The 72,089-nt window shown below is 48.4% G+C and overlaps 1 protein-coding gene across 1 annotated transcript; it reads right to left on the bottom strand.

The window, feature by feature from the left end:
- Positions 1 to 16,834: 16,834 nt before the first annotated feature.
- LOC120933548 (golgin subfamily A member 6-like protein 6) lies at positions 16,835 to 34,200 on the bottom strand. Its single transcript, XM_040346846.1, has 3 exons — positions 34,145 to 34,200; positions 18,606 to 18,663; positions 16,835 to 17,818 (listed from the first exon to the last, which is right to left on the bottom strand). Exons 1-3 carry the CDS (start codon positions 34,198 to 34,200, stop codon positions 16,835 to 16,837), a joined length of 1,098 nt encoding a protein of 365 aa, XP_040202780.1.
- Positions 34,201 to 72,089: the final 37,889 nt, after the last annotated feature.

Raw genomic sequence — 72,089 nt, 5'->3', positions numbered from 1 at the left:
AAACTTTGAAAGTGACAGAGGAAGCCAAGCTGGTGTTGTTTGAATAAAGTTTGGCTTTATAAGTGAGGGGGAGGTGCTAGATTAAAGGTTGGGCTCTCTAAGTGAGAAGAGGGTCAGGAAAGGGGTTCTATAAAAAACATGGAACCCTGTAAGTGAGAGTAGGAACCAGGCATGGGGGCAGTTGTGGCCGGCGCTCACCATCCGGCCATCTGAATAATCGGCGGCAGTGGCAACAATAACATAGATTCATGCAATGCATTAATCTATGTTATTATAATCAGTGGCGGTGCTAGAGCCAGAGGGGGCGGCGCTCTGGCGCCCTCTATAGACGCACCGCCACTGATTACAATAACGTAGATTCATGCATTGCATGAATCTATGTTATTGTTGCCGCTGCCGCCGATTATTCAGATGGCCGGATGGTGAGCGCCGGCCACAGCTGGTTGGCTGTGTGGAAGTAAAAGGGAGAAAGCCTTGCATTACTGTGTGGAGCTACAGACAGAAGAACAGGAAGTGAGGATTTCTCAGAAGAAATAAGGACATTTAAAAGCAAAATTGAAGGATGAGGTAAGTAAAGGAGCACTGCACTAAGGTAAAGGAAGCTATTTAGGAAAAACTATTTTTACCTTTACAACCCCTTTAAGAAGCAGCTTCTTGGCAGAAATACCCAACGGGGTGTCTGGAGTCCATCACAGATACCATCAGTCCTGTGTCATGCCAACAGTAAAGCATCCTAAGACCATTCATGTGTGGGTTTGCTTCTCAGTCAAGGGAGTGGGCTCACTCACAATTTTGCCTAAGAACACAGCCATAAATAAAGAATGATACAAAAACATCCTCCAAGAACAACTTGTCCTATGCATTAAGGTGAAAAAACATCTTGCAGTGTCAGGCCCAAAAGCCCCCCATTTTACTTACCAGTCATGAATTGCCGTGGGTGCGACCCCTCACTCTCTCCATGGGTTCTCGGCTCTTCATTGGATAGATTGATAGCAGCACAGTTTGTAGCGGTGAGTAGCGGCGGTAGCACGGGTTCGGATCATGGAAGGATTTACATCGCTGTATTTTTTCTTTTTTATTATTAAAGGACTTTTTCCAAGCTATCTGTGTGTTTTTTTACCCTTTTTAAAGCTACAATGTACCCCGTTACGAATTCACATAGGGGGGGCAGAATCTGGGGGTCCCCTTTGTTAAAGGGGGCTTCCAGATTACAATAGGCCCGCAGACCCCCACAACCACCAGACAAGGGTTGTGGGGATGAGGCCCTTGTCCCCATCAACATGGGGACATCCTCCCCATGTTGAGGGCATGTGGCCTGGTACGGTTCAGGAGGGGGGGGCGCTCTCTCGTCCCCCCCTCTTTTCCTGCGGCCTGCCAGGTTGCGTTCTTGGGATAAAGGGTCTGGTATGGATTTTTGGGGGGACCCCACGCCATTTTTTTTAAATAACGCGGGGGTTCCCCTTAACCACTTCCCGACCTCCTCATGTACATATACGTCAGCAGAATGGCACGGACAGGCACATGTACGTACCTGTACGTCCTCTGCTAGACGTGGGTGGGGGGTCCGATCGGGACCCCCCCCGGTACATGCGGAGGTCGGGTCCGCTCGGGGAGCGATCCGGGAGGACGGCGCGGCTATTTGTTTTTAGCCGCTCCGTCGCGATCGCTCCCCGGAGCTGAAGAACGGGGAGAGCTGTGTGTAAACACGGCTTCCCCGTGCTTCACTGTGGCGGCGCATCGATCGAGTGATCCCTTATATAGGGAAGACTCGATCGATGTTGTCAATCCTACAGCCACACCCCCCTACACTAGTAAACACACACAGTGATCCCTAAATCCTACAGCGCCCCCTGTGTTTAACTCCCAAACTGCAACTGTCATTTTCACAATAAAGAATGCAATTTAAATGCATTTTTTGCTGTGAAAATGACAATTGTCCCAAAAATGTGTCAAAATTGTCCGAAGTGTCCGCCATAATGTCGCAGTCACGAAAAAAATCGCTGATCGCCGCCATTAGTAGTAAAAAAAAATAAAAAAAATAAAAATGCAAAAAAACTATCCCCTATTTTGTAAACGCTATAAATTGTGCGCAAACCAACCGATAAACGATTATTGCGTTTTTTTTTTTACCAAAAATAGGTAGAAGAATACGTATCGGCCTAAACTGAGGAAAAAAAAAATTATATATGTTTTTGGGGGATATTTATTACAGCAAAAAGTAAAAAATATTGCATTTTTTTCAAAATTGTCGCTCTATTTTTGTTTATAGCGCAAAAAATTAAAACCGCAGAGGTGATCAAATACCACCAAAAGAAAGCTCTATTTGTGGGGAAAAAAGGACGCCAATTTTGTTTGGGAGCCACGTCGCACGACCGCGCAATTGTCTGTTAAAGCGACGCAGTCCCGAACTGTAAAAACCCCTTGGGTCTTTAGGCAGCAATATGGTCCGGGGCTCAAGTGGTTAATATCCATACCAGACCTGAAGTGCCTTATATGGAATTTGGGGGGACCCCACACATTTTTAATATTGGTTCCCTGCACAAAATGTAATTTTTTAAGGAAAATAAGCCATTTAAAACTACTTGCGTTATTAATGAATTGTCGGGTCCTGGCAATACGGATAAAAGTCATTGAAAAAAAATTGCAGGGGTTCCCCTTAATATTCATACCAGACCCAAAGGGCCTGGTAATGGACTGGGGGGGGCTGTAATTTTTTTCAATTACTTTTCTCTGTATTGCCGGGACGACAATTCATGAATAGCCGGGAGTAGTTTTAAATGATGTTTTTTCCTTCAGAAATGACACTGTGCAGGGACAATTCTAAGCACAGAAAACATGCACTACTTTGCATGCATACTTTAGACAACCCCCAGGTACGAAATCTAATGGAATATTTCACTTTTATTGTTTCACTTTAAGCATTATTAAAATCATTGCTCCCGGAAAAACTTAAGTTTTTAAAACTTTTTTTTGCATTGATACATGACCCGGGTCCCCAAACACTTTTTATGACAATAACTTGCATATTAACCTTTAAAATGAACACTTTTGATTTCTCCCATAGACTTTTAAAGGGTGTTCCACGGCTTTTTCGATTTTCCCGCGAACACCCCAATTTGGTCTCTGTTCGCCGAATGGGCGAACAGCCAATGTTCGAGTCCAACTCATGTTCGATTCGAACATAAAGCTCATCCCTACTTATGAAATTCTTGTATTTATACTCCAGTATACCATAGTAACATCTGACAAAAATATCTAAAAAGACTGACGCAGCAGACTTTGTGAACAATTTATATTTTTGTCATTCTCAAAACTTTTGGCCAGGGCTGTACCTCAGTGGGGGGGGGGGGGGGGACTCTATGCTATGCTATGCGCTATGAAGAATGAATGTTAGTAAGAAACCAAATGACAATTTCATGTCTACATAATTGTAACTAGGTGCTCTGAAAAGCTGCATTGTTATAGTGCACTGTATACTGTCATTTTAAGGTCCTTGCCTTTTTCTATACTCACTTTACTCTAATCTCCCACCATATACTGTAAACTTAAAAGTGATGAAGGCTCAGGGTAGCACTGCAGCACTAAAACATGCTCCTCTCTATGTACTCAGAAGCTGGTGCATTCAAAGAAAATGGAGCCTAATGACACAACTCTCCTGATCATATGTGGGGTTACGGTACATGGCTACTTTACTAAGTAAAAAATCCTGACACTCAGGCCCCGTACACACGACAGAGTTTCTCGGCAGAATTCACCGAGAAACTCGGTCAAAACCCGGATTCTGCCGAGAAACTCTGTCGTCTGTACAGTTTTGGCTCGATGGAGCCGCCGAGGAGCTCGACGAGAAAATAGAGAACATGTTCTCTATTTTCTCGTTGTTCTATGGGAGAAGGCGTCCCGCCGAGCTCCTCGGCGGCTTCATCCCAGAACTCGACGAGGAACTCGACGTGCCAAGCACGTCGAGTTCCTCGGCCGTGTGTACGGGGCCTCACACAGCATCTAATACAAGTGTACTGAGTGACTTGCCGTCCTCTGGACCTTGTATATCAGATGTGTCCAGTCTATAGCAGAGACACTCACCTGGGAAACTTCATACAGCAATTTAGTGCACAGATTGCAACCCACCCATGATAATCTGGATGAAGGGCTCAGGGCATGGAATTCCCTGTTCTGGGAGCAGAAGAAGCTGTGACAGGAGATCTCCCTCTTGTGATGTTCTATCAGTCACTCCCGACTCCTCTACCCAGGCACACCAGTGTGAGCTGCCAGCAGGGCCGGCCCTATGATGGGACCGGGTGGTATATACTGATGCCCGCCAGCCCGTTCCACCACCCAAATAAAATTGATGTCCTTTTTTCCCACAAATAGAGCTTTCTTTTGGTGATATTTGATCACACCTCTGCGGTTTTTATTTTTTGTGCTATAAATATATATATTTTTTAACTTTTTGCTATAATAAATATCCCCAAAATTTAGAAAAATAAACTATTTTCTTCAGTTTAGGCCAATATGTATTCTTGTACATATTTTTGGTACCAAAAAAAAACACAATTAGCGTACATTGATTAGTTTGCGCAAAAGACATTGTGGCCCCTGGCAATTCACAGGTCCCTTTATACTCCTGGATACATGTATAGAGCCATGGCAGGTCCTTTTATACGCCTATATGCATGTATAGAGCCATGACAGGGCCTCGTTATACTCCTTTATACATGTATAGAGCAATGACAGGTCCTCTTTATACTCCTATATACATTTATAGAGCCATGGCAGGTCCTCTTTATATTCCTTTACATGTAAAGAGTCTGGACAGGTCCTCTGTATACATGTATAGAGCCATGACAGGTCCTCTTTATACTCCTTTATACATGTATAGAGCCATGACAGGTCCCTTTATACTCCTGGATACATGTATAGAGCCATGGCAGGTCCTTTTATACGCCTATATGCATGTATAGAGCCATGACAGGTCCTCGTTATACATCTATAGAGCCATGACAGGCCCTCGTTATACTCCTTTATACATGTATAGAGCCATGACAGGTCCTCTTTATACATCTATAGAGCCATGACAGGTCCTCTTTATACTCCTTTATACATGTATAGAGCCATGACAGGTCCTCTTTATACTCCTATATACATTTATAGAGCCGTGGCAGGTCCTCTTTATATTCCTTTACATGTAAAGAGTCTGGACAGGTCCTCTATATACATGTAAAGGGCCATGACAGGTCCTCTTTATACTTATTTATACATGTATAGAGCCATGACAGGTTCTCTTTATACATCTATAGAGCCATGACAGGCCCTCGTTATGCTCCTTTATGCATGTATAGAGCCATGTCAAGTACTCTTTATAGTCCTATATACATTTATAGAGCCATGACAGGTCCTCTTTATACTCCTATACATGTATAGAGCCATGACAGGTCCTCTTTATACATGTATAGAGCCATGACAGGTCCTCTTTATACTCCTATACATGTATAGAGCAATGATAGGTCCTCTGTATACATGTATAGAGCCATGACAGGTCCTCTTTATACATGTATAGAGCCATGACAGGTCCTCTTTATACTCCTATACATGTATAGAGCCATGACAGGTCCTCTGTATACATGTATAGAGCCATGACGGGTCCCCTTTAGTTATCATGATATAAAATAATGAATGTGGGGGCCTTTCGGTTGGCGTGATTTTTTTTCTGGGGGGGAGGGGGGACAGCATTTCATTCTTGGTCCCAGGCAGCGCAATGTCTTGGGCCGGCACTGGCTGCCAGCCAACTTAGCCAAGGAAGAGATTGCAGTGTCCTCCTGCACTGCATCGCTGCACTCCCTGTCACTTCCAGTCCAGGGACAGCAGTCACCGAGGAGGAAGGGCAAGCCTATGAGGACCCGATCCTCACTGCAAAGCCCAGGCACTGTCCATCCTGTCGGAGACACAGCCCTGCTCCCGCTCTTCACTGGAGTTGCCACATCCTCTCCTCGGCAGACAGAAATCCAGCATTACAATGTGTCTAAGCCGCTAGATTATTGTCTTTGGGGCTTCCCCTGCTGAGTCCTGATAGCCTCTTCCGGCACGGCAGAGACTGGAGAGCGTTAGGCACGGAGGAGGAAACTTAACAAACTCCTCCTCCGCTGTGCATGCTGGGGAGAGTCGCAGCTGTGAGGTCACTGGTTGTTAGATGCCAGGCGGCCCTAGCAACCAGTGACCAGAGTCTCAGGTGGAGCTGGAGACAGAGCGAGTGGCAGCACTACCGCAGGGTTTGCTCGCTCTGTCAATTCCATTCCGGGACACTCTATTGTCCCGCAATGAAGGTGCCCGGGACCCGGGACAGACCTGCTAATTGCGGGACTGTCCCGGGCAATCCGGGACACGTGGGCACCCTATGTCAGTCCCTCTATCTGGGTGCTGGTGTCAGTGTTCTCTATCTGGGTGCTGGTGTCAGTGTTCTCTATCTGGGTGCTGGTGTCAGTCCCTCTATCTGGGTGTTGGTGTCAGTGTTCTCTATCTGGGTGCTGGTGTCAGTGTTCTCTGTCTGGATGCTGGTGTCAGTGTTCTCTATCTGGGTGCTGGTGTCAGTCCCTCTATCTGGGTGTTGGTGTCAGTGTTCTCTATCTGGGTGCTGGTGTCAGTGTTCTCTATCTGGGTGCTGGTGTCAGTCCCTCTATCTGGGTGCTGGTGTCAGTCCCTCTATCTGGGTGCTGGTGTCAGTGTTTTCTATCTGGGTGCTGGCGTCAGTCTTCTCTATCTGGGTGCTGGTGTCAGTCTTCTCTATCTGGGTGCTGGTGTCAGTGTTCTTTATCTGGGTGCTGGTGTCAGTGTTCTCTATCTGGGTGCTGGTGTCAGTGTTCTCTATCTGGGTGCTGGTGTCAGTGTTCTCTATCCGGGTGCTGGTGTCAGTGTTCTCTATCCGGGTGCTGGTGTCAGTGTTCTCTATCTGGGTGCTGGTGTCAGTGTTCTCTATCTGGGTGCTGGTGTCAGTCCCTCTATCTGGGTGCTGGTGTCAGTCCCTCTATCTGGGTGCTGGTGTCAGTCCCTCTATCTGGGTGCTGGTGTCAGTGTTCTCTATCTGGGTGCTGGTGTCAGTGTTCTCTATCCGGGTGCTGGTGTCAGTCCCTCTATCTGGGTGCTGGTGTCAGTGTTCTCTATCTGGGTGCTGGTGTCAGTGTTCTCTATCTGGGTGCTGGTGTCAGTGTTCTCTATCTGGGTGCTGGTGTCAGTGTTCTCTATCTGGGTGCTGGTGTCGGTCCCTCTATCTGGGTGCTGGTGTCAGTCCCTCTATCTGGGTGCTGATGTCAGTGTTCTCTGTCTGGGTGCTGGTGTCAGTGTTCTCTATCCGGGTGCTGGTGTCAGTGTTCTCTATCTGGGTGCTGGTGTCAGTGTTCTCTATCTGGGTGCTGGTGTCAGTCCCTCTATCTGGGTGCTGGTGTCAGTGTTCTCTATCTGGGTGCTGGTGTCAGTGTTCTCTATCTGGGTGCTGGTGTCAGTGTTCTCTATCTGGGTGCTGGTGTCAGTCCCTCTGTCTGGGTGCTGGTGTCAGTGTTCTCTATCTGGGTGCTGGTGTCAGTCCCTCTGTCTGGGTGCTGGTGTCAGTGTTCTCTATCTGGGTGCTGGTGTCAGTGTTCTCTTTCTGGGTGCTGGTGTCAGTGTTCTCTATCTGGGTGCTGGTGTCAGTCCCTCTATCTGGGTGCTGGTGTCAGTGTTCTCTGTCTGGGTGCTGGTGTCAGTGTTCTCTATCTGGGTGCTGGTGTCAGTCCCTCTGTCTGGGTGCTGGTGTCAGTGTTCTCTATCTGGGTGCTGGTGTCAGTGTTCTCTATCTGGGTGCTGGTGTCAGTGTTCTCTATCTGGGTGCTGGTGTCAGTCCCTCTATCTGGGTGCTGGTGTCAGTGTTCTCTGTCTGGGTGCTGGTGTCAGTCCCTCTATCTGGGTGCTGGTGTCAGTGTTCTCTATCTGGGTGCTGGTGTCAGTGTTCTCTGTCTGGGTGCTGGTGTCAGTCCCTCTATCTGGGTGCTGGTGTCAGTGTTCTCTATCTGGGTGCTGGTGTCAGTGTTCTCTATCTGGGTGCTGGTGTCAGTGTTCTCTATCTGGGTGCTGGTGTCAGTGTTCTCTATCTGGGTGCTGGTGTCAGTGTTCTCTATCTTTATCGCTTTAATTATTTTTCCCAGAGTGGGGCCTCATGTCTAGGTTTTGCCTAAGGCCTCACAAAGCCTAGAGCCGCCTCTGCATACGCTGACCCCCGACACCTACACATACGCTGACCCCCGACACAGACACTGACCCCCGACACAGACACTGACCCCTGACACTGACAGTGACCCCCGACACTGACACTGACCCCCGACACTGACACTGACCCCCGACACTGACCCCCGACACTGACACTGACCCCTGACACTGACCCCCGACACTGACCCCCGACACAGACACTGACCCCCGACACTGACCCCCGACACAGACGCTGACCACAGACACTGACCCCCGACACAGACACTGACCCCCGACACAGACGCTGACCCCCGACACTGACCCCCGACACTGACCCCCGACACAGACACTGACCCCCGACACAGACACTGACCCCCGACACTGACCCCCGACACAGACACTGACCCCCGACACAGACACTGACCCCCGACACAGACACTGACCACAGACACTGACCCCCGACACAGACACTGACCCCCGACACTGACCCCCGACACAGACACTGACCCCCGACACAGACACTGACCCCCGACACAGACGCTGACCACAGACACTGACCCCCGACACAGACACTGACCCCCGACACAGACACTGACACTGACCCCCGACACTGACCCCCGACACAGACACTGACCCCCGACACTGACCCCCGACACAGACACTGACCCCCGACACTGACCTCCGACACAGACACTGACCCCCGACACTGACCCCCGACACAGACACTGACCCCCGACACAGACACTGACCCCCGACACAGACACTGACCCCGGACACAGACGCTGACCCCCGACACAGACACTGACCCCCCAACACAGACACTGATGTAACCTCCATCATCCACGCTCCCATCTCTTAGAGCCGAGTCGCCCTGCCCCTTTTCCGCCGAGGGACACAGAGCAGAGAGACAGGCGGAGGGGAAGACCGCAGCTCCGGCGGCTCACACTGTGATTGTCACCCGCCACCATGGTCCGTATTTCCCGTGGCACTGTGATTGGGCATATAGCGGTCATGTGCGGAGGCGGGACTTCTAGACAGGCCAGCCCCACGCCGCACATGACCCCCATACGCCAAATCACGGGGCACCGGACACCAAACATGGCGGGTGAGATTGGGGACACAGGAAATGAAAATTAGGAGAAGGTACGGACACACTTGGAATTGCGGGAGGGTCCCGCGGACGGTTGGGAGGTATGTATATATATACTCGGATTAAACCAAGAGTCCTTTGGTAAAATCAATTGGCCAGATGAAGATCTAGTGATCGTCTCGCCCATTCGCTGACACACTTTTGACCAAGAGATTCCAAGCCTGCCCACCACGGCAAGGTAGACTCTTCTAGGGCAGGACCTACACTAACTACACTAATCTACCCTACTGGATGCTAGTCATCCTTTTTCTAATGTTGGGTGTATGTTTGTAGTACGGCCTCATCCTATAATCTGTGGGCCAGATTCACGTAGATCAGCGGATCTATAGATCCCCTCGATCTACGTGATTTAAGATCCGCTCCCGCCAATTTGAGAGGCAAGTGGCTAATTCACAAAACACTTACCTCCAAACTTGCGGCGGCGGATCCTAAATCCCCCGGCGGAATTCAAATTCCGCGGCTAGGGGGAGTGTACTATTTAAATCAGGCGCGTTCCCGCGCCGATTTAAATGCGCATGCGCCGTCGGGGGAATTTCCCGGCGTGCATTGCTCCCACTGACGTCGCTAGGACGTCAGTGGTTTCGACGCTTACGTAAATGACGTCCATCCGTATTCTAGAACGACTTACGCAAACAACGTTAAAAAATTCAAATTCGACGCGGGAACGCCGGCTATACTTAACATTGGCTGCGCCTGATAAAAGCAGGGGTAAGTATACGACGGGTACCCCGCTACGGAAACGTCGTAAGAAGACTGCGTCGGGTCCGCGTACGTTCGTGAATTTGCGTATCTCGCTGATTTACATATTATTCAAGGTAAATCAGCGGGAACGCCCCTGGCGCCATTTTTAAATTGAAAAAAAGATCCGACAGTGTAACACAGTTACACCTGTCAGATCGTAGCCCTATCTATGCGTATCTGATTCTAAGGGCCAGATTCACGTAGCTCAGCAGATCTATAGATCCGCTCGATCTATGTGAATTAAGATCCGCTCCCGCAAGTTTAGGAGGCAAGTGGCTAATTCACAAACCACTTACCTCCAAACTTGCGACGGCGGATCCTAAATCCCCCAGCGGAATTCAAATTCCGCGGCTAGGGGAGTGTCATATTTAAATCAGGCGCGTTCCCGCGCCGATTTAAATGCGCATGCGTCGTCCGTGGAATTTCCCGGCGTGCATTGCTCCCACTGACGTCACTAGGACGTCAGTGGTTGCGACGTGAGCGGGACTTGCGACGCGCGTGTTCGTGAATCGGCGTACGCAAACGACGTAGGAAAATTCAAATTTGACGCGGGAACGCCGGCTATACTTAACATTGGCTGCGCCTGATAAAAGAAGGGGTAAGTATATGACGGAAAACCGCTACGGAAACAACGTAAGAACACTGCGACGGGTCCGCGTACGTTCGTGAATTTGCGTATCTCGCTGATTTACATATTATTTATCGTAAATCAGCGGGAACGCCCCCGGCGCCATTTTTAAATTTAAAAAAAGATCCGACAGTGTAACACAGTGTAACACTGTCGGATCTAGCCCTATCTATGCGTAACTGATTCTATGAATCAGGCGCATAGATAGGACAAGTTTACGTCAGAGATACGATGGTGTATCTGTAGATACGCCGTCGTATCTCTTTGTGAATCTGGCCCTGTGTGTGCGATCTACTCTCTCCTAATTTGGTTGTGTGTGTGTGTACATCTATCTAAAGCATGGAGCGGTCAGTTTATGTACATGTGGACGTCCTCTGTTCATGTAGCATAGCTCCCAACTGTCCCTGATTTTGAGGGACTAACCAGCGTCAACAGTGACACTTAGGCCTCGTACACACGACCGGACATGTCTGATGAAAACGGTCCGCGGACCGTTTTCATCGGACATGTCTGCTGGGAGATTTTGGTCTGATGTGTGTACACACCATCAGACCAAAATCCCCGCGGACTGCAAACGCGGTGACGTGGCGGCGACGATGATGCGGCGACGTGTGCGACCCAGGAAGTTCAATGCTTCCACGCATGCGTCGAATCACTTTGACGCATGCAGGGGATTTCGGCCCAGCGGACATGTCCGATGAGTCGTACTAACCATCAGACATGTCCGACGGACAGGCTTCCAGCGGACATGTTTCTTAGCATGCTAAGAAACTTTTGTCTGCTGGAAACCTGTCCGCTAGGCCGGAAAACTGTCCGGTCAGCCCTACACACGGTCGGACATGTCCTCAGAAACTGGTCCGCGGACCAGTTTCAGCGGACATGTTCGGTCGTGTGTACGAGGCCTAATACGGTGATTACTGGTGAAAGGGTTAACTCTAGGGGCAATCAGGGGGTTAAAACCTTAATTAGAAAATATATGGGGGTACCCGACGCTATAAAAACCAGGCGGCGAACCTAAAGAAATAACTGGCTACCTAGCGGCACCAGCGACACTAATCAGAAAAACGATCGATTAGTGACACTGGCGATAGGGGGTGAATGGGTTAACTGGTGGGGCGATCGAGGGGTTAAACCTTTATTAGGGGGGGTAGGGGGCTACCCTGGACCCAAAGGGGCCTAACACCAATGTCCCTAACACTTTTTACAGTCACAAATGACACTCAATGCAGTGATCAGTAAATAAATGATCACTGCAATCAGTGACACTGTGACTGGGGGGTGGGGTGTGTGCCTATGTGTACTGGTGTTAGTGTAGTGTTGGTGCCACTCACATTAGATGTCTTCACTCCACAAGCGCCGGTCAAAAAGATCGCCTCGTGGAGCATGACATCACTTCCTCTGCCTGTGTTTACCACTTACTGCCCGGCCTATAGCAGAATGACGGCCGGGCGGTGGTTGCGCTATCCTGACTGGACGCAATATGACGGCCAGCAGGATAACAGCCGATGCACGCCCCCCCCCCCCCCCCCAGGGGCGCACAGTGGCTGTTATCCTGCTGGACGTAATATTATGTCCAGTCAGGATAGCGTAACCACCGCCCGGCCGTCATTCTGCTATAGGCCGGGCAGTAAGTGGTAAACACAGGCAGAGGAAGTGATGTCACGCTCCACGAGGCGATCTTTTTGACCGGCGCTTGTGGAGTGAAGACATCTAACGTGAGTGGCACCAACACTACACTAACACCAGTACACATAGGCACATGTAAGTGGTTAAATAACGAAAAACACGGCTATTCAGCGTTTATCAGCGTTTTTTAACCCTAAGCTTTTATGGGAATATAGTTTTGCTAAAAAACACAGAAAAACTCGCTCTACAGCTTTCTACAGCGAATGTTATTGGCTTTTTTTTATAACGTCCCGTGTGCATGAGGTTTGGGATTTGGAAACGTTGCAAATTGTGATCCCTGTTATTTTCAGTGGCTCTCCCCCCTCTCCTGTCCTATGACTACCCCCCCCTCTCCTGTCCTATGACAACCCCCCCCTCTCCTGTCCTATGACTACCCTTCCCCCCTCTCCTGTCCTATGACGACCCCTCCCCCCTCCTGTCCTTTGACGACCCCTTCCCCCCCCCTCCTGTCCTATGACGACCCCTCCCCCCTCCTCCTGTCCTATGACGACCCCTCCCCCCTCCTCCTGTCCTATGACAACCCTTCCCCCCTCTCCTGTCCTATGATAACCCTCCCCCCCTCCTGTCCTATGACTACCCTCCCCCCTCTCCTGTCCTATGACTACCCTTCCCCCCTCTCCTGTCCTATGACTACCTTCCCCCCTCTCCTGTCCTATGACTACCCTTCCCCCCTCTCCTGTCCTATGACTACCTTCCCCCCCTCCTGTCCTATGACAACCCCTTCCCCCCCCTCCTTTCCTATGACGACACCTTCCCCCCTCTCCTGTCCTATGACAACCCTTCCCCCCTCTCCTGTCCTATGATGACCCTCCCCCCCTCCTGTCCTATGACTACCCTCCCCCCTCTCCTGTCCTATGACTACCCTTCCCCCCTCTCCTGTCCTATGACTACCTTCCCCCCTCTCCTGTCCTATGACTACCCCCCCTCTCCTGTCCTATGACTACCCTCCCCCCCCCCCTCCTGTCCTATGACGACCCCCCCCCCCTCCTGTCCTATGATGACCCCTTCCCCCCTCCTGTCCTATGATGATCCCCCCCTCTCCTGTCCTATGATGACCCCCCCCTCTCCTGTCCTATGATGACCCTTCCCCCCCTCTCCTGTCCTATGACGACCCTTCCCCCTCTCTCCTGTCCTATGACGACCCTTCCCCCCCTCTCCTGTCCTATGATGACCCTCCCCCCCCCTCCTGTCCTATGACAACCCCTTCCCCCCCTCCTGTCCTATGACGACCCCTCCCCCCCCTCCTGTCCTATGACGACCCCTCCCCCCCTCCTGTCCTATGTTGACCCCTCCTGTCCTATGACGACCCCTTCCCCCCCTCCTGTCCTATGATGACCCCTCCCCCCTCCTGTCCTATGATGACCCCCTTCCCCCTCCTCCTGTCCTATGACGACCCCACCCCCCCCCTCCTGTCCTATGACAACCCTTCCCCCCTCTCCTGTCCTATGATGACCCTCCCCCCTCCTGTCCTATGACTACCCTTCCCCCCTCTCCTGTCCTATGACTACCCTTCCCCCCTCTCCTGTCCTATGACTACCTTCCCCCCTCTCCTGTCCTATGACGACCCCTTCCCCCTCTCCTGTCCTATGATGACCCTCCCCCCTCTCCTGTCCTATGACGACCCCCCCCCCTCTCCTGTCCTATGACGACCCTTCCCCCCCCTCTCCTGTCCTATGACGACCCTTCCCCCCCCTCTCCTGTCCTATGACGACCCTTCCGCCCCCTCTCCTGTCCTATGACGAGTCTCCCCCCCCCTCCTGTCCTATGACAACCCCTTCCCCCCCTCCTGTCCTATGACGACCCCTCCCCCCCTCTCCTGTCCTATGACTACCCCCCCCTCTCCTGTCCTATGACTACCCTCCCCCCTCTCCTGTCCTATGACTACCCTTCCCCCCTCTCCTGTCCTATGACGACCCCTTCCCCCCCCTCCTGTCCTATGACGACCCCTTCCCCCCCTCCTCCTGTCCTATGATGACCCCTCCCCCTCTCCTGTCCTATGATGACCCCTCCCCCTCTCCTGTCCTATGACGACCCTCCCCCCCCTCTCCTGTCCTATGACGACCCTCCCCCCCCTCTCCTGTCCTATGACAACCCTTCCCCCCCTCTCCTGTCCTATGACGACCCTTCCCCCCCTCTCCTGTGACGACCCTTCCCCCCCCTCTCCTGTCCTATGACGACCCCTTCCCCCTCTCCTGTCCTATGATGACCCTCCCCCTCTCCTGTCCTATGACGACCCCCCCCTCTCCTGTCCTATGACGACCCTTCCCCCCCCCTCTCCTGTCCTATGACGACCCTTCCCCCCCCTCTCCTGTCCTATGACGACCCTTCCGCCCCCTCTCCTGTCCTATGACGAGTCTCCCCCCCCTCCTGTCCTATGACAACCCCTTCCCCCCCTCCTGTCCTATGACGACCCCTCCCCCCCTCTTCTGTCCTATGACTACCCCCCCTCTCCTGTCCTATGACTACCCTCCCCCCTCTCCTGTCCTATGACTACCCTTCCCCCCTCTCCTGTCCTATGACGACCCCTTCCCCCCCCCCCTCCTGTCCTATGACGACCCCTTCCCCCCTCCTCCTGTCCTATGATGACCCCTCCCCCTCTCCTGTCCTATGACGACCCCCCCCTCTCCTGTCCTATGACGACCCTTCCCCCCCTCTCCTGTCCTATGACGACCCTTCCCCCCCCTCTCCTGTGACGACCCTTCCCCCCCTCTCCTGTCCTATGATGACCCTTCCCCCCCTCCTGTCCTATGACAACCCCTTCCCCCCCCCTCCTGTCCTATGACGACCCCTCCCCCCCCTCCTGTCCTATGACGACCCCTCCCCCCCTCCTGTCCTATGATGACCCCTCCTGTCCTATGACGACCCCTTCCCCCCTCCTGTCCTATGATGACCCCTCCCCCCTCCTGTCCTATGATGACCCCCTTCCCCCCCTCCTGTCCTATGATGACCCCCTTCCCCCCCCTCCTGTCCTATGATGACCCCTCCCCCCTCCTGTCCTATGACGACCCCTTCCCCCTCCCCTCCTGTCCTATGACGACCCCTTCCCCCCCTCCTGTCCTATGACGACCCCTCCCCCCTCCTGTCCTATGACGGCCCCTTCCCCCCCTCCTGTCCTATGACGACCCCTTCCCCCCCTCCTGTCCTATGACGACCCCTTCCCCCCCTTCTGTCCTATGACGACCCCTCCCCCCTCCTGTCCTATGACGACCCCTCCCCCCTATGACGACCCCTCCCCCCCTCCCCCCCTATGACGACCCCTCCCCCCCTCCTGTCCTATGACGACCCCTCCTGTCCTATGACGACCCCTCCCCCCCCTCCTGTCCTATGACGACCCCTCCCCCCTCCTGTCCTATGGCGACCCCTCCTGTCCTATGACGACCCCTCCCCCCCTATGACGACCCCTCCCCCCTCCCCCCCTATGACAACCCCTCCCCCCTATGATGACCCCTCCCCCCTAAGACGACCCCTTCCCCCTCCTGCCCTATGACGTCCCCTCCCCCCTCCTGCCCTATGACGACCCCTCCCCCCTCCTGTCCTATGACGACCCCTCCTGCCCTATGATGACCCCTCCCCCCCCTGTCCTATGACGACCCCTCCCCCCTATGACGACCCCTCCCCCCCTATGATGACCCCTCCCCCCTCGTGCCCTATGACGACCCCTTCCCCCCTCCTGCCCTATGACGACCCCTTCCCCCCCTCCTGCCCTATGACAACCCCTTCCCCCCTCCTGCCCTATGACGACCCCTCCCCCCCTCCTGTCCTATGACGACCCCTCCCCCCCCTCCTGTCCTATGACGACCCCTCCTGTCCTATGACGACCCCTCCCCCCTCCTGTCCTATGACGACCCCTTCCCCCCCTCCTGCCCTATGATGACCCCCCCTCCTGTCCTATGACGACCCCCCCCCCCTCCTGCCCTATGACGACCCCTCCCCCCCTCCTGTCCTATGACGAACCCCCCCTCCTGTCCTATGATGACCCCCCCTCCTGTCCTATGACGACCCCTCCCCCCGGCCTATGACGACCCCTCCCCCCCTGTCCTATGACGACCCCTCCCTCCCCTCCTGTCCTATGACGACCCCTCCCCCCCCTCCTGTCCTATGATGACCCCTCCTGTCCTATGACGACCCCTCCCCCCCTCCCCTCCTGGCCTATGACGACCCCCCTCCTGTCCTATGACGACCCCCCCCCCTGCTGTCCTATGACGACCCCTCCCCTCCTGTCCTATGACGACCCCCCCCCCTCCTGTCCTATGACGACCCCCCCCTGCTGTCCTATGACGACCCCTCCCCTCCTGTCCTATGACGACCCCCCCTCCTGTCCTATGACGACCCCTTCCCCCCCTCCTGTCCTATGAGGACCCCTCCCCCCCTCCTGCTACTCTTCCCCCTCTTACGTGCTCTCTCTCCGCCTCCTGTCCTGTTTAGTGTGGGAGATATCCTCGGTTGTATTTTTCCAACACCTCAGCTTCTTTTCTAACTAATGCATAGACGGCCCGAATGTTTTTAGTCTGTATTTCTTCCTCTATCCTCTCCTCTACTTTCCGATTCCGCTCTCTCTCCCGTTCTTCCCGCATTTCCTTGGTTTCTTCCACCAGCCGGTGTATCTCGCTTTTAGTTCTCAGGTACTGCATTCTCATTTTGTGGATGATTTTTTCCTGTCTTTTTTGTTCCTCTTCTCGCTCCTTTTCTTGCTCTTTCCTCTTTTCTTCCCTCAGCTCCTCTGCCTTTTTCTGTTCATCCCTTGCCCTCTTCCTGTCTCTCCATTGCCGTGCCTTCTCCCTGTCCTCCATACTTCTCAGGCGCCTTCTCGCATTGAGGGATGCAGTGCTTTCCGTCATCTTTCGTTCCTCTTTTAGCTCTATCTTCTCTTTCGGCTTCTTGGCCCTTGCCTGTACTTCCTGTGCTATTTTCTTTTCTCTCTCCTCCCGCTTATTCTCCTTCTCCACTCTCTCCTGCAGTGATCTCGCATTGCGGGTTAGAATGTATTCCCTCATTTTGTTTGCCTTTTCTCGCTCTTTCTTCTGTCTTTTCCTCCAATTCTCGTCCCTTTCCTGTGCTATCTTCGCCATCTTCTTGTCTTTCTCCTCCCGCTGTTTCTCCTTATCCACTCTCTCCTGATGTAATCTCGCATTGCGGGTTAGAATGTTTTTCATCATTTCTTGGCCCTGTTTTACCTTTTTCTTCTCTACTTTCTTGTCCCTCTCTGTTGTTCTCAATCTAACCTCCTGTTTTTTTTTATCCTCCTCTATCCTCTTCTCCTCTGCTCTTCTTTTATTTTCCCATACTATTTTTTTATTGGTTTGGCATCTATCGATTATTTCCAGCCTTGCTTTCATTTCCTTTGCTTCTTTCTTCCTAATTCTTTCATCTGTCGTCAGCACTATCCTCTGACTGTTTATATTAACCTATAAATAAAAAGAAAAAAGTCAGTGGGAGTTCTGATATAAAATTTGAGTTTCATTGGCATGAATTTGGATTTGGTTTTGTACGGTTAGTGATGTGATTTAGAAGTTACTTGTAAAGTTTGATCTGCATTACATAAAGTGTGACCCATAGTCTAGATCTCCATGTTTGGCATCGCCCCTCCCTGCACACAGTCTATGTCGATCCAAAATCTTCTGCTATATGGTATAGGGGATCGTTCATACCCATATAAAGTTATTTTTATTCTATGTCCAGGAGATTTCCCATCACTTCCTGTCCTAGAGACGCAACAGGAAATTCAAGTAAAACTCTCTAAAGTGAATGGAATTCCTACCATTCGGGTGTCCCCATTGGAGGCTTTTCCCTCACCAATTGCTCTGAATTTTGGGTTTTCATTTTTAAGGCTAAGACCATTTTCAGTAAGTACAGAAAATACCCAATGATCTTGCCAAAAATTCTGTGGATGGATAGTATTACTGATGTTCTTCTGTAAACTACTAATCGCCCATCCCCTATATGTAACCAGTATGAACCGGTTTGTAGTCCAGCCTGGGTGGTGGTGATGACCCCTTCTATAGATACAGTGAAGGAGTGAGCATGGCCACCCAGGGACAGGAAATATGTTCTTCACAGGATATGTAGGTGGGAATAAAGGGCAAATGAAAACAAACGTGGCCATGTGTCCATATTCTGCCAATGATGTCATGTGCCCCTCCCTTTACATATATGTATTGTGTCAGAATAGTGAAATGAAAGGTAGATACTTACTCTGCTGCACATCTTTTGCTCTGTGAATTCCTCTTGATACTCAACGTATAATAACAAACTGTAAAGACAAGAAAAGACAAGATTTAGCGATCATTATTTATAACAAGATATCACACACAGTCATTGGCCAGAACTACGACTAACGGCAATCATTACACAACGACTGACCAGGAGCCGATTCACAGGCCAAGGCAATAACGTCTTATGATTTGAACAGATTTTCGAATAGTGGGGGAGGGGCTTTGGGGTTAAGGTTCCAGTGACCATCAATGATTGTGTTTTTTTAACCGCTAGCTTTCCACAGGATTACTATAAACGTCCTGTCTTTGAAGAGGAATACAGTTGTTATGGTAGCACCTAGCTACCATAACCCCCCTGTATCCTCTTCAAGAGCCGGCGGTTCTCTTTCAGATAAAAGCGGTCTCTGCGGCAGATTTGCCGCAAGATCACTTTTATCGGCGACAGGGCCCTCCGCCGCTTACCGTGGCCGTCGGTAACGGTGAAGGCGATCCAGACCTGTCCCTAGCCTGGCATGGAGACAAGTGAGGGGAAGATAGCGCTCGCCCGTCTCCAAGTCATTGCAGGGCGGAAGCGACGTCAAAACGTTACTTTCGCCCATAGCTCTTAAAGGGACATTTATTTTTTATTTTTCAAATGACACTTTTTTATTTATTGCATTTTAGTGTAAATATAAGATTTGAGGTCTTTTGAACCCCAGGTCTCATATTTAAGAGGACCTGTCATGTTTTATTCTATTACAAGGGATGTTTGCATTCCTTGTAATAGGAATAAAAGTGACAACATTTTTATTTTTTTAAATATGAGATCTGGGGTCAAAAAGACCTCAGATCTCATATTTAGACTAAAATGCAATAAAAAAACAAAAAACTTGTCATTTGAAAAAGTGACTATAGGAAAATGTGCCTTTAAGAACCATGGCCCAGATTCACGTAGATGGGCGCAAACTTGTGCGGGCGTAACGTATCTCATTTACGTTACGCCGCCGCAAGTTTTTCAGGCAAGTGCTTTATTCACAAAGCACTTGCCTGTAAAGTTGCGGCGGCGTAGCGTAAATCACCCGGCGGAATTCAAATTCGGCGGGTAGGGGGGCGTGTTTCATTTAAATGAAGCGCGTGCCCGCGCCGAACGGACAGCGCATGCGCCGTCCCTAAAATATCCCAGCGTGCATTGCTCTAAATGACGTCGCAAGGACGTCATTGGTTTTGACGTGGACGTAAATTACGTCCAGCACCATTCACGGACGACTTACGCAAACAACGTAATTTTATAAATGTTCGACGCGGGAAAGACGGCCATACTTAACATTGACTGCGCCTCATAGACCCAGGGGCAACTTTACGCCGGGAAAAGCCTAAGGTAAACGTTGTAACTTTACTGCGTCGGACGCGCGTACGTTCGGGAATTCGCGTATCTAGCTAATTTGCATACTCAAACTTACGCCTGTCGGATCTAATGGATATCTATGCGTAACTGATTCTAAGAATCAGTCGCATAGATACGACGGCGCTAGGCAGATATACGACGGCATATCTGGAGATGCGCCGTCGTATCTCTTTTGAGAATCTGGGCCCATGGGCGGAAGTGATGTTTTGACGTCGCTTCCGCCCTGCAATGCTATGGAGACGGGTGGGGGCCATCTTTCCCTTCACTCGTATCCCAGCCAAACAGGAGACCGGACACGATCGTCTCCGCCACTGCCGATGGCTCTGGTAAGCGGCAGAGGGCACGGGAGAGCAGCGGGAGGGGTGCCCTCTCCCGCCGCCGATAACAGTGATCTTGCGGTGAATCCGCCGCGCAGACCACTATTATCGTTTTAAGGACTGGCGTCTGAAGAGATGGATATCTCGGTTGTGGCAGCAGCTGCTGCCGTTACCGAGATATCCCTCTTCAAAAAGAGGACATATATAGTCGTGCGCAGGTCCTTAAGTGGTTAAATATCACCAAATCTTTATTGGTGATTATAGGAGTTTGCTTTTCATATAACTGCTGCAGGAGATTTGAGTTGAAAGGTCATGTCTTGTTTACTCCTTGGAACATATATGGCAGTTGTGTTTCCATGGAGATAGAAGGCAGACATTCTATTAGCCTTCCATCCCCATGGAAACTCAACTGCCATATATGGTCAAAGGAGTAAACAAGACAAGACATGACTCCTGTGCAGTGTGATGGAAATTTAAATGTAATACAAAAGTCATTACTGTCCGAGGAACCTGCTATATTTTATATATAATTATATATATTATAATTTTTATATATATAATGTTAAAGAATTTTTTTTAAACCAGGGACAATTAAAAAAAATCTCACTGAGGCTCTAAAAATAGTACAAATTCTATTACTGCCTGCTACGCCCCTTCTCCAGGAAAACACACACACATATTCTACAATCTACACAGAGCAATGCAAAACATGACCTACCTCTTCGCTGTCTCAACAACAAGTGACTAACTGCCTCCCGCCTCCCTTATAAACCCTGCCTTATGCTATGCTATGATGTCAGAGTGGAAGAGTGGGCGGAGCCTAATCATGTGACCTGCCTTATATGGTCAAATGAGTAAACTCAGTGTCATGACTCCTGTGCAGTGTGATGGGGCTACATGATGGAAATTTAAATGGAATACAAAAGTCATTATTGTCCAAGGAACCTGCTATAATATATATATATATATATATATATATATATATATATATATATATATATATATATATATATATATATATATATATATATATATATATATATATATATTATAATTTTTTTATATAAAAAATGTTATATATTTTTTTTATATAATATATATATATATATATATATATATATATATATATAAAAATATATATATATATATATATATATATATATATATATATATATATATATATATATATATATATATATATATATATAATTATATACATATATTTTTTTTTTAAATCTCTCTATCTATATATTTAGGTTTGTGTAGACTGGTGACCGTTAAAAAATCTCACTGAGGCTCTTAATGCGCCCTGTTGACATTCCCCCTTTCTATTCTTTCTGAAACCCATTGTCTAAACAGGAAGTGAATGTGAATTTCCCCATTGGGGACACTAGCAGTAATAAGAACCTATCCAATGAGATTTGAAAATAACAGTCACATGCCTGAAAATAAAGATTCTTATTTGTGTGTAAAGATTTGTAATTGAGAAATATACTGCAAGTAACTTTTTAAAAACATCTTTTTTTTTTTTCTACAATTTTTTTTTTTTAAATTGGTGTCAGCGTCTCTTTAACACCAGCCCAACTGTCAGTCCTGTTTTAACTGTAATTTCCAAATGTCATTTGACTCATCTAAAAAGTTAGGCCCCTTTCACACTGTGGCGGGAGCCGCGGTGGCAGTATAGCGCCGCCCGTCAGATTTTCCGCGGGATTCAGTCGCTAGCGGTGCGGTATTAACTCCCGCTAGCGGCCGATAAAGGGTTAATACCGCCCGTAATGCGCCTCTGCAGAGGCGCATTGTGGGCGGCATTACCGCGGTATCCCATTGTTTTGAATGGGAAAGAGCGGTAAAGAAGCGGTATACATACCGCTCCTCTCACCGCTCCAAAGATGCTGCTTGCAGGAGATTTTTTTCTCTCCTGCCAGTGTATCGCCTCAGTGTGTATCGCCTCACATTGAGAATGCTGGGCAGGAGTTTTTCAGGCGGTATTTAGGCACTATTTTTAGCGCTAAACCGCCTGAAAAACTCCTCAGTGTGAAAGGGGTCTTACTGTCACTTTTTTTTGAAAATAAGGATGCTTTTTTTGTATTAAAGGATCACTAAAGGGATTTTTTTTTTAGCTAAATAGCTTCCTTTACCTTACTGCAGTACTGGTTTCATGTCTTCATTGTTCGTTTTTGCTTTGAAGTGGCTGTAATTCTGCTCTGATCTCCACACTTCCTGGTTGTCTTTTTCCTTATAACCATAGTACTGGGAGCTTTTCACTGTAGGTCTAAGCTGTCATTACTGTGTGTCTAAAACTTAACAGAACCAATCAGATTCATTTTAAAAACAAAACACTGCCCTGGATTTGTTTGTTTTTGTTCTGTGGGTCTCTCTAGTTCACAGGAACATGAAAACAGTTTAAAAGTGAAACTAACCTGCAGGCACATTATATGATTGATTTTTTATCTATTTGTAATCATTTTTAAAAGGAATCAGTTAACTTTTATGTCTCTATACCATGTAAACAGTCATTTCAGCAAAAAAAAAAAAAAAATTCCTTTAGTGACCCTTTAATCCTGTGAGTTGAGCCTTATTTACCGATCAGCCATAACATTATGAACACCCACCTAATATTGAGTAGGTACACTTTTTGCCACCAAAACAGCCTTGACCTATCGAGGCGTGGACTCCAATAGACCTATGTAGGTATGCTGAAACCAAGTACTATTGCAATAAAATATCAAAACTTTTTTTATTTTACATTATTAAAAGCATGTCAACGACATCAGGTGTCCCCAGCGGAGTCCCTGCTTGCATCTCGGGGTGTCCCCAGCGGAGTCCCTGCTTGCATCTCGGGGTGTCCCCAGCAGAGTCCCTCCTTGCATCTCGGGGTGTCCCCAGCGGAGTCCCTCCTTGCACCTCGGAGTGTCCCCAGCGGAGTCCCTGCTTGCACCTCGGGGTGTCCCCAGCGGAGTCTCTGCTTGCATCTCGGGGTGTCCCCAGCGGAGTCCCTGCTTGCATCTCGGGGTGTCCCCAGCGGAGTCCCTCCTTGCACCTCGGGGTGTCCCCAGCGGAGTCCCTCCTTGCACCTCGGGGTGTCCCCAGCGGAGTCCCTCCTTGCATCTCGGGGTGTCCCCAGCGGAGTCCCTCCTTGCATCTCGGGGTGTCCCCAGCGGAGTCCCTCCTTGCACCTCGTGGTGTCCCCAGCGGAGTCCCTCCTTGCACCTGGAGGAGTTCTTAGCGGAGTCCCTCCTTGCACCTCGAGGTGTCCCCAGTAGGGTGCCCACGTGTCCCGGATTGCCCGGGACCTTCCCGCAATTAGCAGATCGGTCCCGGGCACCCCCATTGCAGGACAATACAGCGTCCCGGGCCGGATAGAAACTGATGCCAGGCAGCCGTTCTACCGTCATCCGGCCGGGCCAGCCCAGTAGTGTAGCGTGGGGGTGGGCAACCAGTGCTCTTTCCCCTGCGAGTAAGCTCGTTTCAAACCTGTCCTCTGCCTCTGTGCTGCTATGAATGTTATTGCTGCTGTCCCATCCCAAGAGTGACTTCCTCCAGCAGCCCCTATTATCACTGTGCATGATCAATAAAGCAGACTCCAGTCCTCAGCACCTGCACCTCCCCCTGCCCAGGGACTCCAGTGGTCTGGTCCAGCCTGTCCTGTCCCCCATGATGCCTCAGGTGCTTGCCTTGTGTGAGTGGGAGGGGCGGTGCTCGGTGCAGACGAGCGTGTGGAGAGTGCTGGTGGAGTTCTTGGCCTGCAGGGGAGGAGTGCTGCTTCCTCTGAAGTGATCCATCTCACAGTGTCCCTTTCTCATGGCTCAGTTATGTCACCCTCAAGAAGGGACCCTGCGAATCTGCAATACAAACAAATCATGTCCTGAGGAAGGGCTTCTGCGTGTAACTTCTTCCTCTGGAGCGACTGGGAGATAGCAGTCATCTATGGATGATCTTCATGGATGGAGGCCTGGAGTGGTGAGTGAAATCCACCCATCTACCTTGTGTTTGTGTGGGGAAGTAGTCAGTAGTGCAAGTACTGCAGGAAGGAGTGTAGTGGTCAGGGGGGTCAGTGTAGTGGACAGGTCATTTTAGGGGTCAGGTCAGTGTAGTGGGCAGGTAGGTCATTTTACAGGTCAGTGTAGGGGGCAGGTAGGTCAGTGTAGTTGGCAGGTAGGTCAGTGTAGGGGGCAGGTAGGTCAGCTGCCTCTCAAAGTGACTGAACCCGCCACTTTCACCTTCCCTGGGCTCTGGTGTGTCAGACTTGTGGCAGGCTATGGGTGGCAAATGGCACTGCATCTGGTGTCAAGTGACACACTGCATATGGTGGCACGCTGCATCTGGCGGCAAGTGACACACTGCATATGGTGGCACGCTGCATCTGGCGGCAAGTGGCACACTGCATATGGTGGCACGCTGCATCTGGTGGCAAGTGACACACTCCATATGGTGGCATGCTGCATCTGGCGGCAAGTGACACACTGCATATGGTGGCACGCTGCATCTGGCGGCAAGTGACACACTGCATATGGTGGCACGCTGCATCTGGCGGCAAGTGACACACTGCATATGGTGGCACGCTGCATCTGGTGGCAAGTGACACACTGCATATGGTGGCACGCTGCATCTGGCGGCAAGTGACACACTCCATATGGTGGCACGCTGCATCTGGTGGCAAGTGACACACTGCATATGGTGGCACGCTGCATCTGGCGGCAAGTGACACACTCCATATGGTGGCACGCTGCATCTGGCGGAGAGTGACACACTGCATATGGTGGCACGCTGCATCTGGCGGCAAGTGACACACTCCATATGGTGGCACGCTGCATCTGGCGGCAAGTGACACACTCCATATGGTGGCACGCTGCATCTGGTGGCAAGTGACACACTCCATATGGTGGCACGCTGCATCTGGTGGCAAGTGACACACTCCATATGGTGGCACGCTGCATCTGGCGGCAAGTGACACGCTCCATATGGTGGCACGCTGCATCTGGCGGCAAGTGACACGCTCCATATGGTGGCACGCTGCATCTGGCGGCAAGTGACACACTCCATATGGTGGCACGCTGCATCTGGTGGCAAGTGACACACTCCATATGGTGGCACGCTGCATCTGGTGGCAAGTGACACACTCCATATGGTGGCACGCTGCATCTGGCGGCAAGTGACACACTGCATATGGTGGCACGCTGCATCTGGCGGCAAGTGACACACTCCATATGGTGGCACGCTGCATCTGGTGGCAAGTGACACACTCCATATGGTGGCACGCTGCATCTGGTGGCAAGTGACACACTCCATATGGTGGCACGCTGCATCTGGCGGCAAGTGACACACTCCATATGGTGGCACGCTGCATCTGGCGGCAAGTGACACACTCCATATGGTGGCACGCTGCATCTGGTGGCAAGTGACACACTGCATATGGTGGCACGCTGCATCTGGTGGCAAGTGACACACTCCATCTGGTGGCAAGTGACACACTCCATATGGTGGCACGCTGCATCTGGTGGCAAGTGACACGCTCCATATGGTGGCACGCTGCATCTGGTGGCAAGTGACACGCTCCATATGGTGGCACGCTGCATCTGGCGGCAAGTGACACACTCTATATGGTGGCACGCTGCATCTGGCGGCAAGTGACACGCTCCATATGGTGGCACGTTGCATCTGGTGGCAAGTGACACGCTCCATATGGTGGCACGCTGCATCTGGTGGCAAGTGACACGCTCCATATGGTGGCACGCTGCATCTGGTGGCAAGTGACACGCTCCATATGGTGGCACGCTGCATCTGGTGGCAAGTGACACACTCCATATGGTGGCATGCTGCATCTGGTGGCAAGTGACACGCTCCATATGGTGGCACGCTGCATCTGGTGGCAAGTGACACGCTCAGGGTTCCCAATGATTCTGCATTATGGTGAGTTGAACTATTTCATTATCTATTACAATGTAATAATAGAAAGGAATATGATTTGATCATCCTAACCATAGGTGTGCGCAGCCTATTGCATTAGGGTGTGCGTCCCAAAGCTCACACACACACGCACGTGTGTGAGTATATTGACGGTGTCAGTAGGGTAGAGGTTGGTGTTGGTACAGCAGTGGACGGTATCATAATTTTTTCATTTTTATTTAGTTTTTTATTATTTTTACTGAATTTTTTATTCATTTTTTTTATTTTTTTTAGGAGCATCATTAGAGGACTTCAGTGAAATACCAGGGGTCCAAACAGGGGTATTCTGCGGCACACGGGGTGATTAGGGTGGGCCCTGGCACACGCCTATGATCCTGACACCATATCAAGCATGGTGTTGGGATGATATGAGTGCTAAAACCAGCAAAAAACAGCCATTCACCTGTTCGGTCCTTGGCAAAATTGTCCCTGAATGGCAGTTTGGAAATGTGGTCACCCTAGTGGGGTAGTCATGGAACATTCTTGTGGACATCTAAAGAAGCCCTTGTACAGTATATAGGTAACTTTAATGCATTGCCCTTTACTGCATTGCCCTTCTGTAACAGAGGAACACACAAACAGCATTCGTGTGAATATTGGGCCAGCCTAGGAAACCCGTGGTAGCTGCAGTGTGTGGGAGTCAGTACATTCTAATAAACAAGTCAAGTGAACAAAAAAATAGGAGAATGTGTGAACAATGTTTTATCACTTCTCTCTATCCAGTATATTCTATAACACATTTCTAGGATATTTGCCAAATTAAGTGCTTTGAGGATCCATCCAGCTGTGTTACATGCTAATCGAGTACACACATTATCTGACATGTTACAGTAATGCTGTGAGATTTATATTTAGGTCGTCCAGCATGGTTCTTTTCGGCTATTAAAATAAATGATTTATCAATCTGCTACAAAATACATAGGCCCCGATTCACATATAATTATGTTGCTCCTGGGCAGCGTAACGTATGTGATTTACATTACACCGCCGCAGGTTTACAGCGTTAGTGCCTGATTCTCAGAACACTTACCTGTAAACTTGCGGCGGTGTATCGTAAAAGCGCTCGGCGCAAGCCCGCCCAATTCAAATGGGGCGGGCACCATTTAAATTAGGCGCGTTCCCGCGCCGAGCGTACTGCGCATGCTCCGTCGGGTAAATTACCCGACGTGCATTGCGCTAAATGACGTCGCACCGACGTCATTTGCTTAGACGTTAACGTAAATGGCGTCCAGCGCCATTCACGGACGTCTTACGCAAATGGCGTAGATTTTTTTAATTTAGACGCGGGAACGACGGCCATACTTAACATTGGCTGCGCCTCATAGACCCAGGGGCAACTTTACGCGTCGCAAAGGCTACGGAAACGTCGTAAATTCTCTGCGTCGAGCGCGCGTACGTTCGGGAATCGCCGTAATTTGCTAATTTACATAAGCGACGGGGAAAACGACGTTGGCGACACCTAGCGGCGGGAAAAAAATTGCATTTAAGATCTGACAGCGTAAGAGCCTTACGCCTGTCAGATCTAATGGGTATCTATGCGTAACTGATTCTAAGAATCAGTCGCATAGATACCCGGGGCCAGATTAGGACATACGACGGCGCAAATGGTGTTGCGCCGTCGTAACGCCTTTGAGAATCTGGGCCATAATTTCTCTCTTTTAAAGGGTATTTTCTGATTAGCCAGAAATCTGCATGTTAGCATCATATGTTGTACATAGGTCCTCTCCGTAGCTTCCTTCAAAATTAAAGCATAACCCTCAAATTGGTGTCTTATGCATTGCCTGGTGGACTGTACATAAGCGACGGGGAAAACGACGTTGGCGACACCTAGCGGCGGGAAAAAAAATTGCATTTAAGATCTGACAGCGTAAGAGCCTTACGCCTGTCAGATCTAATGGGTATCTATGCGTAACTGATTCTAAGAATCAGTCGCATAGATACCCGGGGCCAGATTAGGACATACGACGGCGCAAATGGTGTTGCACCGTCGTAACGCCTTTGAGAATCTGGGCCATAATTTCTCTCTTTTAAAGGGTATTTTCTGATTAGCCAGAAATCTGCATGTTAGCATCATATGTTGTACATAGGTCCTCTCCGTAGCTTCCTTCAAAATTAAAGCATAACCCCCAAATTGGTGTCTTATGCATTGCCTGGTGGACTGTACTCTGTCCTTTTAGAAATAACGCTGCTCAGTGCTCACTAAGCAAAGCTGAATTAAAATCATAGGCGTGCGCACAGGGTGTGGCAGGTGTGCCTGGGCACACCCTAAAAACCTTGTGTACATTAGCATTATTGCTCTGTGTGCTGGCAGGTTGATGGGAAAGATCTCCCTCTTACCTGCTCTGCCATAAGAGAAGTTCTTACGCACTTCTCTTTCACCCTGCCTGCAGGGAGAATAATCAACCGGGGCCATATACATATAGACACACACACATATATGCATGTGTGTTTGAGCTTTGGGGTGCACACCCTAAAGATATAGGCTGTGCACACCTATGATTGAAATAGTTAAACAGCACAACAGATGATGCTGAAGTGAAATCTAAAAGTCATTTTTCCATGCTCTGGATTTTGAAGATACTAATCAATACATGATTTCAATACAGTGCATGCCAACTTTATACATTTTCAGTTCAGATACATTTTGGTTTAACAACAATTTTATGTCACTCTAATGTTATGGTAGCACAAGGAAAACCCTGAACCCGTGTTTGCAAAGTATAGATTACATACCGTTGGTGGTAACCATCAACACTGTGGGGCTGATTTACTAAAAACAATGCGCTGCGCCGGTTCATGGCTTAATTGGCATGCCGGATGAATACTTAATTAGGCGCATGAACCAGCGTAGCAGAGGGTGCAATGCAATAATAAATATGTAAAGCCGCCAAACTCCCTTTAGAAGTCTATGGGAGAAATCAAAAGTGTTAATTTTAAAGGTTAATATGCTAGTTTTTGTCCTAAAAGTGCCCCAGGGGACATGTATCAATGCATTTTTTATTTTTTAAAACGGCACGGCTGTTTTTTCAGGAGCAGTGATTTTTGCTTGAAGTGCAACAATAAAAGTGAAATATTCCTTTTAATTTCGTACCGTACATGTATAATATGCATGTAAATGAGCGCATGTTTCCAGTGGTTAGAACTGTCTCTGCACAAAATGACATTCTGAAGGAAAAAAGTCATTTAAAATCACTCGCGGCTATAATGAATTGTCGGCTCCCGGCAATTCAGAGCAAATGCATTCATAAAAAAAAATAAAAAAAAGCGTGGGGTTCCCCCCAAATTCCATTACCAGGCCCTTCAGGTCTGGTATGGATATTAACCACTTAAGCCCCGGACCAATATGCTGCTAAATGCCCAAAGGCGTTTTTACAATTCAGCACTGCGTCGCTTTAACAGACAATTGCGCGCTCGTACGACGTGGCTCCCAAACAAAATTGACGTCCTTTTTTCCCCACAAATAGAGCTTTCTTTTGGTGGTATTTGATCACCTCTGCGGTTTTTATTTTTTGCGCTATAAACAAAAATAGAGCGACAATTTTGAAAAAAATTCAATATTTTTTACTTTTTGCTGTAATAAATATCCCCCAAAAACATATATAAACATTTTTTTTCCTCAGTTTAGGCCGATACGTATTCTTCTACCTATTTTTGGTAAAAAAAATCGCAATAAGCGTTTATCGATTGGTTTGCGCAAAATTTATAGCGTTTACAAAATAGGGGATATTTTTATTGCATTTTTATAAAAAAAATTTTTTTACTACTAATGGCGGCGATCAGCGATTTTTTTCGTGACTGCGACATTATGGCGGACACTTCGGACAATTTTGACACATTTTTGGGACCATTGTCATTTTCACAGCAAAAAATGCATTTAAATTGCATTCTTTATTGTGAAAATGACAGTTGCAATTTGGGAGTTAACCACAGGGGGCGCTGAACGTGTTAGGCTTCACCTAGTGTGTGTTTACAACAGTAGGGGGGTGTGGCTGTAGGTCTGACATCATCGATTGTGTCTCCCCTATAAAGGGGATGACACGATCGATGCGCCGCCACAGTGAAGCACGGGGAAGCCGTGTTTACATACGGCTCTTCCCGTTCTTCAGCTCCGGAGAGCGATCGCGACGGAGCGGCTATAAACGAATAGCCGCGCCGTCGTCCCGGATCGCTCCCCGAGGAAATCCGCCCGCTGCACGCAGCCGGAGGGGGGGGGACCCAATCAGAACCCCGACCCGCGGAAAGGCAAGGACGTATATATACGTCCTTCTGCCTGTCCGTGCCATTGTGCGGACGTAAATAGTCGTGCGGCGGGCGTTAAGGGGTTAAGGGGAACCCTGCCGTCAAATAAAAAAAAAAATGAGGATCAGACCCCCGACCCGCGGAAAGGCAAGGACGTATATATACGTCCTTCTGCCTCTCCGTGCCATTGTGCGGACGTAAATAGTCGTGCGGCGGGCGTTAAGGGGTTAAGGGGAACCCTGCCGTCAAATAAAAAAAAAATTACGTGGGGTTCCACCCAAATATCCATACCAGGCCCTCCAGGATTTTAAGGGGAACGCCACCCCAAATTTTTGAAAAAAAAATGGCGCTGAGTTCCCCCAAAAATCCACGCCAGACCCCTTATCCGAGCACGCAACCTGGCCGGCCGCAGAAAAGAGGGGGGGATGAGAGAGCGCCCCCCCTCTCATGAACCGTACCAGGCCACATGCCCTCAACATGGGGAGGATGCTTTGGGGTCCCCCCTAAAGCACCTTGTCCGCATGATGATGGAGACAAGGGTCTCATCCCCGCAACCCTGGCCAGTGTTTGTGGGGGTCTGCGGGCGGAGGGCTTATCGGAATCTGGAAGACCCCTTTAACAAAGGGGACCCCCAGATCCCGCCCCCCCTGTGTGAAATGGTAATGGGGTACATTGTACCTCTACCATTTCACCAAAAAAGTGTCAAAAATGTTAAAAGCCGGTTTTTGACAATTCCTTTATTAATGTCTTCTTTTCGCGCTTCTTCTTCTCCCATCTTCTTCCTTTCTGCGTTCACTCCGGTTTCTTCCTCCATCTTCTTCTTCCTCTGCTTCTTTCTTGGGTCTTCTCGTCCGCATCTTGCATTGGCTTCTTCCTCCATCTTCTTCTCCTTCCTTCGGTCTTCTCGTCCGCATCTTGCACGGCTTTTTCTTCCCCGGACGATTCGCTTCCAATTGAAGTTCCCGCTGTGTGATGCTCCTGTTCTTCTGACAGTTCTTTTATCACTGAGGACGTGGCGTCATCCGGTGACCCTGCCCCCCTCTGACACCACGGGGAAAGCCATAAGAAAGTCCCCATGTGGTACATGTGTGTCAGAGGGGGGCGGGGTCACAGGAGCTTCACACAGCAAGAACTTCAATTGGAAGCGGATCGTCCGGGGAAGAAGAAGCTGTGCAAGATGCGGACGAGAAGACCGAAGGAAGGAGAAGAAGATAGAGGAAGAAGCCGGTGCAAGATGCGGATGAGAAGACCCAAGAAAGAAGCAGAGGAAGAAGAAGATGGAGGAAGAAACTGGAATGAATGCAGAAAAGAAGAGGATGGGAGAAGAAGAAGAAGAAGCGCAGAAAGAAGACATTAATAAAGGAATTGTCAAAAACCGGCTATTGTCTTTTTTAGCATTTTTGACACTTTTTTGGGTGAAATGGTAGAGGTACAAAGTACTCCATTACCATTTCACACGGGGGGCTGGGATCTGGGGGTCCCCTTTGTTAAAGGGGTCTTCCAGATTCCGATAAGCACCCCACCCGCAGACCCCCACAACCATTGGCCAGGGTTGTGGGGATGAGGCCCTTGTCCCCATCAACATGGGGACAAGGTGCTTTGGGGGGACCCCAAAGCATCCTCCCCATGTTGAGGGCATGTGGCCTGGTACGGTTCAGGAGAGGGGGGTGCTCTTGCGTCCCCCCCCTCTTTTCTGCGGCCGATAAGGTTGCGTGCTCGCATAAGGGGTTTGGTGTGGATTTTTGGGGGAACTCCATGCCATTTTTTTAAAAAATTTGGGGTGAAGTTCCCCTTAAAATCCATACCAGACCCGGAGGGCCTGGTATGGATATTTGGGGGGAACCCCACGTCATTTTTTTTAATTTGATGGCGGGGTTCCCCTTAATATCCATACCAGACCTGAAGGACCAGGTAAATGAATTTGGGGGGACCCCCACGTTGTTTTTTTTTAATGAGCAATGACGTTCTCTGTATTCTTTATAGCCATGAGTACTTTTAAATTACTTGTTTTTCCCCTTCAGAAATGACATCTTGTACAGGGACAGTTCTAAGCACAGGAAACATGCACTACTTCACAGGCATACTATACCTCCCCCGTATGAAATTTAAAGGAATACTTCACCTTTATTGTTTCACTTTAACCACTTCCATACCGCGCCTATTCTGGCACTTCTCTTCTTCATGTAAAAATTATATTTTGTTTCTGTAAAATTACTCAGGACCCCCAAACATTATATATATTTTTAGCAGACACCCTAGGGAATAAAGTGGCGGTCATTAAATTGTTTTATTTCTAACGGTATTTGCACAATAATTTTTCAAACACTTTTTTTTTGCCAAAAAAAAACGGTTTAACGAACAAAAAATAACAAAACAGTAAAGTTAGCCCAATTTTTAGGGATAATGTGAAAGAGGATGTTACACCGAGTAAATAGATACCTAACTTGTCACGCTTTAATATTGCACACACTCATGGAATGGCGCCAAACTTCAGGACTTAAAAATTAATTTTTTAGGGAAAGTGATAGTAAAGCAGATGCAGATTTCTAGGATCGGAACAAATGTTTCTAGTGAAAGGCAACTGGTGTTTTCTATTAAACAATGGCTAAATGGGCCATTGACATGCATCACAGTTGATCTGAGGAATGTGTCTTTGCAAATTTTAACTAAATGAAATCCTTTCTTATTTTTACTTGGGGCTAGAGTGCAGAGGGATTAAAAGTCTGCTCATTTTTTGGGGATGTTTGCACCCCTGATAGGGTGAAGACACCTCCCAAATTTTGTCACTTTCTACTTCAAATTCATTCACTTCCTGTCACATAGCCAAACAGGAAGTGAGGGTAAAACCTTACTAATGTCTTTTCTTGGGGACACACATATCAATCTAAATAGTTTCCCATTATGTAAATTGCACTCTAGCATTTTGCTGTGTACACCCCAAATTATTAGGGATCTTGGACTTTGGGGTCCATTTACTAAAGGCGAATCCACTTTGCCCTACAAGTGAACAAGCAAGGAAGAAAAGAACAAAAAAAAAATACTTTTGCTTCTACATGATTGGATGTTGAACTCATCATTGCTTCCCCTCCGATTTTCAGCGACTGCGCTTGTACTGCAGAGTGGCTTTGCCTTTACTAAACCCAAACTAACTAATCATTTGGGGTGTACACAGCAGTGCTGGAGTGCAATTTGCTTAATGGGGACACTAGTTAGATTGACCTGTGTGTCCCCAAGAAAAGGCATTGGTAGGGTTTTAACCTCACTTCCTGTTCGGCTGTGTGACAGGAAGTGAAGCCAATTTTAAGAAACGAGACACAAAGCCCAACCCAAAAATCACAAGCAGGGGTTCTAACACTCACTTGGCTCACTTCAAACACCCACAATTAGAATAGGATTGCCTTGCGCTAGATTTAAGCACAGTCCTGCAAATCAGCACTTCAAGCCTGTGCGCTAACCCCCCCCCCCTCAACAGGCCATGTTTGCAGGTTTTCCTTCATCTTACACATGTGCTTTAAAAGACAGTCTGGACAGCAATTCTTGATAAGATAAATCCACAAAATATGTCCTGTCAGGGGTACTTGAGGACTAAGGCTGAGAACCACTGCAGTAAAAAGGAAAACATTAAATACTTACTGCTCTGTATTTTTCCTTTTCTGGTGACTAAACATGGCAGCACAAAATCCATGCATGAAGGCACCAGGAAAGAAGCTTCGAGACAAAAATCACACCTGTTTTGTTTTGTTGGCCAATCAGCCTATTTCAGCTGCAGCTGTCAAAATATGTAACATGAAAAAGTAACAAAAAACAAACTTCAAAATTTTAAAGTAATTGTATTGGTCAACAAAACAGGACTTTGAAAAAACAGCAAGGAAAGCAAAAACAAACAAAAATCAAACAAAAATAAATAAATAATATAAAAAATAAAAATAAACATAGGTTCATTCGAGACAGTAAACATAGTTTATGCAATGGAAATTAACAGAAGATTAAAAAGACCCAGACATCTATTAAGGATTGAAACATTAATTAGTGACAACATCTTGAGAAAGATTTAGCAAAATAATGCAGCGTAAGAAAAATTACATCCAAGTGAACACCCTAAAAACAACATTCATTGACAACCTCACAAATATTTCAGGCGAAGATAGCCCCCACCCAAAATAAATAAATAAACCAGTCACAAAACCCTTGATCAAAAACATATCTGTTTTGCAAAGACATAAATAAAATAGGCATTTCATAAGGACACACAAATATAATCTTGCCAGCCTGCCCCACACACACTCTTGGCTCTTTTCAGGGCAAGGTAACAAATGCTCTCTGCCAGCTTTATATAACATAGGCTTGTGTGCTAATGAGGCGATTGAAAACACATGCACAGCCCAGGAAACACACAAAACGCAAGTTCACCCAATGTAGAGACTGAACTTTAAAGTGAGTACACCTTTTAAGGATGTCCTTAACTTACTAACCCATAAACACGCTCTATAAGCATGCCCAGACTAGGGATGAGCCGAACATACCCGGGTTCGGTTCGCATCAGAACGTTCGAACAGACCGCGAACATTTAGAACCCCATTGAAGTCTATGGGACTCGAACGTTCGAATTCAAAAACGATCATTTTAAAGACCAATATTCAATTTAATGTTGGTAAACGTCTTTCAGAACCCGGGTCTTGCCCCAGGGAACATGTATCAATCGAAAAAAATATTTTAAAAACGGACGTTTTTGCGGAGCAGCGATTTTAATGATGTTTAAAGTGAAAAAAAAAATGAAAAATTCCTTCAAATATCACACCTGCTGTGTGTCTCTAGTAGTGGCACATGTTTAGAAATGTCCCTGCACAACATTAAATTATTATAAGAACAAAGTAATTTAATACTGGTTGCGCACGTGCTGTGTGGGAACAATATCTCGATTATTTTAGGGGTGGTGGGGGGGTGGCATTATCTTTTTGGGAAAGCAAAATTGTAGAAAAAAGGGCACCCCTCAAACATACTGTAATTGTAGCGCAACAAAGAGCCACGTGCAAAGTATTGCATCAAAAATTGTTATTAGGCGCCCTTGTTACACAGGGGCATAAAAATGTGTCCGTAGGCGCAACATAACACTGCAACCCCTCCCAATATCTGTAATTGGAGCGCAACAAGGAGCCACGTGCAAAGTATTGCATCAAAAATTGTTATTAGGTGCCCCTGTTACACAGGGGCATAAAAATGTGTCCATAGGCGCAACATAACACTGCAACCCCTCCCAATATCTGTAATTGGAGCGCAACAAGGAGCCACGTGCAAAGTATTGCATCAAAAATTGTTATTAGGTGCCCCTGTTACACAGGGGCACAAAAATTAGGCCTTAGGCCACGTGCAAAGTATTGCATCAAAAATTGTTATTAGACGCCCCTGTTACACAGGGGCACAAAAATTAGGCCTTAGGCCACGTGCAAAGTATTGCATCAAAAATTGTTATTAGACGCCCCTGTTACACAGGGGCACACAAATTAGGCCTTAGGCCACGTGCAAAGTATTGCATCAAAAATTGTTATTAGACGCCCCTGTTACACAGGGGCACAAAAATTAGGCCTTAGGCCACGTGCAAAGTATTGCATCAAAAATTGTTATTAGACGCCCCTGTTACACAGGGGCACAAAAATTAGGCCTTAGGCCACGTGCAAAGTATTGCATCAAAAATTGTTATTAGACGCCCCTGTTACACAGGGGCACAAAAATTAGGCCTTAGGCCATGTGCAAAGTATTGCATCAAAAATTGTTATTAGACGCCACTGTTACACAGGGGCACAAAAATTAGGCCTTAGGCCACGTGCAAAGTATTGCATCAAAAATTGTTATTAGACGCCCCTGTTACACAGGGGCACAAAAATTAGGCCTTAGGCCACGTGCAAAGTATTGCATCAAAAATTGTTATTAGGCGCCCCTGTTAAACAGGGGCAGAAAAATTAGGCCTTAGGCACTGGTGGCGGAGCACAGAAAAACAAAATTTCTTACTAGCTAACAGCATGAAAAGTGAGGAGGAGAAGGATATTCCATCAGCAGCACAACAGGACAGTCACTCAGCATCAGCAGTCTCAAAGGGATCTGATATTTCAACACAAAATTCTTATTCAGTAACATCAGCATCAGGTGCTTGGTAGCCGGTGTTGATCCAAGCCTGATTCATTTTGATGAAGGTCAGTCGATCAACAGAGTCGGTGGAGAGGCGTACCCTGTGATCGGTCACAAAGCCTCCAGCAGCACTGAATGTACGTTCTGAAAGAACACTGGATGCAGGGCAAGCCAGTAGCTCAATTGCGTACTGTGCAAGCTCTGGCCAGTGATCCATCCTCAAGACCCAGTAAGCCAGAGGATTTTCCGTGGGGAAGGTGTCCAAGTCGGATCTTGCCGCTAGGTATTCCCGGACCATGTAAACCAGACGCTGGCGATGGTTGCTGGAACCGGTCAGACCTTGGGGCTGCGGACTAAAAAATTGTCTGAACGCATCGGTCAGACGGCCACCTTCTCCACCGCTCCTTCTCTGACTCACCGAAGCCTCAGCAAGACGTTGTCCAGGGCCAGGTTTTGGTAATCCCCCCGGTTCTGGGAACGCATTGCACAGACCCTTCTGCAAGGCCTCCCGCAGTAGTTTCATCTTCTGCTCCCTCTGCGATGGCAACATAAGATCCGTTACCTTACTCTTGTAACGTGGATCAAGGAGAGTTGCCAGCCAGTAATGATCCCTCTCCTTGATAGCACGTACACGAGGATCCTTACGCAGGCTTTGCAGAATCAGGGAGGCCATGCAGCGTAGGTTTGCAGAGGCACTGAGGACGACAGGATCCTCAGCCACCTCATCCCAGCCACGTAAAAGTCCACGTGTTCCTTGGGACTGTAAATGATCCCTTGAAGACTGCTGCTGTTGATGCTGAGTGCTAGGCTCCACCTCCATGCTGCTGATACAATCCTCCTCCTCCTCCTCTTCCTCATCCTCCTCCTCCTCTTCCTCTGTTCCAGGTGGGCAAGCAGGAACAGTGTCTGGATAAAGGGGGCCTTGAGAGGTAAGGAAGTCCTCCTCTTCCTCCCTCTGTTCTGCCTCAAGGGCCCTGTCCATTATTCCACGTAAGGTGTGCTCCAACATGTGAATAAGCGGGACAGTCTCACTGATGCATGCACTGTCACTGCTCACCATCCTCGTGGCCTCCTCAAATGGTGACAGGACAGTGCATGCATCCCTGATCAAGGCCCACTGGCGTGGTGAAAAAAACCCAAGCTCCCCTGAGCCAGTTCTGCTGCCATATTGGCACAGGTACTCATTGATGGCCCTCTGCTGCGTGTGCAGCCGCTGCAGCATGGCCAACGTAGAGTTCCATCTGGTGGGCATGTCACAGATTAGGCGGTTCTTGGGCAGGTTGTATTCCCTCTGGAGGTCTGTCAGCCGAGCAGTGGCATTATATGACCTCCGGAAATGCACACAGACTTTCCTGGCCTGCCTCAGGACATCCTGTAAGCCAGGGTACCTGCCCAAGAACCGCTGCACCACCAAATTGAGAACATGCGCAAAACAGGGCACATGGGTGAGTTTTCCACGTCGCAGGGCAGAGAGGAGGTTGGTGCCATTATCGCTGACCACCATTCCAGGCTTCAGCTGGCGTGGCGTCAACCACCTCTGAGCCTGCCCCTGCAGAGCTGAAAGAACCTCTTCCCCAGTGTGGCTCCTGTCTCCCAAGCACACCAGCTCTAGGACCGCATGGCATCTCTTGGCCTGCATTCCTGCGTAGCCCGTCGTACGCCTACGGAGCACGGCTGGTTCTGAGCCAACATCACCACAGGAAGAGGCCACAGAGGAAGAAGAAGAGGAGGGGGTGGAGGAGAGAGGTGTGTCACAAGCAGTTGTAGTGTTTTGGAGGCGTGGTGGTGGAACAACCTCCAAAACTACTGTGCCTTGACCTGCGTCCTTCCCAGCTGCCAGCAGAGTCACCCAATGGGCCGTAAAAGACAGGTAACGTCCCTGTCCATGCCTGCTGGACCATGAGTCAGCGGTAAGATGCACCTTACCACTGACTGCCCTGTCCAGCGAGGTATGGACATTGCCTTCCACATGCCGGTAGAGAGCCGGAATCGCCTTCCGTGAAAAAAAGTGGCGTTTGGGTACTTGCCACTGAGGTACTGCACATTCCACAAACTCACGGAAGGGGGCAGAATCTACCAACTGAAAAGGTAGCAGTTGAAGTGCTAGCAATTTTGCTAAGCTAGCATTCAACCGCTGGGCATGTGGATGGCTGGGAGCGTACTTCTTTCGGCGCTGCAGCAGCTGGGGCAGGGAAATTTGTCTGGTAATATCAGTAGATTGGCCGGATGTACTACCACTACTACGTTGTGACACACCTATTTCTACACCTTCGGTGCAGGCTGCAGAGAGGACTAGGGGTCTAGTGGGGTTTGAGGTCACAGAAGGGCAAGGGGAGGACCGCTTTGGTCTTTGGTGTGGGTCTTTCTGGTATGCCTGCCAACGAGCTGCATGGCAGGTCGACATATGTCTGGACAAGCATGTGGTGCCCAAGCGGGTGATGTTTTGGCCACGCGAGATACGCTTGAGACATATGTTGCAAACAGCAAAGGTAGCATCTGATGGACAGGTTTCAAAAAAGGCCCACACCAAAGAACTTTTGCTGTACCGTTGAGACACAGCAGCGCCACGTAATGCAGTTGGTGTACTGCCCTTAAGCTGACCCCTGGAGGGCTTCCTGCCTCTTTGAAGATGTGCCTGTGCCTCGTCCTCTTCCTCCTCCTCCTCTCTCCTACCAGGCACCCAGGTAGAGTCAATGACCTCATCATCCCCTCCCTCCTCATCATCACTGGCGACAACCTGGCAGTATGCTCCAGCTGGGGGAACATCACTCCCAGATTGTTGTCCCTCTCGGCCACCCCCTCTCCCTGGGCTCACATCAATGCCTTCCTCTATCAGTGTTCCGTCATCGGAGTCTTCAAAACGCTGTGCATCTTCAGCTAGCATGTACCCAACACTGTGTTGAAACAGTTCGGGGGACTCCTCAGGAGGACACGGTGGGACTAGGGAAGGATTGTGTGATCCCATTGTGCAGAGGGTAGAGGACGCCTTGGCAGCTGCTTTGCCAGACAAACTATAATCAGTCTGTGTGAGAGAGGATGAGGAGGATGAGGACGGCTTGGTCATCCACTCAACTAATTTCTCAGCATGTTGAGGCTCAACACGGCCAGCTCCCGAAAAGAAGGACGAGCGGCCACGGCCACGTGCTGAAGAGGATGCACCACATCCATCACCAGCGTTACCTCTAGATGCAGAGCCTGCTTGCCCTCGTGACTCTCTGCCTCTCTTTGTCCTTCCAGCCATAGTTATGCGTTCAGGTGTTATGTAACAAAATAGTCGCTGTCACACCAACTGCGTTCAGATGGTATTAAACAGCAACCACACAGTAAGAGCGACTTGGCTCAAGTGTAAAGTAACAAAGTAGTCGCTGTCACACCGACTGCGTTCAGATGGTATTAAACAGCAATCACACAGTAAGAGCGACTTGGTTCAAGTGTAAAGTAACAAAATAGTCGCTGTCACACCAACTGCGTTCAGATGGTATTAAACAGCAACCACACAGTAAGAGCGACTTGGCTCAAGTGTAAAGTAACAAAATAGTCGCTGTCACACGACTGCGTTCAGATGGTATTAAACAGCAATCACACAGTAAGAGCGACTTGGTTCAAGTGTAAAGTAACAAAATAGTCGCTGTCACACCAACTGCGTTCAGATGGTATTAAACAGCAACCACACAGTAAGAGCGACTTGGCTCAAGTGTAAAGTAACAAAGTAGTCGCTGTCACACCGACTGCGTTCAGATGGTATTAAACAGCAATCACACAGTAAGAGCGACTTGGTTCAAGTGTAAAGTAACAAAATAGTCGCTGTCACACCAACTGCGTTCAGATGGTATTAAACAGCAACCACACAGTAAGAGCGACTTGGCTCAAGTGTAAAGTAACAAAATAGTCGCTGTCACACCGACTGCGTTCAGATGGTATTAAACAGCAACCACACAGTAAGAGCGACTTGGCTCAAGTGTAAAGTAACAAAATAGTCGCTGTCACACCAACTGCGTTCAGATGGTATTAAACAGCAACCACACAGTAAGAGCGACTTGGCTCAAGTGTAAAGTAACAAAGTAGTCGCTGTCACACCGACTGCGTTCAGATGGTATTAAACAGCAATCACACAGTAAGAGCGACTTGGTTCAAGTGTAAAGTAACAAAATAGTCGCTGTCACACCAACTGCGTTCAGATGGTATTAAACAGCAACCACACAGTAAGAGCGACTTGGCTCAAGTGTAAAGTAACAAAATAGTCGCTGTCACACCGACTGCGTTCAGATGGTATTAAACAGCAACCACACAGTAAGAGTGACTTGGCTCAAGTGTAAAGTAACAAAATAGTCGCTGTCACACCAACTGCGTTCAGATGGTATTAAACAGCAACCACACAGTAAGAGCGACTTGACTCAAGTGTAAAGTAACAAAATAGTCGCTGTCACACCGACTGCGTTCAGATGGTATTAAACAGCAATCACACAGTAAGAGCGACTTGGTTCAAGTGTAAAGTAACAAAATAGTCGCTGTCACACCAACTGCGTTCAGATGGTATTAAACAGCAACCACACAGTAAGAGCGACTTGGCTCAAGTGTAAAGTAACAAAATAGTCGCTGTCACACCGACTGCGTTCAGATGGTATTAAACAGCAACCACACAGTAAGAGCGACTTGGCTCAAGTGTGAAGTAACAAAATAGTCGCTGTCACACCAACTGCGTTCAGATGGTATTAAACAGCAACCACACAGTAAGAGCGACTTGGTTCAAGTGTAAAGTAACAAAATAGTCGCTGTCACACCGACTGCGTTCAGATGGTATTAAACAGCAACCACACAGTAAGAGCGACTTGGCTCAAGTGTAAAGTAACAAAATAGTCGCTGTCACACCAACTGCGTTCAGATGGTATTAAACAGCAACCACACAGTAAGAGCGACTTGGCTCAAGTGTAAAGTAACAAAATAGTCGCTGTCACACCGACTGCGTTCAGATGGTATTAAACAGCAATCACACAGTAAGAGCGACTTGGTTCAAGTGTAAAGTAACAAAATAGTCGCTGTCACACCAACTGCTTTCAGATGGTATTAAACAGCAACCACACAGTAAGAGCGACTTGGCTCAAGTGTAAAGTAACAAAATAGCCGCAGTGACACCAACTGCCTTTAGTTGCTATTAAACAGCACGCATGCAGTAATATCGACTGCGGTCAAATGCGATTTAACAGCACGCACGCAGTGACACCAACTGCCTTTAGTTGCTATTAAACAGCACGCACGCAGTAATAGCGACTGCGGTCAAATGCGATTTAACAGCACGCACGCAGTGACACCAACTGCCTTTAGTTGCTATTAAACAGCACGCACGCAGTAATAGCGACTGCGGTCAAATGCGATTTAACAGCACGCACGCAGTGACACCAACTGCCTTTAGTTGCTATTAAACAGCACGCACGCAGTAATAGTGACTGCGGTCAAATGTGATTTAACAGCACGCACGCAGTGACACCAACTGCCTTTAGTTGCTATTAAACAGCACGCACGCAGTAATAGCGACTGCGGTCAAATGCGATTTAACAGCTCGCACGCAGTGACACCAACTGCCTTTAGTTGCTATTAAACAGCACGCACGCAGTAATAGCGACTGCGGTCAAATGCGATTTAACAGCACGCACGCAGTGACACCAACTGCCTTTAGTTGCTATTAAACAGCACGCACGCAGTAATAGTGACTGCGGTCAAATGCGATTTAACAGCACGCACGCAGTGACACCAACTGCCTTTAGTTGCTATTAAACAGCACGCACGCAGTAATAGCGACTGCGGTCAAATGCGATTTAACAGCACGCACGCAGTGACACCAACTGCCTTTAGTTGCTATTAAACAGCACGCACGCAGTAATAGCGACTGCGGTCAAATGCGATTTAACAGCACGCACGCAGTGACACCAACTGCCTTTAGTTGCTATTAAACAGCACGCACGCAGTAATAGCGACTGCGGTCAAATGCGATTTAACAGCACGCACGCAGTGACACCAACTGCCTTTAGTTGCTATTAAACAGCACGCACGCAGTAATAGCGACTGCGTTTCTGTGCAATTCAATAGCCCAGTTGCATTAACAGCGACTGCGCTTCTGTGCAAATAAATTGCACACGTGCAGTAACAGGTAATGCGTCTGTGTGTGCAATTAACTAGCACACGTTAAATAACACAGAATAATTATATTTAAAGTAAATCCCTAATGCAGGCAATACAATACGTTAGAGCGCTGCATGTAGAACAATCTCCTGCCTGATAGATAAACTAGCTGAGCTGTACAGTTTATAAATATATTGACAACGCCTAAGGATGTGAATATATTCTCTACAAACTGTACTTTTAACTATACTGACTACACTTCCTACTCTATCTATCTTTCTATCTATCTATCTATCTATCTATCTAGTTAAGACACTGTGTCTCTATCTCTCTATCTCTCTCTGTCTGACTGACTGATCTTCTCTAGAACCGCCAACACACTACACTAGGCAGCCGTGCAGGCTGCCTTTTATAGTGGGGGGCGTGTACTAATCCCCCTGAGCCATAATTGGCCAAAGCCACCCTGGCTTTGGCCAATTATGGCTCTTCGTTTTTTGAGCGCTGTGATTGGCCAAGCATGCGGGACATACAGCATGCTTGGCCAATCATCAGCGCTCAACGCCCCAGTGAATTATGGGACGTTTTGCGTCACTCGAATTTGGCGCGAACGACCCGTTTTGTTCGAGTTTCGACGAACGATCGAACGACTGATGTTCGAGTCGAACATACGTTCGAATCGAACGTGGAGCTCATCCCTAGCCCAGACACATTCAAGTGCTGTTCACACACAAAAAGCAACATCAAAAAATCTAAGTCCCTGGGCATGCTCAGATCACCAGAAATGCAGCTAGCAGAAAATAAGGCAAAGCCCTGTCCAAAATGAATCACATCATCCAGCATGCTACAAAATTAGAGATGGGACAAACACCCCCTGGTTCGGGTGGGCAAACAAAGAGCCTAATATGGGCAAAAGTTATACCATAAATACCATTCCAGTCTATGGGAATTGACTTGTTCATTTTGCTAGACCCCACTTGGCTGGCTTATCTTCTAGTAATTGGCCTTAAAATGGGTATGGGGGCCCAGGTCTCACCTAAAGGACATACAGTACCTGCCGCCGTTATTGTACTTTCAGCGTGAGCTCATCACTCTGGTTCTCGGCGACAGGGTACTGTAAATCTTGCGCTGGCTGCCGCAATAGGAAATACACAGGAGAGAGAGAGCAGCCTCCATGATGGAGGGGGGGGGGGACATGCGATGTATGGGCACAGGCAGCACTGGGCAGAAAGGCAGAGCTGGCTGGCTGTAGCGGAGGCGGAGCGGTACATCAGAGGCAGACTGGTGGTGGACGGTAACGATGTGACCGCAGGTACACAGACAGGTCACACTCACTGCCAGTGGCACTGTGATGATCGGGGGTGCGCAGGGGATGTTTTCTTTTCTTCCTCCATTCCTCCACCGCTGCTGTGCCAGCGCCTCTAACACTGTACGGAGGGACTATATAGTGGAGCGGCTGCCTGTTTAATTATTTGCTGAGAGGGAGTAGGATCACCGGTGGCCGGGCACCCTGGGTGGTAGTGCCACTGCCTCTCTCCAGTGCGCCCTAGGCGGCTGCCTAGTGGTAGCACCGGCCCTGACTCCAAGGCAAATTTTAACCACTTCCGTACCGTAGGATGTCCTATGACGTCCTGGACTTAAATAGGGGATATCTGAATGATGGGTGCAGCTAAAAGCATAATTTAGATATCCTTTTTTTTACAGGCGGCGATTGTTTGCACCATAAGAACGATCATAGCGACAGTTCTGCCACTTGATCTTTCTTACAGTCGGCGGGAGGGGACATCCCCCCTCCCACTGCCATCCGGTGCTTCTCCAGGCTCTCCCGTGCCATCGGAGGTCCGGAGAACGAATCATCTGCCGCCGAATGAGGAGATTTAAAAACATAAACATAAACAAAGCTGCAATCGCGGCTGAAAGCATGAGATCAGTGTTTTTTTCCCGATCTCTTGATTTCCAGCCTGGAGGACAGATGTGGGGTCTTATTGACCCCGCCTCTCTCCATAAAGAGGACCTGACACACACTATTCCTATTACAAGGTTCCTTGTAATAGGAATAAAAGTGATAAAAAAAAAAAGAAAAAAAAAGTGCAAAAAAAATTACGTAAAAAAATAAAGAAAAAACACCAAAAAATAATTAAAACGCCCCTGTCCCTAGTAGCTCGCACTCAGAAGCGAACATGCATGTAAGTCTCACCCACATATGTAAACGCCGTTCAAACCACACAGGTGAGGTATTGACGCGTGCGTTAGAGCGAGAGCAATAATTTTAGCACTAGACCTCCTCTGTAACTCTAAACTGGTAACCTGTAAAAAAAAATTCAAGCGTCGCCTATGGAGATTTTTAAGTCCCGAAGTTTGGCGCCATTCCATGAGTGTGTGCAATATTAAAGCGTGACAAGTTAGGTATCTATTTACTCGGTGTAACATCATCTTTCACATTATGCCCAAAAATTACTGTTTTGTTATTTTTTAATTCATGAAACTGTTTTTTAATAATTATTGCACAAATACCTTTGTAGATAAAATGTTGCAATGACTGTAACTTTATTACCTAGGGTGTCTTCTAAAAATATATATATAATGTTTGGGGTTCTGAGTAATTTTCTAGTAAAAAAATATGATGAGTGGGGGCGTGTCCAAGATGGCGATAGGAGCGGACGTGTAACTGCTGGGCTCCCGGTCCGGTCTATCATCCTGCTCTGATCCTGGTGTGGTACCACTGCAAATTGCCTTACTACTGCCAGCTTTACTTCCCGGAGTCCCCGGGGTATGCGGGGAAGTAGATCTGGTGGCCTGGGGAGACGGAACAAACCTGCTGTGCATAACCCGCCAAAACTCGGGCCTACTACCTCCCCTTCAGCCTGCCGCATGGAAGCCCAGAAAGAGCCGCTGCCGGATGGCGCGATCCTTGCCGGTTCCCCGGTTCGACGCCTTGATGCTGGCCATCGCGAACTGTCAGTCCACGATGACCGTGAAGATTGATCACATTCAGATCGAGGCGGCGCTGATTCGCTGGGACATGGATGTGTTCCGCTAACGGGTGACGGAGGTGGAGCGCAGAGTCCCTGGAGTGGAGGACATGCAGAGGGACCACCGAGCCGACCTGGTGTCCCTAAAATCCAGGGTGAAGGTGCTGGAGGCCAGGGCGGAGGACGCCGAGAATAGGAATCGCCGCAACAACCTGCGGGTCCTGGGCCTCCCGGAGGGTGCGGATGGTGCGGACCCCGTCACTTTCATGGAGCGGCTGCTCCCTTCCCTGCTTCCCAATGCGCGCTTCTCCCCACACTTCTCCATGGAGCGGGCGCATCGCATGCCGGCAACCAGAAGCCCGCAGGGAGCCCCCCCGCGCACCTTCATTTTCAAACTCCTTCACTACCGCGATAGGGACACGGTTCTCCGCACGGCCCACCTGCAGGGCGACCTGAAGTTTGAGAACACCAGGCTCCTTATTTTTCCGGACTACTCCGTGGAGACACAGCGCCAACGAAAGTCTTTTGACCATGCCCGTGCTCTGCTCCGGGAGAGGGGGATAAAGTACAGTATGATGTTTCCTGCCAAATTAAAGGTGCAAGATGGCGAACGCATCCAGTTCTTCACCTCCCCCCGTGATGTGGTGGCCTGGGCAGAGATGCTGTCGGCGCTGACTGTGTTGGGATGGCTATTTACATTCCTCTGTGAGTATGTTATCTGGGGGCCCCTGATGTTTCTTGGAGGGGGGTTGGATGTGATGTGGACATGTTGGGGCTGTGATTTGGGACCTGGCAGGCCGGGGAGATGGAGGGTGGGATGTCTTTGGCCTCTGTGCCCCTCCTATCCCCCCTGGACTGAACTCCTGTTTTTCTTCCCCATCTTGTCCCTGGCGGCTGCCATGGGCGCCACTGTGCTGCCGGGGTGTGTGCTGCTGACCTCTCGGCCCCGCCCCCCCTCTCTGCTTGTGCCTGTGCTGGCCACTCAAATTGAGGCCCTGTTCGAGGACTCCTTTCGGTTTTTGCGGGGTGCTCCCTCAAAGTAACCGTTACCGTTCCCCTGCCATGGAGCCGGTTTGGGACTAACCACTAGACTGTTTGGAATGTGCTCCTCAAAGCTTTGTACCCCCGGGGCTCCGGCTGATTCACACACTGTTATTTGTACCGGATACCTCAAGGAACTCTTTTTGTTTTGTTTTTTATTCCTTTTGACTGTTTGATCCAAAAGGGGCGGACTGCCTATTGTTCACTGCCCTCGGAACTGGCCTGAAGGCTGTTTCTTTCTGGGATGAAGACTCTCCTCCGTGTTTTGGTTGGGGGGGGGGGTTGGGTATGTTGGGCTGCCCTGTTGGCTCCCGTATTCTTGTTTTATGTTATATGACAGTAATTTTTTTATCACATTTAGATGTACTGGCCTGGAGCCATGGTGCTCCCCTCGACCCTGCAATGGCTGTTGGGGCTGTCCCGTGTCTCCTGACCTCTGTTGAACCTTGCATGATTCCCCTCACTGAATTGCATGGCTACTCTTGACGTCCTCTCCTGGAACACACAGGGGCTGAATTCCCCGATTAAACGCTCCTTAGTGTTTCAATTCATCAAGAAATACCATCCCCACGTGTGTGTGTGTTGCAGGAGACGCATCTGATAGGGAGTAGGACTCTCAGCCTTAAGAAGCCGTGGGTGGGACACCACTACCATTCCACCTACTCGAGCTATGCCAGGGGTGTTAGTGTCCTTGTCCTTAAATCGCTCCCCTTTAAGCTACTTGACTTGGTTCTCGACCCAGATGGCTGGTTTGTGATATTGTATGCGTTGATCCATAATTTGCCATGGGTGTTGGTGGGCTTGTACCTGCCGCCACCTGCCTCCCTTGGAGTCTTGACTCTACTTGCAACTAAATTGGAGCAGTTCCCCTCTGATAATGTTGTAATATTGGGTGATTTTAACCTTATCCCGGACTCTGCTATGGACCGATGCGCCGGGCCTGGCACGACCCGTCAGGGTTTAGCGGCCTGGGCTGACACGTATGGCCTCACTGATGTGTGGCGGTGGAGACATCCGACCACCAAGGCCTTTACTTGCCACTCCGCTGCTCATAAATCCTTTTCTCGAATAGACCTGGCCAATGTGGGGGCCCCTGTCCTGCCAAGAGTCCGGGATGTCCTCATTCTCCCTAGGGGTATTTCAGACCACGCTCCACTCCTTTTATCCCTGGCCATATCGACTGACCTGTCCGACAGACTCTGGCGACTCTTCAGATTCTGGATCACCGACGCAGAGGTGGAGCCTCGGTTTCACGAATCCCTCCAACAGTACCGGACTGACAACCCGGGTACGGCGGCAGAGACCACTGTGTGGGATGCCTTTAAGGCCTCCTCCAGGGGACAATACCAGTCGATTATAGCCGCGGTGCGGCAGGAACGTCGGGCGGAACTGGTCAGGGCTGAGGGGGACGTGAGTAGACAGGAGGCCCTTTGTTCGGACTCGGGACCCTCACCACTATGACCAGCTACAGTTACTGACACGACAGGCTCTTTTGTTACGGACGTCCCTGACGGAGAAGAGAATGCTTCACCAGTCGCAACGTATCTTCGAGCAGGGGGAGAGGACGGGTAGACTCCTCGCCTGGCTGTTTAAGGAACAGTCGGGGGTCACCACCATTGCCCAAATTGTGGATCATGATGGAGTCCCCCACTCTACTCCTGGGGAGATTAACGAGTGCTTTGCCACTTACTACCGGAGACTCTATAGCTCCAGAGTGGTGTATGAGCAATCTGCCTTGGTCGAGTACCTGGATGCTGTAGATGTCCCTGTCCTCACCCCCTCCTCGGCGGGAAAATTGGATGCTCCAATCAAATTAGAAGAAATTCAACAGGCACTAAAGATGATGCAGGGGGGGAAGACGCCGGGCCCGGATGGGTTCCCTTTGGAATTCTATAAGAATTATGCGGAGGACCTTGCTCCCAGGCGGCTGTCCCTCTTGTCTCAGACATCTGAGTCCGGTGCTCTTCCGAACTCGATAAGTGACGCGGTAATAGTGATCATCCCCAAGCCCGGTAGGGACCCTACCCTTTGTTCCTCTTATCGACCCATCTCACTTCTCAACGTCGATGCTAAGATTTTCGCGAAGGTGCTGGCCAACCGCTTAAACTCTGTCATCACGGCCTTGGTCCACCCGGACCAGACGGGCTTCATGCCGGGCCGAGGTACGGATATCAATTTGCGTCGCTTGCACACGCACTTGGCGATTGCGGGATCGGGCGCCCCTGGTGTGGTAGCCTCACTCGACGCTGAGAAGGCCTTTGACTCGGTCGAGTGGGGCTATCTCTGGACGGTCCTTTCCCGTTTTGGCCTCGGTCCCCGTTTCCTTTCCTGGATTCGCATGCTCTATGCTCATCCCAGGGCCCGCGTCCGCACCAACGGCACCCTGTCGGACTCCTCCCTAGGGAGGGGGACTAGGCAGGGGTGCCCGTTGTCCCCGGGGTTGTTCGCCCTTGCGTGTGCCCCTGGCTGCCCATCTGCGGGGGGACTCCGGGGTTAGGGGAATCGGGGTGTGTCCCCTGGAGGAAAAACTGTCCTTATATGCAGACGACTCCTTATTGTATCTGGCGGACGCCTCCTCTTCCCTGCGCAATGCCCTTACTCACTTTGATAACTTCAGTCAGTTTTCGGGGATCCGAATTAATTGGGACAAATCGGAATTTACCTATCTGGGGGTCCGGGTGGGCTTGGGGCAGGGAAGCTATCTTACTAGGAATGTGCTCCCAGTGTTGGAGCAGCTAACCAAGAAATGTGCGACGTGGCGAAATCTCCCTCTTACACCAGTTCGGCGTGGGAACCTAATTAAAATGATATGCCTACCCAAACTGTTGTATTTTTTCAGGCAGACCCGGTCCCTGTCCCCCGGTCGTTTTTTTCGCAACTTGGTGTAATCACAACCATTGTCTGGGCTGAGGGTGTCCGCCTCGGGGAGTTGGCGCTTCCGAACTTTTTGATATACTATTGGTCACGGTGCGATGGTGGTTTTCTCAACCCAAACAAAACACGGCCGTCACGTTGGAGGCTGCGGTGCTGGGCTCGTATGCGGCACTTTCCAATCTGGTCTTTAGGGGCCCCGGGGCCCACCCGTCGGTCACTGCACCCATGAGGACTTCAGGTATGGCGCTCCTCCAGGGTCAGGATGGTTAAACCCGGGTCTGTCTCCCCCCACACTCCCTTATGGGCCAATCCCCTTCTTCCCCACCTGTACAAGATTCCTGATCCGGCGTTATGGGTGAAAAAATGTATCCTTACCCTCCGGCATGTGATGCCGAATGGCAGGATTGTGACGTTCCAGGAACTAAGACGGACTTACCACCTTCCCCTCTCCTTCCAGTTCCGGTACTGGCAGCTCAGGCATGCCCTTGCCTCACAATTCCCGAGCCCAGTGACCCTCGAGTCTGACTCCATTGAGCGCCTGCTGATTTCGAGTGTGATGGGAAGCCCTCTTTCTTCACTTTACCTCAGATTTACAGTGGCTCATGACTAGTGTTGAGCAGAATATGCCATATTCGATTTCGCGATATATCTCGAATATATATTCGAATATTCGAGATATATTCGCTAAATTCGAATATTCGTGATATTTTATCGAAATTAATTGAATGCGATTTTTCGCTATTGCGAATGCGAAAATAATTGCGATTTTTTAATAACTGCGGTAGGAGCGCTCTGATTGGCTTAGAATATTCGTGATATTTTATCGAAATATCGCAACATGCGAATGCGATATTTATTGCGCAATTTCGAGATATGCTGGAGGAGCGCTCTGATTGGCTCAGAATATTCGTGATATTTTATCGAAATATCGCAACATGCGAATGCGATATTTATTGCGCAATTTCGAGATATGCTGGAGGAGCGCTCTGATTGGCTCAGAATATTCGTGATATTTTATCGAAATATCGCAACATGCGATTGCGATATTTATTGCGCAATTTCGAGATATGCTGGAGGAGCGCTCTGATTGGCTCAGAATATTCCTGATATTTTATCGAAATATCGCAACATGCGAATGCGATATTTATTGCGCAATTTCGAGATATGCTGGAGGAGCGCTCTGATTGGCTCAGAATATTCCTGATATTTTATCGAAATATCGCAACATGCGAATGCGAAATTTATTGCAGATATTTCGAAAACTGCTGTAGCAGCACTCTGAAATCGAATATGTATGATATTTTAACCAAAATACATATTGCGATTGCGATTTTTCGATCGCGCATGCGCAATTGCGCGAACAACACGCGACCATTTCCTGGAGCCTTGCCAGTTTCCCAATATTACAGCAACATGGTGGGAAGCAATTTCTCAAAGTCTGAGGAAAAGTTGCTGATTTGTGTAAGTATTTTGACCACTGTTATTTCATCATCTTCAACTGCATTTAAGTCTAGTTTAAAAGTTAGTATATATGATCAGATATTAGTATTTAACCAAAAATGTGTCTCCTGCTTTTACAAAACTACAAGTCCCAGCATGCCTGGACAGCTGCAGACACCCTGGTTGGCAAATGTGTATTTAGGCACTTTTCCTTGTTATTTAGCATAATGAATTTAAAATTTTTTTGGACATAGGACGTATGCGAACGTCCTGACTTCAGTGTCCTCAAGGCCCAAGGACGTTCGAATACATATTGCCCTTTAGATGTTGCAGAACTACAACTTCCAGCATGCCTGGGAATGCTGGCACTTCTAGTATTGTAAGTTCTGCAGGCCCACATTTTTCAGGCCTTTATGCACGGGTCTCTAAACTGTGGCACCCTAGATGCAGCAAAAGTAAAATTCTTAGCATGCACTGACAGACCGTGGCTGATGGGAGTAGTAGTTTTGCAACAGCTGGAGGTGGACTGGTCTTGAAACCCAGAGTTAGGTAACAAACCCGTAGTGTTTTGCAACCATTCTGCCTCCAGCTGGTTATTTTCTGTTGAAAAGCCTGTGGCGTGCAAAACACAACCCAAAAACTCCACCCGGTGCAAGGAAAAATTTGCACACACCTAAAGAGTGACATCACAAAAAACTGCGACGGTTGCATACGTCAGTGGTCCTCCGAAAAGGTCCCGTCTCTGACCCCCCGGGGCGTTAGGCTCCTGACAGGGAAAAGAGTTACTGTGGTCCATACAGCCGAAGCCATATGGACCCATCTCGGTCCAAGCAGCGCAATCAACACGCGAACAACACGCGACCATTTCCTGGACCCTTGCCAGTTTCCAACTTTATGATCGCAACGCAATCGCAGAGCAAGATGGTTGGAAGTAATTTCACTGTATCTGAGGAAAAGTTGCTGATTTGTGTAAGTATTTTGACCACTGTTATTTCATTATCTTCAACTGCATTTTAGTCTAGTTTAAAAGTTAGTATATATTCATAATTATGCAAATGATAATGGCTGCTATATTTATGTAAAAAAGGTGGCGACGGAAATGGCAGTATATAAAATCTGTCATGTTACCCCTGTCATTGATTAATAAGGCGAGAATGCTTCCAATTGTTGAATAGCATACATTTATGTCATATATCCATAAGGCTGTCAACAAAAGTATTACAATATACTTTGTTCTTCATCTTGCAGAAGTTCCTGGAAACAGGATACGATGAGCTGCGGAGGCAGCAAGAAAAACAGGGAGTTATAAGCTCCCTGATTGAGGAACTAGGCGAAGAACACACTCGCATGGCGATCCTCAAAAAGTGGTCCGACCTGAAGAGGCGCCAGATGAACCGGGTCAGGCGTATCCGGAATAAATATCATCCTGGTAAGTTATTGGTCACAGTTATGTTTTTTTTTCCCTAAAGTGTATTTTGTGCGTGTACTCGAGAGAGGAGCCGGACTGCAGGAGTTGGGAGTAGGCAGGCCTCCCCCAGAGGTAATCTGCCACCTTTCTCCATGCCCCGGGTGGCAATGGCGGGTGTGAGGGGGTCCTCCCACACAGACCGTCCTACCTGCTCCGCTTCGAAGCCCCACGGGGCAGAGGGACTCCCTATAAGGGAGTGAGAGGATTTGCCCGCTCAACCAGCCCCGTTAGTCCTTCGCCTCTCTTTTTAGAGACCGCATGGTCAGAGTGCGTGCATGTTAACCCAATTGCGAGTGCGTGTGTAAGTGTGGTGGTTTTTGTGGGAGGGAGGTGGGCATACTAAGCGCAGGCTTACCTCGCATAGCACACCCACCGGGGGCCGAGCTGAGACCACCAAACTCAATTCACATGTAGCCGAGAGCGGGATCCGAACCCCTAGCTGCAGAGGTGAATGGCTTGTCAGCGCAGTGGCAATCGCGTTGAGCCAGCCCGGGTCCCTTGGGGACAGTTATGGAAGGTCATATGTAATTAATGTAAGGTCAGATGTTGTTAACCAAGACGCCATGTTGTTGTAACATATATCACCACCAGCCAAGGTATTCATAGTACTGTTGGAAAAAAACATGGGACAGCAGACAGGAACACAGAAGTTATGTGGGAACATACTTTTCCCATTGCTTTGCATGGGACTTTAAACAAAAAGCCCGACCCTCACCAATGGGGTTAGTTAAGGGATAAATTAACGATCCTATACTTTAAGTGGACGTATAGATAACATGTGACCAAGTGTTATCGAAATATCTACAGCTGTTATGAAATAACATGTATTTCCCATAGAGTTGAATGGGACTTTAAAGAAAAACCCTGACCAAGGCAAATGGGGGTGGGTATGGGTTAAACCACCAATCCTATATTTGTGGCTGACATATAAGTAACCTGTGTGCCAAGTTTCATGTAAATATCTTTAGCCGTTTGGACGTGATGGTGGAACATACATACATACATGCACACACACGTTGAGTTTTATATATATAGATTCCCACTAAATTCCTGTGTTAGGCGTGGGGTTGTTATAGTAATCCTGTGTACTCCATCAAGTACTTTTTTTTAACATGAGATCGTCTGAACAAAACAAAGGAGACAAAAACAGCTCATTTTACCATGGTGGCAGCCCAGCTCACGCTCAGTCCCCTGTAGTGCCCACAAGACCCTTTAATATAACATTGTCCCATTGGTTAACTGTCTATATAAATTAATTTGTATTCATATACAATACAGTAGAGTACACAGAATTTGCATACGTCATTAGAAAACATTTTTATAATATATGAACATTGTGTTATTATAGGAGCTCCGCTACCAACTGTGCGCCCCAAGCGCACAAGGCGACAGGCCGCAGAGGAGGAGCAGGAGGAGGATGTGGAAGAGGAGGAGAGGGATGAGGAGGAGCAGCCAGGGCCATCCACATCACCACCCCCAGTTCCTGTGGAGGAGCAAGAGGAGGAGCTGCACCCCCCCCCCGAAACTTCTGGTGGAGTAGTGGGTGACGAGGAAGAGGAGCAGGATGAGACGGTTAATTATACCGTCAATCAGGAGGGTAAATATGTGCACATATATTAATAAAATTTCAACAATAAAATGTAGCTCTAAAAATGGACAGCATTTAAAGCAGGGCTGTGGAGTCGGTAGATAAATTTTTCGACTCCGACTCCTCAGTTTTATGTACTTCAGACTCCGACTCCCCGACTCCCCGACTCCGACTCCTCTGTATTAATATGCGAATGTATTTTATAGATTCCTTGAGGGAAAGAAACGCAAACTACCACAGGACTACTGGCTGGGAAGCCAACAGTCTACTGTATTGCACAGTTTAAGCAAAAGACAAACACAATGAAAACAATCAAGTGACTGGATAGTAGCAGCAGGCTTAAACATCAGGAACATGATCTTTAACAGTTCAAAAATACAGACCACATTATTTGGCTGTTTTAGAACCAAAACAAAGCTTATCTATAATGAACCCAAAAAAAAAAATATGAAAAACCTAGAAATGGTTTATATTAATCTTGAAATGTAGTTCTAGGCTTAGCAAATGCAAATAAATGCAATGTAGAGTTCTAAGGAAGAGAATTGCCTCTGCCAGATCCTCTTTCATAGAGTCTCTTAAGTCAGACTTTATTATTTTTATGGCTGAAAATAATCTTTCGTAACGGTCTTTGAAATCCAAATGTTTTTTTCTTATATCCTAACAGTTCTAAAAAAGCTAGAGGTGAAGCAAGCTGCCATGAAAAACCTCACGAAGAGAGTAATGGCAAATGAGCAGCAGATACTGTTTTTGATGCGCCAAAATCAACAACTGGTGCAACAACTGGCGAAAAACATGGATGAGGTGACAGAGCTTCAGAAGTTAATGTCCTAATTTTTTTTTTTTTTTTTTAATAAAAAATGTTATATTTTGCAAAGGTTTCATTTCTTATTGAAATTGTTAGTTTTTTAAACACATCTAACTTCACATCTAACTTCACATCTAACACATCAACATCAACATCAACACATCTAGCTTAATAATAACCGAAAACATTTTATACTATTACTAGCTGAATACCCGGCGTTGCCCGGTCTTCCTATCTTAACCTTTTGGGGAGGAAAATCATAGTAATATAAATATACCCATCTTTTATATAAGGGTGTTGGTAAGGGTTAATTTAACTGTTATATATTTTTATTTGGCATATAAGTAATATGTATAGCGGGTATTATTGAAATATCTCCAGGCGTACAGAAGTTATGTGGGAACATACATTTTCCATTGATTTGCATGGGACTTTAAAGGAAAACCCCGACCCTCACAAATGGGGGTAGTTAAGGGATAAATTAACTATCAGTGGTATCAGTGAACAGCAGTGGTAATAGGAGTATATATAGAGTGGGAATTAACTTTTTACATAGGTGTCTTGACAGAGCAGCAGCAGCAGCAGTAGTAGTAGTAGTAGTAGATACAGAGTCATATCACTTGGGCAGGAGGTGCCATGATGAACAGCAGTGGTAATAGGAGTATATAGAGTGGGAAATTACTTTTGACATAGTTGTCTTGACTGAGCAGCAGCAGCAGCAGCAGCAGCAGTAGTAGTATTAGCAGTAGTAGTTGATACAGAGTCATATCACTTGGGCAGGAGTTGCCATGATGAACAGCAGTAGGAATAAGAGTATATAGAGTGTGAAACAACTGCTGACATAGGTGTATTGACTGGGCGGCAGCAGCAACAGCAGAAGCAGCAGTAGTAGTATTAACAGTAGTAGTTGATACAGAGTCATATCACATGGGCAGGAGTTGCCATGATGTACAGCAGTCTTAATAAGAGTATATAGAGTGTGAAATAACTGCTGACATAGGTGTATTGACTGGGCGGCAGCAGCAGCAGAAGCAGCAGTAGTAGTATTAACAGTAGTAGTTGATACAGAGTCATATCACATGGGCAGGAGTTGCCATGATGTACAGCAGTCTTAATAAGAGTATATAGAGTGTGAAATAACTGCTGACATAGGTGTATTGACTGGGCGGCAGCAGCAGCAGCAGAAGCAGCAGTAGTAGTATTAACAGTAGTAGTTGATACAGAGTCATATCACATGGGCAGGAGTTGCCATGATGTACAGCAGTCTTAATAAGAGTATATAGAGTGTGAAATAACTGCTGACATAGGTGTATTGACTGGGCGGCAGCAGCAGCAGAAGCATCAGTAGTAGTATTAACAGTAGTAGTTGATACAGAGTCATATCACATGGGCAGGAGTTGCCATGATGTACAGCAGTCTTAATAAGAGTATATAGAGTGTGAAATAACTGCTGACATAGGTGTATTGACTGGGCGGCAGCAGCAGCAGAAGCAGCAGTAGTAGTATTAACAGTAGTAGTTGATACAGAGTCATATCACATGGGCAGGAGTTGCCATGATGTACAGCAGTCTTAATAAGAGTATATAGAGTGTGAAATAACTGCTGACATAGGTGTATTGACTGGGCGGCAGCAGCAGCAGCAGAAGCAGCAGTAGTAGTATTAACAGTAGTAGTTGATACAGAGTCATATCACATGGGCAGGAGTTGCCATGATGTACAGCAGTCTTAATAAGAGTATATAGAGTGTGAAATAACTGCTGACATAGGTGTATTGACTGGGCGGCAGCAGCAGCAGCAGAAGCAGCAGTAGTAGTATTAACAGTAGTAGTTGATACAGAGTCATATCACATGGGCAGGAGTTGCCATGATGTACAGCAGTCTTAATAAGAGTATATAGAGTGTGAAATAACTGCTGACATAGGTGTATTGACTGGGCGGCAGCAGCAGCAGAAGCAGCAGTAGTAGTATTAACAGTAGTAGTTGATACAGAGTCATATCACATGGGCAGGAGTTGCCATGATGTACAGCAGTCTTAATAAGAGTATATAGAGTGTGAAATAACTGCTGACATAGGTGTATTGACTGGGCGGCAGCAGCAGCAGCAGAAGCAGCAGTAGTAGTATTAACAGTAGTAGTTGATACAGAGTCATATCACATGGGCAGGAGTTGCCATGATGTACAGCAGTCTTAATAAGAGTATATAGAGTGTGAAATAACTGCTGACATAGGTGTATTGACTGGGCGGCAGCAGCAGCAGCAGAAGCAGCAGTAGTAGTATTAACAGTAGTAGTTGATACAGAGTCATATCACATGGGCAGGAGTTGCCATGATGTACAGCAGTCTTAATAAGAGTATATAGAGTGTGAAATAACTGCTGACATAGGTGTATTGACTGGGCGGCAGCAGCAGCAGAAGCAGCAGTAGTAGTATTAACAGTAGTAGTTGATACAGAGTCATATCACATGGGCAGGAGTTGCCATGATGTACAGCAGTCTTAATAAGAGTATATAGAGTGTGAAATAACTGCTGACATAGGTGTATTGACTGGGCGGCAGCAGCAGCAGCAGAAGCAGCAGTAGTAGTATTAACAGTAGTAGTTGATACAGAGTCATATCACATGGGCAGGAGTTGCCATGATGTACAGCAGTCTTAATAAGAGTATATAGAGTGTGAAATAACTGCTGACATAGGTGTATTGACTGGGCGGCAGCAGCAGCAGAAGCAGCAGTAGTAGTATTAACAGTAGTAGTTGATACAGAGTCATATCACATGGGCAGGAGTTGCCATGATGTACAGCAGTCTTAATAAGAGTATATAGAGTGTGAAATAACTGCTGACATAGGTGTATTGACTGGGCGGCAGCAGCAGCAGAAGCATCAGTAGTAGTATTAACAGTAGTAGTTGATACAGAGTCATATTACATGGGCAGGAGTTGCCATGATGTACAGCAGTCTTAATAAGAGTATATAGAGTGTGAAATAACTGCTGACATAGGTGTATTGACTGGGCGGCAGCAGCAGCAGCAGAAGCAGCAGTAGTAGTATTAACAGTAGTAGTTGATACAGAGTCATATCACATGGGCAGGAGTTGCCATGATGTACAGCAGTCTTAATAAGAGTATATAGAGTGTGAAATAACTGCTGACATAGGTGTATTGACTGGGCGGCAGCAGCAGCAGAAGCAGCAGTAGTAGTATTAACAGTAGTAGTTGATACAGAGTCATATCACATGGGCAGGAGTTGCCATGATGTACAGCAGTCTTAATAAGAGTATATAGAGTGTGAAATAACTGCTGACATAGGTGTATTGACTGGGCGGCAGCAGCAGCAGAAGCATCAGTAGTAGTATTAACAGTAGTAGTTGATACAGAGTCATATCACATGGGCAGGAGTTGCCATGATGTACAGCAGTCTTAATAAGAGTATATAGGGTGTGAAATAACTGCTGACATAATTGTCTTGACTGATCCAAAGGAGTCATGGGAGAAAATCATGTGGTCAGATGAGACTATAATATAATTTTTTGATCATAATTTCACTAACCGTGTTCGGAGGAAGAATAATGATGAGTACCATGCCAAGAACGCCATCCCTAATGTGAAGCATGGGGGTGGTAGCATCATGCTTTGGTGGTGTTTTTCTGCACATGGGACAGGGTGACTGCACTGTATTAAGGAGAGGATGACCGGGGCCATGTATTGCAAGATTTTGGGCAACAACCTCCTTCCCTGAGTTAGAGCTTTGAAGATGGGTCGAGGCTGGGTCTTCCAACATGAGAATGACCCAAAGCACACAGCCAGGATAACCAAGGATTGGCTCTGTAAGGAGCATATCAAGGTTCTGGCGTGGCCTAGCCAGTCTCCAGACCTAAACCCAATAGAGAATCTTTGGAGGGAGCTCAAACTCCGTGTTTCTCAGCGATAGCCCAGAAACATGACTGATGTAGAGAAGATCTGTGTGGAGGAGTGGGCCAAAATCCCTCCTCCAGTGTGTGCAAAGCTGGTGTAAAAATAAAAGAAATTTTTGACCGCTGTAATTGCAAAGAAAGCCTACTGTACCAAATATTAACATTGATTTTCTCTGATGTTGAAATAGTTATATTCAGCACTGTAAATACATCAGGTCCGGGGCTTCATCAGGGAATGCATGGCAAGGGACCCTTCAGCGCCCTGAACCGACGACGGGTGCCAGAAAGTCACCGCCGATCCAGGACTCATTCATCTTTATGAATGTGAGTCTGTCCACGGACTCTGTGGACAGACGGGTCCTCTTGTCCGTGACCACCCCACCTGCCGCGCTGAATGTCCGCTCAGATAGTACGCTGGAGGGGGGGCAAGACAATAACTCCAGCGCATACTGAGCGAGCTCGCGGCAGGTGTCCAATCTGGCAACCCAGTACTCCATGGGGTCGTCGGTGCTCATACTGTCAGAAGCACCGACGGACGCCATGTAGTCTGCCACCATGTGGGCCAGCCGCTGGTGGTGACTGCTGCTGCTGCTGCTGGTGGTGGTACTGGGTCGCTCGGTTTGGAAGAACATCCTCATCTCTTCCATTAGGTCCCCTGCTCGGCTGCAGCTGGGTGCAGCCACCTGCTGGGTGAGATGAGGGGGGACAACTGGAGGCCGGGGAGTTGCCTGCTCCAACCGTCTGACAATGGCTGCCTGCAGTTCCTCCATCCGGTGCTGCCTCCGGCTGGCTGGGATGAACTGCTCCAGTTTCCCCTTGCACCTGGGATCCAAAAGGGTGGCCATCCAGAAATCATCCCTCGTCTTGATGGTCTTAACCCGGGGGTCCCTCCTGAGGCATCTGAGCATGTGGGCAGCCATGGGGAAGAGCACAGCCCGCTGTGACTCCTCAATGCTGGCCAGGTGAATGAGGTGCGACTCTTCTTCCCTGAGGCGCTGCTGGTCAAACTCAGACATGCCCAACCCCCGGACTATCGGTGCCCCCAACACCGGCTCTCCCTCCTGACCAGGCCCTGACTCCGGGACGACACCAGCAACCACCTCCTCCTCCTCTTCATCATCATCCTCCTCCTCCTCCTCCTCCTCCTGGTCCTGGCCCTGGTCTCGGTGGAGCATTGCTGACTCCTCCTGCTCCACCAAGGCACTCTCCCCAGCCTCGAGCAGGCGATCTAGTGTCCTCTCCAGCATGAACAGTATTGGCAGCACGCTATTGAGGCCAATTTGCTCACTGCTGACCATCTTGGTCGCCTGCTCGAAGGAGGACAACACTTGGCAGACCTGGTTTATCTGCCCCCACTGCGCACAGGCGATGAAAGGGAGTTGTGGTGAAGCCCTCTGAGTGCCTAGTTCCATCAGGTACTCCCTCACCGCCCTTTGCTGCTCCCACAACCTCTTCAGCATGTGGAGGGTGGAGTTCCACCGCGTCACACTGTCCACAATCAGCCTGTGAAGGGGCAGATTGTACTTCCGCTGCAATTTGGACAGGGACGCGGTAGCGGTTGGGGAGCGCCTGAAGTGGCTGGCAATCCTACGCGCCTTTGCCACAATGTCACTCAACCCTGGATAAGTGCGCAGGAACTTCTGCACCACCAGGTTGAGGACATGTGCCAGACAGGGCACGTGCGTCAGACTGCCAGCATGGAGGGCGGCGAGTAGGTTGCTGCCGTTATCGCAGACAACCATACCTGGCTGGAGCCTTCGGGGTGTCAGCCACTTCTGGACCTGAGCTTGAAGTGCTTTCAGCACTTCTTCTGCAGTGTGTCTCCGGTCCCCTAAACTAACAAGCTGGAGCACGGCCTGACAGCGCACGTGCCCCACACTTGAGTAGCTACGGGGGCGCTTGCTGGGAGGCTCAGCAGCTGCGGAGACAGTGGCTTGAGGGAGACCAGCAGTTCTCCCCTGGACACCCCGGGGCGGCACCACAAGATCGGTTGCCGACGATCCCTCACCGACGCCTCGGAGGGAAACCCAATGGGCCGTGAAGCTGATGTAGCGTCCCTGCCCATGCCTGCTGGTCCAGCCATCCATTGTCAGATGAACCCTGTCGCTGACAGCGTGATCCAGCGACAGGGTTACATTCTGAACAATGTGCTGGTGTAGGGCAGGGACACCAGTCCTGGCAAAGAAATGGCGGCTGGGGACACGCCATTGGGGTTGGGCCTGCTCCAACATCTGCCTGAAGGGGTTGCTGTCAACTATGTTGAAGGGCAGCAGATGTTGGGCAATAACCCTTGCCAGGAGCCCATTGAGGGAACGCACACGTCGGTCTCCAGGGGGGAAGGGAGTGGTGCGGTCAAAGGCGTCTGAAATCGACGCCTGGCGCCGGACGGCAGTGCGGGACACAGACGTGGAGGGTGCTGTGGAAGTAGAGGTCTGGCTGCCGGTACCAGTACCTCTACTAGAGGGAGCGGGGGGGCATGACCTGCTGGAAACAGATGAAGATGTGGCAGGGGCTGCTGTACCCTGCTCACTTGTGGTGGTGGCGCTGCTACCACCACCACGCTTCATCTCCTCATACAACGCCCAGTGGTTTATCCTGAGGTGCTGGTTCAGGGCTGTGGTACCCACCCGAGCCAAACACTTCCCTCTCTTCACCCTCACTTTACAAATCCGGCAGATGGCCACGGTAGGGTTGTCTGCCACCAGGGTAAAGAAATTCCAGACAGGTGACTTCAGCACCGCCCTCCTGTCAGATGGGGTGACGCTTACTTGCACCTGCTGGGATTCGGTGCGCACAGGTGGAGCTGCCTGCTGCTGCTGCTGCTGCTGCTGCTCCTCCTCCTGACACCTCCTGCTGCCATCACCAGTGGAGACCCTGACGATGGTCTCCCTGGTGGTGACCTGGCGCACCGTTTCACCAGGGTGCCTACCTTCCCCGTCGTCACTGACGTAGTGAGCCGACGCGTCAGATGGCAACCATGATGGGTCACCCTCTTCGCCCCCAGAGATGTCAGACCAAGGGCTGAGATGTGTTGGTCTGAGGGAACCACGTGACATGGAGCCTCTAGCCTGGCTCCGCTGTCCCCTCACCCACGCCTGGGTCTGACTAGGTGCTGCTGTTTCCTGCACCAAAACAGCAGCACCAGTTTGAAGGGATGTCTCTGGGATACTGCCAGCAGGTATCCCATCCTCCTCATCCATCCCTTCAAAAAGGTCCTGACCATCAGGACAGAGCTGGAGGTCTGCCTGATGCATGGCCTCCCCCAAGAGATCCCTATCACTGTCGCTGTCGAACAGTAAGATGCTGGACTCTTGGGGGCTGGGGGGGGGGTAGTACAGGCAACGGTGTAATGGTGGTACTACTGTGAGTCGGGACCGACGACTCAGTGGCACTGCTGTGCCCCATGTAGTCCACCACTACTTGAGCCTGAGATGGCAATATCGGGCGGCTGCCCGATGGGAAGAACTCCCGGATCAGGCGTACTCCCCTTGCACCCGATCCTCTACCACTAGTAGGGGCACGAGAGGTACCCCGTGCTGGCAGCGATCCAGCACTGGGAGTAACTCCCCTACCCCTACTGCCACGGCCACGGATGCCGCTCATAATTGCTGATATGTGTGTGGGGGGGTTAAACTTTATTGGGGGGGAAAATGTGAACAAAATGTGTTTTTGTGTTTTTTTTACAAGACAGGCACGCAGACAAAGACGTACACAGACAGCTACTAAACTATAAGAAAAGTAGTACACCAGACAAGGACTACAAAATTAAAGAAAAAAAAAAAAAGCACTAAACAAACACTAACTTTTTTTTTTTTTTTTTTTTTAAACACAGACACTAAACACACACTAAGCTAAGCTAGATGAAATAAATGTACACTAACAGTGTGTACACTTACTACACAAAATTTAACTAAACTGAACACAAAACTTAGCTTTTATAAAAGCTCTTTAGGGAAAACTAAACAAAATTTGAACTGAGATGCCTATCAAATATCACTGAACAGTGAACCTGCAAGATCTGACAGTAACACAAGATGAACAAAACTTAGCTTTTAGAAAAGCTCTTTTATAAAGCTCAGATCAATATGTGTTCTGAAATCTCTTGCAAATATAACTGAACAGGGAGGATTGCAGGATCAAACAGTAACACAAATGAAAAAAACAGCACAAAACAGCACAAAACGTAGCTTTGAAAAAAGCTCTTGGGTCTATTGCTTTGAAAAAAGCAGTTGATATACTGGAAAAGATCCACTGGAATCACTAAATAGCAATGCTGGTGATGATCTAAATCAATCAAGAACAAAGACACAGGAAACCAGGAAACCAGGAACACAGAAACAGCCTCCACACTCTATAGCAAGCTTCTGAATCTGCAATGAAATGGTGCTGGGAGTGAGCTTATATAATGTCCATGCAGGCAGGTTCCTATTGGTTGCTAACCTGTGACGAGTGTGGAAGGAGAACTCTGATTGGCTCTGATGCAAAAGGGCGGAGCAAATAATCGCGCAATATTCCTATTGCCGAATATTCGCATTGCGAATATTCGGCAATATAAAATGATCGCTTCAGCTACTCGGCCCAATGGCTCTAATCATACCAGCAATGCTTTCAGACGTCTATGGAGATCACTAGGATGTGATCTGTTTTAAAAATGAAACTGTAAAAATCGCTCTGATGCGGAAGATCGGGGCGAGGAAAATAATCGCGCGATATTGCGTTTGCCGAATAATCGCATTGCGATCTTTCTGGAAAATTCAATGAACGCTTCAGCTACTCGGCCCAGGGTCTCTAATTATACCAGCAATGCTTTTAGACGTCGATGGAGATATCTAGGATGTGATCTGATTCAAAAAAAAAATTGTAAAAAATCGAATATTCGGAATTGCGAATATTCACCGCGAATTTCGAAATATAGCGCGATTTCTCGAATATGCTATATTCGAGTCGAATATTCGCAATGCGAATATTCGTGAGCAACACTACTCATGACGTGGACACGACCGGGGCCCTGAGTAAGTGGAGTGTGGACATCCCTGACCTTGATGAGGGGGTGTGGAAGGATTGTGTCTCCTCCTATATCCCCTCCATGATAGCCTCCCGAGACCGCTTTATCCAACTGAAATTTTTGCATAGAGCATACTACACACCGCAGAGGTTGGCGGGGATATATCCCTCTAGGAGCCCGCTCTGTACCCGTTGTCTACTTGACACCGGGACATTCTTCCACATGGTATGGTCCTGTTCTAAGCTGCGCACGCTCTGTCTGATCTATGTGGAGTAGACCTGGCCATGGATCCTTGCATATTCCTACTTAGCTATCTGGGTGAGATTGAGTGTGATAGATATGTCAAGCTTTGTATCACTTTTGCTTTATTCTACGCCAGGAGGGAGATCCTCCTTCATTGGAGAGGCCCGGAGCTTCCTACGGGATCCTTGTGGCGATTGGCGATTGATAAGGTTTTGCCGCTTTACAAGATTACGTACAAAGCAGAAATTGTCCGACAAAGTTTGACAAGATATGGTCCAGCTGGCTCGATGCCTCTGACTAGGTGCCCCCCCCTAGTCTTATGGTTCTATTGGTTTAGGTTCTGCTCACCCATCTGTATCACTTTATGGCCCTTACATCGTACTTACCTTGATTGTTGTAACCAATTTATAAATGCAATTTGTGATTGAATGTAAACCTTTCGACTGTCATTGTTTTCTGTTACGTGTCAGTATGTCAATAAAAAGAAAAACTTTTACTGTTAAAAAAAAATATGATGATTTTTATATGGAGAGAAGTTCCAGAATAGGCGTGGTATGGAAGTGGTTAAATAAAACACTGGCATGGGTTTTTGTTACGCTGATCACGAAGGGGAACTCCGCACCAAATTAAAAAAACGGTGTGGGTTCCCCTTCAAGAGCATATCAGGCCCTTAGGTTTGGTATGGATTGTAAGGGGGAACACCTACGCAGAAAAAACAGCGTGGGGGTTCCCCCCAAGATCCATACCAAACCCTTATCCGAGCACGCCGCCTGGCCGGACAGGAATGGGGGTGGGGAGAAGCGAGCGCCCCCGCCTGAGCCGTACCAGACCACATGCCCTCAACATGGTGCGCCCCCCACCCCAAAGCACCTTGTCCCCATGTTGATGAGGACAAGGGCCTCTTCCTGACAACCCTGTCTGTTAGTTGTCGGGATCTGCAGGCGGGGGGCTTATTGGAATCTGGGAGCCCCCTTTAATAAGGGGGCCCCCAGATACCAGCCCCCCACCCTATGTGAATGAGTATGGGGTACATCGTACCCCTACCCATTCACCTGGGGGAAAAATGTTAAGTTAAAAAAACAAACTACACAGATTTTTGAAGTAATTTATTAGTCAGCTGGGGGGTCTTCTGCCGGGCCCCCTTTAAGCTCTTTTACATGGGGGGTAGGCCCGGTCTTCTCCGTCGTTTTCTGCCGGGAGGAGCCGGACTTCACCACCGCCTTCTGCCGTGGCCCCCTCCCCATTTAAGCTCTTTTACATTGGGGGGTGCGCCCGCTCGTCTCCATCGTTTTCTGCTGGGGGGAGCCGGACTTCACCGCCGCCTTCTGCTGGGGCCCCCTCCCCCTTTAAGCTCTTTTACATTGGGGGGTGCGCCCGGTCTTCTCCGTCGTTTTCTGCCGGGGGGAGCCGGACTTCACCGTCGCCTTCTGCCGGGGCCCCCTCCCCCTTTAAGCTCTTTTACATTGGGGGGGGTGCGCCCAGTCTTCCCCGTCATTTTCTGCCCAATGACCACGCCCCATGCCTATATAAGTATTTGCGCAAAACACTCAAACGGCATTACAGCGGGAGAGCTTGTCGTGTTAACATCGCTAGAAGAGAAGACCGGGCCCCTGCGGTGGAGCCCGGCAGAAGAGGGAACAGAGAAGACAGCGGAGGAGAAGACCGGGCCCCCGCGGTGGAGCCCGGCAGAAGAGGGAACAGAGAAGACAGCGGAGGAGATGACTGGGCCTAAAGAAGAGGAGCTTAAAGAAGAAAGGGGGGGTCCGGCAGAAGACCCCCAGCTGACTCATAAATTACTTAAAAAATCTGTGTAGTGTGTTTTTTTAACTTAACATTTTTCCCCCAGGTGAATGGGTAGGGGTACGATGTACCCCATACTCATTCACATAGGGTGGGGGGTCGGCATCTGTGGGCCACCATATTAATGGGGGCTCCCAGATTTCGATAAGCCCCCGCCCGCAAACCCCGACAACCAACGGCCAGGGTTGTCAGGAAGAGGCCCTTGTCCCCACACCCTCACGTTGAGGGCATGTTGTCTGGTACGGCTCAGGAGGGGGGGCGCTCGCTTGTCCCCACCCCCATTCCTGTCCGGGCCAGGCGGCGTGCTCGGATAAGGGTTTGGTATGGATTTGGGGGAACCCCCATGCCATTTTTTCGGCTAATCCATACCAACCTAAGGGCCTGGTATGCTCCTGAAGGGGAACACACAGCGTTTTTTTTTTTAATTTTGCGTGGAGTTCCTCTTCATGATTAGTGTAAGCAAAAAACTATTTGGGCATTCACATGCGCTTTAAGCCGCGCAAAGGCAGCTACGCTGCTTGATATTTACCAATATTTTGCCGGCGTAGTGAAGCAGCGTGCGTGATGCTCCGAATTTGCCGCTCGCGCATGCGCAGTACACAAATAAACCTTCCGCAAGTTTAAATGTACTAGCGAGCGCAGCGGCTCGTTTTCACAAAAGTCACTTTCAATTCTGCCCGTAAATTTTAAACAAACACATGTCACTACACTTCCCCACATCATCCCACATCCCCCCCCCCCTAATAAACTCACTCCCAAACACTTTCATTTTACATTTCTAAATGCTGTGCGCCAGGTCCATAGGGGTGCACCATGCATCCCCTCCTGGGCGCACTCTGCATTATAATAAATAAGGAATTGTGCTGCTTTGGCAGCGCATTCCTTTAGTAAATGCCACAACGGCTGTTGCTCCAGCCTTTGCTCCATGAATCATGGAGCAAAGGCTTGGTAAATCAGCCTCTGTGTGTGTTAAACCACTTGTGCCGGGTGGTCACTCTGTTCTAATCAGTAGTCCATTTGGAGAAGTGCATTAGCAGGTTTTTGATAAATGAATGATAATGGTTCTTTTCTTTAAAACTGTTGTCATGAAATGCTCCTTTAACCACTTGAAGACCGGCATGTTAAATCTCCAGACCAGGCCATTTTTTGTTTTTTAGCGCTGTCACACTTTGAATGACAATTACTCAGTTTATGCAACACTATACCCAAATTAATTTTATACGGATATTCTGAGACAGATAGAACTTTTTTTAGTGTTATGTAAGCACGACTGGGTTTTTTATTTGTTGCTATATAGTGGAAAAAATACAGTAAGTATGGGGGGAAAAAAGCAGATTTACTTTCTGTTATAAAACTTAATTATATTTCTTCATAAATTTAAGCCAACATTTATTCTGCTACATTCATTTAGTGAAAAGAAAAACAGATAGGTGTATACTAATTGATGTGTTGGAAAGTTATAGCGTCTACAAACTAGGGTTTATATACATTATATTTGAAAATTGATCAGTTGTGAGGTTCTGATCGATGTTTTATTTATTTAGGCCCTAAAATGCAAGGTCATTATACTTACCTCAAAATTACCCCATTTTGGAAAGTAGACAATCTGAGGTATTTAGTAAGAGGCATAGTTGCTGCCGTACACTGATGGCCTGCGAGGGCAGCTGAGAGATGAGTGATTGCTCGGCCTCGGCTGCCGACATTGCGTGCGCCCTGGACAGGTAAGTGTCCATTGATTAAAAGTTAGCAGCTGCAGTATTTGTAGCTGCTGGCTTTTTAAAAAAAAAATTGGGGTGGACCTCTGCTTTAAGTAGAAAACTGTTGAACATCACTCTAAAACTCACCGACACTAGCAATTGTCTTCTCTGGCAAGGAGCTCTCTGTATGAAGAAGCTGTGATTGGACACAGTGATTACATGGCAAAGGGCCAATAAGGGGGCAGGAGGATATACTGGTATGTACTGTTGTACAAGCAAATATACGAGCAAGCCCCACTGCCTCATCAGGGCCCCATTGTGAAATGTGGTCCTTAACTCTAGTCTAACAGAGCTCTCATCTCTGGGAACTCTGTTTTAAACTAAAATTAGGGACCACACTTCAGAGAGGCCTGAAAAAAACAGCACAGCTTCTCCATATATTTTCAAATGTTGTGCAACTTCTTTGTTTTCATAGAAAATTGGTGAAACCTCGTAGAATTCGATTTTTCAGCTGAGTATTGAAGGTTCTGCCATTCATGTTTTGCATGTTGGACACAAGATTGTGATTACAATTGCTGGTTATGATTTTATGGTACCTTATACACAAACCGGTGATTGAGAGGCATTCTGCACATAATACTTTATCGCTGTTTTGTAACTACTGTGGTCCATTTTCATGCATTACATGTTTTTATGAACTATTTATATATATATTAAACTCTTTTGTAAAACTACAAACTTCGCTGTTTGGTGTGTTCACCCTATTACTACAATTAACACCTCACAATTAAAATCCCTATATTTGGAGAGGGACTACCCTCTACCATATATGTTCTCTGTTTTTATTTGTTTCCTTTGAAGGGATTGTGAGTTCTTGTTAATTGACTTGGGAAACCATTCTCCCCACCTCCACCTTGTTTCTTTTTAGGTGATTGAGAGGGGTAAGCCATAGACATACAGTGCCACTTGTCACTTGGACATTTTCAGTTTGTATCAGCCATTATGTTTAACAGGCTTGTTTCCCTATTGTTAGCCATATTTTCTCAAACAAAAATTGCAGATATAATTAACAAGTGTTCACTCTACATATATCCCAAGCCTCAAGAACACTCAATCTGCACACACGCGCACACATGCCCGATCCATGCAAGCTGGTTGCGTCTTTATGAAGTCTTTCCAATCCCCAAGCATTTAAACCAGTGGTAGATGGCGCAGGAGCGCCGCCCCCTCTCTCTCCTGAACCGCCACTGAATACAATACACGGATTCATGCATTGCATGAATCCATGTATTGTTGCTGCCGCCCACTATTCAGATGGCTGAGCGCCAGCCATTTGAATAACGGCAGCTGGTTGGCTTTGGAAGTGCCTTTCAGAGCCAGCGGCTCTGATAGGCTTTCCGATTACAGCCTGAGGGCTGTAATCGTCTTCTAAATAGTTAACCAGGGGACGCACGGGGGGTGCATTCCCTGGCTAACACTGACAGGCATCTCAGCCAATCAGGTTCACCGGTTCTGGTTACCGGTAAACTGATTGGCTGAAGCGTCATCAAGGGCGGGAGAAGACATTAAGGGACCGTGGAAGGAGGATGGCTGACCCCAGAAAGGTAAGTGCCGGGCGGGGGGGGGGGCAATCTGGCAGCATTTTACAGGGCACAGTGGTGACAATTGATGGGCACAGTGGCTACAATTGATGGGCACAGTGGCTACAATTGATGGGCACAGTGGTGACAATTGATGGACACAGTGGCTACAACTGATGGGCACAGTGGCGACAATTGATGGGCACAGTGGCGACAATTGATGGGCCCAGTGGCGAAAATTGATGGCACAGTGGTAACAATTGATGGGCACAGTGGCTGCGTTTGGCATGGCACAGTGGTGACAATTGATGGGCACAGTGGCGACAATTGATGGCATAGTAGCGACAATTGATGGCACAGTGGTGACAATTGATGGCACAGTGGCGACAATTGATGGCACAGTGGCTGCGTTTGATGGCATGGCACAGTGGTGACAATTGATGGGCACAGTGGCGACAATTGATGGCATAGTGGTGACAATTGATGGCACAGTGGTGACAATTGATGGCATAGTGGCGACAATTGATGGCACAGTGGCTGCGTTTGATGGCGTGGCACAGTGGTGACAATTGATGGGCACAGTGGTGATAAATGATGGCACAGTGGCTACATTTGATGGCATGGCACAGTGGCTGCATTTGATGGCATGGCACAGTGGTGACAATTGATGGCACAGTGGCGACACTTGATGGCATGGCACAGTGGCGACAATTGATAGCACAGTGGCGACAATTGATGGCATGGCACAGTGGTTGCCTTTGATGGGCACAGTGGCTGCCTTTGATGGGCACAGTGGCTGCCTTTGATGGGCACGGTGAGGCTGCAATTTTATTTTATTTTCCTTTGTTTGCGCCCCCCCAAAAATTTTGAGCACCAGCCGCCACTAATTTAAACATAACACTACCTTCAAAATCTGTTTCTAAAACTCTATTTCAAATGTAGACCTTCCACAAAATGTGCAGTCTAAGCAGACCAAACGGTGCACTTACTGATCTGCAGATTTACATTTTTTGTCAAAAGTCAATAGCTAAGCCCTCATCTAGCATTTCTTACTGGCTGCTGATGTATGCAGAGAGCAGTAAAACATGACTGTCACCAAAAGGTCAAAGGCATCTTTGATAATTTCATTTTGATGGTTCTATGATTAGCATTTGAGGAAATAAATAACTTGGTTTTAACTAAAAATTATGTTATAATAAAGAATAATGTTCATAGTTGTCAGCACACCATGGATCATCAATGTTTTTTAAATTGAAGAATGATCACATCACAAAAAGAAAGTTACAACGTTTTGGAGCCACGCAGAACCCCTCCATCAAGCAAAAACATTGCAACAGGGAAATCCATCATCAATCACGATAAATGCTGGCCACCAACTTGGAAAAAAAACGTCCGCACCCGGAGTCTGACAGCTCTGCCACCTTCCATCGCTAAATAAATGAATGAGCGTGGCCACCTGGTGACGTAACCAGGTGACCCCGCCACCTTGTGACATCATCAACCTGGGAATGCTGGTTTGATGACATCAAAAAGGGACAGGATCACCCGGTCAGTTTATTTAGCAGCGGGAGTCTTTGCTGGGGGCTGGTATGAACTTTTGGTGTAGGATTCAGCTTAAAATCTGTAGCAGACCCAAAATAGCTTTGATTGGGGGGGGGCACACGCTGTTTTTTTTCTTAATTTTTATAGCCAGCTATTGTTTTGTTTACATTCAGCTGTCAGCAGGTAAACCCGCTGACAACTGGTGAGTCATCCACTGTTTAAGACGGGGTTGCCAGCTTGCTAGTTTGGTTCTTAACAATCAGCTATACATGTGTGACAGACTCACCCGGGACATTTTTGGAGGGGACTGAATGCTAGCCTCTTGCCTACTGACTATGAGCCCTGGCATTTGAGGGAGCTACAAGCATTTAGGAAGATATTCTGTTATTTAATGCAAAAGGACATTAATAAGGAGGCCATGATGGTCTCTGCCAGCTTGAGACTCAGTGAACAGATGTATGTGAAAGGAATGCTGATTAATGAGATCTGGAAACCCTGGGTCTTTCACCCAATAGTTTATGTGCTCATTAACACACCTTTAACTCCTAGCAAACTATTGGGGGATGTGTTTATACTTACCGTATACACTCAAGTATAAGCCGAGTTTTTCAGCACATTTTTTTGTGCTGAAAATGCCCCCCTCGGCTTATACTCGAGTCATCTTTTTGCGCCTAATCTCCTGGACTTTGGGGACATGGTACCGGCCGGCCATAGGTCCCCTGGACCCCAAACTTGGCATATAGCCCCACTCATACTCTACAAGTGTGCAAAGTTTGTTGTCCGGGTGACCTACGGCCAGGGAGCAACGATTTTTCAAAGTCGGGCACCGCTTCCATAGACTCCCATGTTAAACTGTCATTTCTCCGGTAACTTTGGGGACCCGGTACGGGAAACTTGGCACACATGTAGCCCCAGTTCTCTTCTACAAGTGTGCAAAGTTTGCTGTCTGGGCGACCTACGGCCGGGGAGCACTGATTTTTCAAAGCCGGGCAACCCTTCTATGTACTCCCATGTTAAACGTAAGTCTAGTCATGGACACATCCCATCCATCTGCAGAGCGGATCGGGTGAACACAGATAGACGGTCCGTGTTCATCCGATACCCCCCATAGGGGAGAGCGGATATCTGACAGGGCGGTCCCGTCATCTGCCAGCTCAGTTGGGATCAACAAAGCGATTCCCGCAGAGCAAGCGGATAAGACATGTACGGATCCTCACGGGATCCGTACATGTGAAAGGGGCCTTAGGAGACGGCAAGGCTGCCCTGAAAGGTCATATCTCTGAGTCACCAAGTCTGGGTAAATGATTAGTAAACTAGCTCATGTTAATTAGGTTTCTGGTTACAGTTTGTATTGTCTTCCTGCTGTATATATTTGTGTGT

This window comes from Rana temporaria, chromosome 1 (genome assembly GCF_905171775.1).
Source record: "Rana temporaria chromosome 1, aRanTem1.1, whole genome shotgun sequence".
Classification (NCBI taxonomy): domain Eukaryota; kingdom Metazoa; phylum Chordata; class Amphibia; order Anura; family Ranidae; genus Rana; species Rana temporaria.
Note: the sequence above shows the minus strand (reverse complement) of the source record. Positions and strands in the feature narration are given on the sequence as shown.

Bases quoted from the DNA above. Each gene is read 5' to 3' on its own strand.
- LOC120933548 (XM_040346846.1), bottom strand. From the start codon at position 34,200: ATGCATGGATTTTGTGCTGCCATGTTTAGTCACCAGAAAAGGAAAAAT. The intron at 18,664-34,144 runs GTAAGTATTTAA...TTGTCTTTACAG, and splicing joins AAAAGGAAAAATACAGAGCA to TTTGTTATTATACGTTGAGT. The intron at 17,819-18,605 runs GTAAGTATCTAC...TTTTATTTATAG, and splicing joins AGCAAAAGATGTGCAGCAGA to GTTAATATAAACAGTCAGAG.